At 51.4% G+C, this 69,352-nt stretch overlaps 3 protein-coding genes across 7 annotated transcripts; all 3 read left to right on the top strand.

Moving 5' to 3' along the window:
* The first annotated feature begins 11,133 nt into the window (after positions 1-11,133).
* On the top strand, positions 11,134-33,614 carry Itga5 (integrin subunit alpha 5). The gene is made up of 30 exons (XM_057792574.1): positions 11,134-11,557; positions 17,839-17,969; positions 19,287-19,399; positions 19,496-19,616; positions 19,785-19,846; positions 19,941-19,986; positions 20,221-20,346; positions 20,490-20,534; positions 20,647-20,690; positions 22,375-22,431; positions 22,565-22,617; positions 22,782-22,990; positions 23,263-23,454; positions 23,627-23,672; positions 23,987-24,088; positions 24,237-24,292; positions 24,380-24,534; positions 24,697-24,834; positions 24,930-24,997; positions 25,247-25,397; positions 25,486-25,578; positions 25,692-25,771; positions 25,898-25,978; positions 26,082-26,187; positions 27,032-27,184; positions 28,435-28,518; positions 28,623-28,736; positions 30,546-30,647; positions 31,504-31,626; positions 32,377-33,614. Exons 1-30 carry the CDS (start codon positions 11,190-11,192, stop codon positions 32,458-32,460), a joined length of 3,303 nt encoding a protein of 1,100 aa, XP_057648557.1. The 5' UTR covers positions 11,134-11,189; the 3' UTR covers positions 32,461-33,614.
* Positions 33,615-37,589: 3,975 nt separating this feature from the next.
* On the top strand, positions 37,590-63,321 carry Znf385a (zinc finger protein 385A). Of its 5 annotated transcripts, none has more exons than XM_057792153.1 (8): positions 37,590-37,719; positions 44,518-44,654; positions 56,504-56,614; positions 58,792-58,954; positions 60,701-60,943; positions 61,415-61,584; positions 61,750-61,845; positions 61,971-63,321. In XM_057792153.1, exons 1-8 carry the CDS (start codon positions 37,710-37,712, stop codon positions 62,199-62,201), a joined length of 1,161 nt encoding a protein of 386 aa, XP_057648136.1. In that variant the 5' UTR covers positions 37,590-37,709; the 3' UTR covers positions 62,202-63,321. The 5 variants fall into 5 exon arrangements, with proteins under 5 accessions (XP_057648136.1, XP_057648139.1, XP_057648138.1 ...); XM_057792155.1 differs by having other exon boundaries at positions 37,687-37,719; positions 44,522-44,654; XM_057792154.1 differs by lacking the exon at positions 37,590-37,719 and adding an exon at positions 43,497-43,606.
* Positions 63,322-67,872: 4,551 nt separating this feature from the next.
* On the top strand, positions 67,873-69,066 carry Gpr84 (G protein-coupled receptor 84). Its single transcript, XM_057791336.1, has one exon. The coding sequence runs from the start codon at positions 67,873-67,875 to the stop codon at positions 69,064-69,066; it is 1,194 nt and encodes a 397-aa protein (XP_057647319.1).
* Positions 69,067-69,352: the final 286 nt, after the last annotated feature.

Raw genomic sequence — 69,352 nt, 5'->3', positions numbered from 1 at the left:
GTTACATTCCTTGACTTGTAGGGCAGTGGATGGAGGTGGGAGGTGGGGCAGGGGCAGATTGAAGCAAAGACAGCCAAGTAGGGATACAAAGAGTGAAGCTAGGCTGAGCTGGGCTGGGGTATCTTTTAGGAGAAGCAACCCAGGTAAACCACCCATCCAGGTCAGTGCTCCCATCCCTGGCAAAGGAACCCTCCCTCTTCTCCCTTCGGGGACACTAGCTTTGGATAGGGTGAGGGAAGGATGCAGAGGGATCTCACTGACATTCCTCAGTCCCTGACTCACCCACCCAGGGGTCCCTTGCCCGAAAGACCATGCACGGAAAAACTCGGCTGTGCAAGGTTGAGAGCCACACTGGGAATATAAGAGCGGAAATGAGCTGGGAGCCAAGGTGCTGAAGCAAGGAAGGAAGCCAGTCTGCCACCACAAAGGAGGCAGGAAAGAGAGGGAACAAACAGTGGAGTGCTTCCTGCCCATGCAGCCTGCAGCCCTCTCCACTGTCTCCCCTCCACTCTCAGTGCCCCCAGCAAAGACAGGTGGAGCTAGGCCTGGGGGCTCACACCTGTAATCCTAGCACTGAGAGACAAAGCGAAGAGGATTACTCCACTTTTGCCATTAGCCTGGGCTTCTCGGTAACTTCTAGGCCAACCAAGGCTACATAGCTAAACCCAATCTCAAAAAGCCAAAACCAAACAAATAAATAGCAAGCACCCAGCCTTCATGACAGGAGCCCAGTTATTTTCCCAGCAGTTTCTAGACACGCGGCTAGTGAACTGCCCCCACCCAAACCTGTGTCTCTAATGGCCTTCTGGTTTCTGTAGCTGAAAGAAGGCAGCCAGTCAGTGGGGTACAGGCCTTTAATCCCAGCACTTGGGAGACAGAGGCAGATGAACCTCTGCATTTGAGGCTAGCCTGGTCTATAGAGTGAGTTCCAGGAGAGCCAGGGCTACACAGAGAAACCCTGCCTAGAAAAAAAGACAAAACAAACAAGCTGAAGGCTAAGTGAGGTTAGGGCTGGCTGGTGGGGAAACAGTGGTCAGAAAAAAGTAGCCCTCATCTCAAACCTGCTGCTTCATCTCCCACACCACTGAGAGAAAGCAGAGAGGCTGATACCCACACAGCACCCCCAGTTTTGGCCTGTTGACCACTCAAGTCACAGAAAACCCATCCTAGTAAACACTGACACAGCATATACAGTTCAAAGCCTGTGCGTGTGTGTGTGTGTGCGTGTGTGTGTGTGTGCGTGTGTGTGTGTATATATATACACAGGTTACATACACATTCATACTGCACAGGAACCTCACCCAAGCTGGCCGGTACAAACAGTGATGAAATGGAGGGATGAGGAAACCTGTCTGTCTGGGACCCACACACAGGTCCAGCATTGGCTCTTCTCCAGGCTCAGAGCCCTTTCCATACTCCTCCCCAGGGACTACAGCCTGCAGAATGAAGCGAGAAGGAAGACTGGAGGCATGTAGGGTGCTCTGGCCTGCAGCCTGTTTTCTGTGAAGCTCTGTCAGCTGCCTGAGTTTCTGAAGTCCTGCCCTGCTCCCTGAGGTGATCATATGGAAAATGTCCAGCTGTGGTTGCTTGAAGAGATGAACTCAGCCAATCTGAGTGGGGCTAGGGGCTTGAACTCAGCGTCAGACTTTCCACCTCAGATCCACCCCTCCTCCCCCCCCCATACAGCACCCCTGGGATTCAGGAGCAGGAAAGGGGCCAAAGGGACAGCTGCATCACTGTCTCAACCTTGGCTTGGAGGGGGAGGGGCGCTGAGCAGAGAACAGGGATACACTTCCGGTCTGTTATCCCTGCCTGCCACAGATGGTGGATGGATAGACCAGGGGAGCTGGACCTAAAGAGACCAAAGAGACTAATCTACATGTGATAAGTGGGGGGAGAAAAGTGACCAGAAATCTGTGTCCAAGAGATAGAGTGGTCAGGAGGGTAGAAGACCCAACAAAGGTCCTAAAAATGACAGATGACATAGAAAATTAGGCCCTTCTTGGAGAGAAGGGGATTTGGGGATAAAGCAAACCAGGTGGCCTACTTCCTGCCTCCTCAGAACTGCAGCTGCCTCTCGGTGACCAATGGAGAATTCCTCACCAACTGCTTGATTTGAACTTTTCCTTCAAGCAGCTTTTAGAGTTCATCTGCTTACCACACTTGAGGACCCCACACCAGTCTACCTCCCTTTTCCTCCCGTTTCTTCTCTTCTCCTTTCTTCTTCCTTCTCTCTTCCACCATCTTTCAGGACCTCCGTTCTCACTTCTGTTTCATACAGCACTTGTGCTTCTCCCTTCCTGGCCATTCTCCTTTTCTCTGAGCCCTCTCTCCTACTTCTACTCTCGAGTAAGGCTAGTAGTGCAGGCCTTTAGTCCCAGCACTCAGGAGGCAGAAGGATGTGGTTCTCTGTGAGTTCCAGGTCAGCCAGGACTGCAAGCTGAAACCCTGTCTGAAAAAAAAAAATAACAACAAAATCTCCAACCCAACTCAGCTCCCCTCCTTTCTCCAGTTCACAGAGCTTTGTATGTTCAGTCAAAGAGTTAGATCGAAGGCCCCGTGGCTGTCCCTTGCAGACTTTGGAGTTCACAGGGAGGAACCATGAGTTTTGAGCTGAAAATACCACCATCACAGGCTTGTTTAGCTAGCTCAGATGCCCAAAATGAGGAAAGTGAGTTGCAGAAGACATGAGACCCTCTTTCTCTTCTGTTTGGAGGATGACAGGGTCTTGCCATGTAGCCACACCCTTCATCTTCTCTGGCTGTTCCTCTCTGATGGCTTCACCATTTCCCAAAGACTCCCAACCTGATAATAACTTCCTTTCCGCCTTCTTTTTTCATCCTCCCCCCCTCCTCTTGGTTTTCTTTCCCTGCACCTCCCAGTCTGACCTTCCTCCTTACTCACCCTTCTTAGAACTTGAGTAAGTTATTGGTTTACAGCTGGAGAGCAGAGTGAGACCCTCAGTGGAGAGGTATGGCCGGCCATGGCAGCTGGGGCGGAAGGAAGTGACCTAATGAAAACCCTGTTTTCTAGAGCTCTTTCCCTCCCCTGTGACACAGCTCTGCATCTGACTCCCCCAATTTTCCCCTCCAAGGTCAATCTCTATCACATGCCTCCCCTCTATCTTGGAGACTTAGAGATCCTAGCCCTACCCCTATCTCCAGAATTAGATTTTATGGGATGCATTAGCTAAATGTTGATCTGAACCTGAGACAGGAAGGCCTCTGGTATTCAGCCTGTAAGCTGGGGGACAGCTGTTGAAAGGGATCTCAGCCAAAGGGTCAGGAAGCTCATGCTCTTCCAGAGGCTGAGGTAGGCTGGGGAGGAATGGGTGTTGGGTCTTTGCTATATAAGTTTTGGTGGTAGTGGTGGATTTGAGGAATTTTGTTTGTTTGTTGTTGTTGTTTTGGGGTTTTTTGTTTTTGTTTTAATTTTTTTTTTCAAGACAGGATTTCTCTGTGTTCCTGGCTGTCCTAAAACTCACTATGTAGCCCTGGCTGGACTGGAACTCATAGAGATCCTCCTGCCTCTGCTTCATAAGTGCTGGGATTAAAATCTTGTGCCCACCAAAATGACTACAGCTAAAGATGGTGTGTTGCCCTTAAAGGGCACCTTTACCATCAAATGACCATGTGAGGCTATGATCCCCTTAATTAGTTAGATGTAACCACTTCCCAATATACTTCAAAATACTGAACCTGATTTTAAAAATTCAGTGTTATTTGTGAAACTTTATTTTTCTTTATGTGTGTATGTGTGTTTTGTTAAGATTTGTTTATTTAAGCCGGGCGGTGGTGGCGCACGCCTTTAATCCCAGCACTTGGGAGGCAGAGGCAGGCGGATCTCTGTGAGTTCAAGACCAGCCTGGTCTACAAGAGCTAGTTCCAGGACAGGCTCCAAAACCACAGAGAAACCCTGTCGTGAAAAACCAAAAAAAAAAAAAAAGATTTGTTTATTTATTGTGTATACAGTGTTCTGCCTAGATGTATGCGTGCACACCAGAGGAGGCCACCAGATCTCACTGTAGATGATTGTGACCTTCCATGTGGTTGCTGGGAATTGAACTCAATGATCTTAACTTCCGATCCATCTCTCCAGCCCTGTATGTGTGTGTTTTAAAAGAACACAAATGTGCAGCTGAATGTGGTAAGAAGCACCTTGAATCCCAACATTTGGGAGGTAGAGGCAGGCAGATCTCTTGAGTTCAAGACCAGCCTGGTCTACAGAGTGAGTTCCAGGACAGCCAGGGCAGCACAAAGAAACACTATCGTGAGGGAAAAAAAAGAATTACCTCATACGTATGAGTGTTTTCCCTAAATGTGTGTGTACAATATATATGCCAGGTGCCTTTAGAGGCCAGAAAAGAATGTTGGATACCCTGAAACCAGAGTTACAGAGGCTTGTGAGTGCCGAGAACTAAACTCAGGTCCTCTGGAAGAGCAGCCGCTGCTGTTAACTCCTGAGCTATCTCTCTAGTCCCTTTTTATTGGTTTTTTTTTTTTTTTTTTTTTTTTTTTTTTTTTTTTTTTTTTTTTTTTTTGGTTTTTCGAGATAGGGTTTCTCTGTGGCTTTGGAGCCTGTCCTGGAACTAGCTCTTGTAGACCAGGCTGGTCTCGAACTCACAGAGATCCGCCTACCTCTGATAAGCTACACCTTATTGGTTTTATAAAATGAGGCTTTTGGGCTGGGCGGTGGTGGCACACGCCTTTAATCCCAGCACTCGGGAGGCAGAGGCAGGCGAATCTCTGTGAGTTCGAGGCCAGCCTGGTCTACAAGAGCTAGTTCCAGGACAGGAACCAAAACCACAGAGAAACCCTGTCTCGAAAAAACTAAAATAAAAATAAAATGAGGCTTTTGGGAATGGAGACATAAGTCAGTGGAAGGCTAATTGCTTAGCATATGCAAGGTCCTGCACCACAAAATAAACCATAATAAGGAGTTGAGAGGCAGTGACATGCTCGTCAGGCAAGCTTGAGGACCCAGGTTCAGATCCCAAGCAACCATGTAAAACACTAGGGTTGACAGCACAGACTTTAGCACTGGGAGGTCAGAGACAGGAGTCCTGAGGTTTACTGGCCAAGCAGCCTAGCCACATTCTTAAGCTTCAGGTATAGTGAGACTGAGACTCTGTCTCAAAACTAGATTGAAAACAATTGAAGAAAATACCTAATATCTGCCTTTATATTTCAAAAAATGCACACTCATGCACATACACACAGAAAATAAACAAATGAATTATTTTAAGTTTTTGTTACTTTTTAAATCTTTTAATTTTTTTTTTTTATTCTGTGTGCACTGGTGTCTTGTCTGCATGTGTGTCAGCGTGAGGGTGTTGGATCCTGGAGTTACAGACAGTTGTGAATTGCTATGCTGGGAACTGAACCCCGGTCCTCTGGAAGAGCAGTCAGTGCTCTTAATTGCTGAGTCATCTCTCCAGCCCATGGTAGACCTTTTGTTTGTTTTGTTTTGTTTGTTTTTTGAGAAAGGGTTTCTCTGTGTAGCCCTGGTTGTGCCGAAACTCACTTTGTAGACCAGGTTGGCCTCGAACTCACAGAGATTCGTCTGCCTCTGCCTCCCAAGTGCTGGGGTTAAGGTGTGTGCCACCACCACAGACCAATAAATGAAAGAATCTTATAAGGCTTGACTCCTCCTCCAGCTATTGTTCTAAAAGAAAGGGAAGGACAGGAGGACACACACACACACACACACAATCTGGGGGTGCTCTATCACTGGCCTCATGAATTCTAGCCACAGAGACTTTCTGTGTTACCCTGTTACAATGCTTGCTGCAGCAGACAGCTGGAATCCTTGTGAGGTCACTGTAAACCCCATGACTCAGCGCTGAGATAGGTAGCGCTCACTGAAGGGTAAGAGGTCTACCTATTCTTAGCCTTTCATGTGATCCCTAGAAAACAAATGTGCTCATTGTGAGGTGATGATGGACAAGGAGGATCTGGAACCAAAGAAGGAGTGTGTGTTTGGGGTGAGTAGAGAGATGAAGAGAGCCAAAGGTTTAGTGACCTCCTGAGGAGGATTTGTTCTTGAAAAGCAAGCTGGGCTTTATCTCCAGCTTCAGCTTCATGCTATGTGTTAAGGACACAGTATGTATCATGACACACATGCTCCTACCAGATTGGAAATACTGTCGTCTCTATAGAGACATAAAGAGCTGTAGCTACTGAGATGCCTGGATTTGGGGCACAGTCCCTGGCTTTCTTGCCATCCTCCCTGACAGGGCCCTGACAAGGTTTCAACTTCCTATTTTGGCTGGTAATCATTCCACAAAGAGCTAGAAATGGCAGGCAGACTTGTGGAAGAAGAGGGAACTCCTGGCTCATTCACAGCCCCTTGTAGCCTCAATCGGATGTGCACTGGGAATCCTGGTACTCCAGGTCCCTCCCTGATGGGCTCCAGATGTGCTCACATCTGGGAAGGCCATCCCAGGAAGCTGACACTCCCACTTACAACTCCCACCCAGAGCCTCTCTTTTCAGCTTCCAGGCCTTCAGCTAAGAAATGCCAGGGACTCCTTCTCCAGAGGTAGGGACTGTGGGCAAAGGGGAAACAGTGAGGGAAAGAAACAGGGGTGAGGTAAGAAGAGCAAATCAAAGGAGGTCAGGGTTTAGGATGCCCTTGAGGAGACTCCCAAAAGGGCTGAGAAAGAGAGAGAGAGAGAGAGAGAGAGAGAGAGAGAGAGAGAGAGAGAGAGAGAGAGAGAGAGAGAGAAGGAAAACTGAAGAAAGTTGGAAGGGATGGTACTTCCTTCCACTGAGCCTGAACTGGTCCCTTTTCTCAGTGTCCTTCAGTCCTACCCTTCTCTGTCAATGTTCATCATTAGTCCCCATCCCTCCATCCCTGCCCAGTCCAGGAAACTCCCAGTCTGGTGTCTACATAACTATCTAGTCACCATTTTAGTCACTAGGGTCAGAGTTCCACAGCCCCAGAGGACCTAAGCACTGTCCCCAGGACTGCTTCATCCACCTCCTCCTCCATCCTGAGAAAAGTGGGGGTGGGAAGGACAGTGTAATCTAGGACTCTTCTTATTTTACTTCTGGGACACGAGGAGGGGTTTCTCCCAGGGCAGACGGGTGGGAGTGGTAAATGGTGACTCACAGATGATGGAGCCATCAGTTCCCCTAAACAGAGACCTGAGTCAGGGCAGTGACAGCCCTTGAGTTCAGAGGGCTTACTCTTGTACTTTCCCACTTCCCTCTCTTACAGACAACAATGCCCCAACTACAGCAGGCTTCTATGGTAGCAGGTTCCTGCTCTGCTTCTGCAGATCCGCCTCCCCTCAGCTTCATCCTCTTCAGGGATGCCTTTCCTTCCTCCATGGCAGTTTCACTCCAGCTCAGGACCCAGTCTCTCCTGTCTCCTTATTCACTGAACTGTGTCATCTTTTTTGAGAACATTAAGTCTGAACAATAATCCCTCAAGTAAAAGAGACTGCTCTGGTGGGAAGCCAGTAGCCTGGGGTCTCCGGTAGTGAATACCCATTTCTCCATGATTCCGGAGCTGGAGAGTCAGTCTGTCCTAGCACACCTATGACCCGTTTGTGTTCAATTATACCAGAGAAAGGAGGATTTGGGGCAAAGGGAGTTGGTTATGGGGTTTTCATTTTGTTGTTGTTGGGGTTGGTTTTTGTTTTCTTGTTGTTGTGTTTTGGTTTGTAGAAACAGGATTTCACTGTGTAGCCCTGGCTGTCCTGGAACTCATCCTGTAAACCAGGCTAGGCTCAAGCTCTGAGATCCCACTGCTTCCCACTCCCTAGTGCTGGGATTAAAGCTGTGCCACCACTCGACTAGGTTGTGGATTTTTCAAGAAAAGTTTCACTGTGTAGTCTACACAGGCCTAGAACTCACAATCCTCCTGCCTCAGTTTCCAAAGTGCTGGGATTACAAGCATGTGCCAGTAAGCCCAGCTACTGATAAAAAGCTCAGAGCCCTTTATCCAGCCAAGCTTTCTACAGGCCCCTAACCCTAACCCTAACCCAAGCTTTCTACAGGCCCCTAACCCTAACCCTAACCCAAGCTTTCTACAGGCCCCTAGCCCTAACCCTAACCCAAGCTTTCTACAGGCCCCTAGCCCTAGCCCTAACCCAAGCTTTATACAGGCCCCTAGCCCTAGCCCTAACCCAAGCTTTATACAGGCCCCTAGCCCTACTTCTTAAAGTCAGTGCTCTCCATTTACAGGCATCTGAGACTCCAGAGGAAGCTGCAGAGTCTTACCCTAGAGAAATCACACTCACACATAGAAAGCTTTTCCTCGGGTTGCATACAATCCTCCTCTCACCCACCCCCAAGGACAGCAGGTCTAGATTAAGGTCCTGCTCCCCGTAGGGCACAGTTTGGAGAGGGCTAGCACTGGTGGAGCAAGCCTCAGAATGCAATGCGCTGGGATGCTTTAGGTGCTCCTCTGCCTTTCTCTTTGTGTGATGTTGCTGGCTGCTCCCCTGGGTTTCCTAAGAGTAAAATTAGAGCCGCCATACACCTTCAATGCTGAGCCTTCAGGAAGATTAAATGGAGAAACAGCTTAAAACTCAGCCCAGAACCCAGCATGTGTTAGATGAGCCATTGCTGTTTCTCACCCCTACCTGGCTGTCAGAGCTTCCCATGACTCCTGACTTCAGGCTTTGTATGTGCATCTGAATTCTTCTGTGGAAATTCACTCTTCTGCTTCTAAACCTGCAGCCTTCAAGGCAGTCAAGCTGCTGGCAGCAGGAGCTTGGTGAGTGTCCTGGTCTTGCCCTTCACCCACTGTGTCTCCATCATGGAGCACACTATGATTAATAATAGCCATCCCAGCAAATCGTTATCACTGAGCTGCAGGACAGAGGCTGCCAGAGATGTCAGATCTGAGAAGGGAACCAGAGATAAACAGAGGCCCTCAGACTGATTAGAGAGGTGAGATACAAAGCAGAGAGAAAAAGGTTGAGAGGAGACTGAAGACCCAGGCAGTGGGCTCAGAGGAGAGGCATGGGTTTGGAGTCAAAGCACCCAAGTCAGGTTGGGCTGGCAAAATGGTAAAGGTACTTGTTACCCCAAATTTGATGACCTGAGTTTGATCCCAGGATTTCAAATGGGGAAATAAGAGAACCAACTCCTGAAAATTGTCCTCTGGTCCATTCATGTGTGTCATTATCTGTACATGATCCCACACACAAACAGAAAACAACTGCAAAAATCAAACAAACAAAAAACCAGCCCTCGGGTCCTAGACTCTCCATGGTTAGCCATGTGACCTAGACCAAGTCATCACTCTCTAGCAATTTTCTCTTCTGAAGAAGGTTGGATGGAGAGCCTCTAGGGATCCTCTCTAACTGGCCTGGAGGGGTATGCTGAAGCACCTCCCAGCAGGAAGAAATCCCAGTTCAGATTCAACAAGAAGCAGGTGAAAGGGAAGCTAGCTAGGCAAAGGAAAATAAGACAAGTGAGAAAGCTGGAGGTGTCAGGCCACTGGGTGAGGACTTATAAGGGCAGGGAGAGCCAAGAGAGGAGGAATATTGGGGAGAGTAGAAAAGCTAGCCAGAGAATGACTAAGGGGCTCCTGTGTAAACAGGAGCAAGGAATGAACAGGGAGGGGGCCTGTTTGGGTTGGCCAATGTTGGGGGATTGAGGAGGAGGACTAGGGCAGGACACTATGTCCCCTGTCCCCCACCAAGGCTCCTGGGAGAATCTGAGTCACACACCTCCCTAGCTGTACACTCCCCTCCTTCCCCCAGCTCCTAAATCCTGGGGAAAAAATCTAAAGAGAAAAAAAAGAGAGAGAGTCTGGGTTGAGAAAGGAGAGGGCTGGGTTCAGACATGTGGAACCCAAGGTTCACAATGAAACTCTAGAAACAGTAAGGCTCCATCCTTCTCTCAAGGGAGGGGGTTCCCCTTGACTGGTCTCACCCACCAGAGATTACCTTTGGGCACAGCTTGCTCAGATCCTGACCAACAGATTCCTTGAGTTCCTAACCTGTCAAAGGGTCAGAACCTTCAGATGTGAAAGTTGGATGGAGCCACCATGACTGTCCCAGGGCTGCAGCTGGCTCTGCTCATGCAATTCTGAACACCTGGCAGGGTGACTGGGAATAGGAAGCAAGGTAGCAGAGAGACTGGATGAGGGAAGCACAGGGCAGGAAGGAAAAAACTGACTCTGGGACTTGTATTCAGAAATCCCATAGGCCACAGTGGAGCAAAAGAGAAGGGCAGAGGAGGCACGATTTACCTTTGGGGGCATTATTCCAGAAGGGGAGAAGTCCTGGAGGAAGAAGGCAGAAAAAGGAGTAGAAAAGGAAGGCGATTAGGAGAGACTCTAAGATTCTCTTCCCATCCCCGGACTAGCCTGACGTACCCTGCTATAAAGGTACCTCCACTTACCAAACCCCCTCCTCTACTTACACAGGCCATAGGGGTGACCAAGATGGCCAATAGAATCTGAAAGTTGGTTCCTTTTGAAGACTCCCCACGCCACCATCATATTTGCCACCCTTTATATGTTTTTGGGATTTCTCCAGGAAATCAGGCAACCTGATGAAGTCACTGAAGAGAGGGGCTGGCCACTTGGCGAGATGCCAAATCCAAGAAAGGGCCATAGCAGAGACTTCCAAACCCTATATTAAAGAGAACCAGAGAATTGAGACCCAGTGCTCCCGTGTCAGAGACCTCAAACTCCTGTGCTTTCCATTCTATCAGCTTGGGAAGTGGCAGCCGCGGAACTCCCGCAGTCAGCGAAGCTGCTCCAGCAGGCTGCCTGGAAGCACTCAGTGCCTGGGCTGAGAGTCCCTAATCCAGCTGGCCCGAACCCAGGCACCCAGTGGCCCCGGAAGGCAAGGGGGAATCCCTGTTGGCTGGATGCCAGAGGAGTCCCTTGTCTCTCGACCCAAAGCTTTTTTACTGAATAAGTGAGGAAGACCCCCACACACACTGTTCAGGCTCCCTCCGCCCCCCAGAGGTGATTCCTTTCCTCATTAGGAAATTCTCTGCTCCCTTTTTCCAACTACTTTTCCGAGCGTTTACGCTGTACATCTGGAAAGGGGTGGGGGGGAGGAAGGAGGGGAAGCAAAGAGGAGGGCGAAGAACCCGAGCCCGCCCAGTCTGAGCCAGGCCAGACCACCGGTCTCCAGCTGGGGCCGGAGCCAGGGGTTCAGAGGTGCGGCCCCCTTCGGGGTGCGGGGCGCGGCCTCGGCGTCCCGGGGACCCAGGAATGTCCCCCCGCCAGCCGGCCCAGCGGCCGGGGGGAGGGCCCAGCCGGGAGTTTGGCAAACTCCTCCCCGCGTTGAGTCATTCGCCTCTGGGAGGTTTAGGAAGCGGCTCCGGGTCGGTGGCCCCAGGACAGGGAAGAGCGGGCGCTATGGGGAGCAGGACGCCACGGTCACCACAGTCTCCTCTCCACGCGGTGCCGCTGCGCTGGGGGCCCCGCGCCCTGCTGCTGCCGCTGCTGCTGCTACTGTGGCGGCCACCACTCCAGGTTGGGGGCTTCAACCTAGACGCGGAGGCCCCGGCGGTGCTCTCCGGGCCCCCCGGCTCCCTCTTCGGCTTCTCCGTGGAGTTTTACCGGCCGGGAAGGGACGGGTGAGTGGTGAGGTTGGCGGCGGGAAGGGGGCAGGGGGCCACCTGGAGATTGGGGGCGCGCCGGAGTGTGGAGGCGACCAAGACTTGAGTTTGAGGGCGGAGTTTGAAAGAACTAGAACTGGAGTTGGGGGCCCAAGCTAGAATTGGGGACCCGCGCTGGAGCAGGGAAGCACCGTGGCCGACGTGGAGTGTGAGATCAGTGTCGAGACTTGTGGCATGAGGAGAGGACAGGAATCTAGAAGCTGGAGAAGTGCAGGCAGGGACTCGGGGCCAACCGGGAGGAGAGAGCGTAGAAAACTCAGGGTCTCTGGCGATTTGTGGGCTACTGGGGACCTGTGGTGGGTGGGAGTCGAGGGGGGCGGGGAGGCCGGTCCTTAGGGAGCACTGGAAGAACTTCGAGATCCTCCGTGGGGCCATTGAGAGGGTTGAAGCTGGGTAAGCGCGTGCAGTAAGAGGGAAGACAGACTGAGAGGGTCGGGAGGTTATGTGGGGGCCAGTCTCATCCTCCCCTCCCCCATCAACTCAGACTGAGACCGGGAAGAAGGACAGAGGCTCCCTCCCCTTTCTCCTCAGTCTCCTGCGTCGTCTCCCACCCTCAATCTCTTCAGGCGAGGAGTTCCAAAAACTTAGGGAGAACCCCTGGATCCTGGCACTGGGGGAACTGGGACTAGGGGCGGGATCGGCCCAGGGCGGTGCACGGATGTGTCGGGAGGGGTGTGTGTGCGCGCGCGCCTGAAGGGGGGTGGGCGGTTTCCCTCTAGCTCCAGCTCTTGGGAGGAAGAGAAAAGCTGATTTCCTGTAGCAGTAGTTGAACTGAGACACAGACTTCTGGGACCAGGGTCGGAAGCTGGGGAGACGTAGGCTCTCTGGGACCAAGAGCATCAGAACGAAGGTTCCTGAAAACCTCTATGGAGAATCCTTATTTCCGGGTAATAAACAGACCCAGACTCTTAGTGCCTGGAAAACGGGTGCCCACAGGCTTGGAAATCAGAGTTAGAGCCCACATTGAAACAAAAGTGGTTTGTTTCAATGAGGGGAGGACGTTAGGAAGTAAGAGGAAGGTGACAATCCCAGCTGCTGGGACAGGGAACCCTACATGCCAGATTGCTAAACCCCTTCGATGACAGCAGTAGCTGTTTCTCCTCTACCTCCAAGCTCTGAGCCTCCCTCTGCCCACAGCAGCACCCCCTCCCCGCCGGAGATCTCAGGGCTTGATAGGATCTTTGTCAGAGGTGAGCTGATTTTAGCTATCTGTTTAACTAGGGGGTGGTGGAGGTGGCTAACTCTAGCTAATTCAGTTGGGGAAGGGACAGTTTTCTACTTTGTCTGGAGGACTTAGGGATGGAAAAAAAGATAACTAGGCCCCAGCCGTTGAATTTGGGCTTTTCAAGGTCCCCACCCCACACCCTGGCCTCTTGCCCAAACCTCATTGCATCACCCTATCCTGGAGTCCCTGCCAGGCCTTGCCTCCTCCGGTCCGTAAACCTCTTACCACAACCCTAACGGAGGGAGCAGAAGTGGTGGAGGGGCTATAGGATGCTTTGGCTCATCAGGGTGTTCAACTGTCTGGTTTTTATTTCTCCCTTATTCCAATCCTATCCCCCACAAAACTGGCAGTTCTCGTTGAAAACTGATGCATCTGTTGGACTTTGCACTTCTTGTCCCCTAGGTGTGCATCTGGCCCCTGGCCTGATCCTTCGGTCCCTGAGGCTTCTTCTAAAAGGGGACCCAGCCTCTCCATCCCACCCCCACCCTGTTCACACTCTGCTTTGCTCTGTGTATAACCCTCTTAGAGCATTCTCCCTCCCAGCGCCTGTGTGCTGGCCTTGGCCTCTCTCTCCTTCATGTGGGAAAACAGCTCTGTGGCTGTGGTCTAGGTGTTCCTAGATTCTCCTGCATCACCCCTCGCACTGAAAAATGATGAGGACAAGGTGAGCACTGCAGAGGTTGCCATGCAGTTGTGGGTGAGTGTGAGCAAGTCCAGCCTTCCCCTAACTGAATGAGATAGCATCTAGGAGGTGGCTGCCCACATGTAGGCAGCCTATGCAAAGCACAAATTTGATGGGTAGAGTCTGGGTTCTGAATTTTTTTTTCTGGCACCAGCCTCATTCATTTTGTTTTCCTCCATTTCTGATTTGCATTCATTCATTCATTCATTCCCAAACTGTGCAGCCAAGAATGACCTTGGATTTCTGCTGCCACCTTCAGAGTGCTAGGATTGCAGGCTGGCTCTGCCACACCCTCCACACACCCAGTTTATGGAGGTTGAACCCAGGGCCTCTGTGCTTGGCAAGCAGTCCACCTGGCACCACTCATCCCCAGTGCTCACACGCTTGGAGTACTGCTAACAACTGTGATAGTGGCAATAGTCCCTCATATTCCTCTTATGCTTGATATCAATTTCTCATTGAATTATTACAAAATTCCTGTGTTGATCAGAGAAAATATTATTGCTTCAGAAGTCATAAAATTTAGGACTAGAAGTTAGTTAGGGACCATCCAAAAGCAATTCATCACTGAGAGAGAGAATTTAAGGCTAGAAGAGGGAAAGTGGCTTTGCCTAGGACACTTAAAGCTAAAAAAGTGAGCCAGTCTGCTGGAGGCAGCTCTTACTCAGCCAATCAGTACAGCCCTTTGGAATGTACTTGGGGTTCCAGAAGCAGGTGTCCCCCTCTGGCCTGGCTAAGAGTGAGGTAGAATCATGGGAACTGGGCCCTGACCCACCTGCTGCTCTCTACTCTGACCTTGTCAAGCCAAGGGAGTCAAACAGTAACTGAATATTGAACAGGGGCTTGGTTAATCAAAAGCCTGGTTGGGGAGATAGTGAAGAAGAGAGGAGGGGATGTTTTGGCCGTGGGGCAGGGCAGAACACTAGCCTTAGAGCCAGGCTCCCAGGCTTCTGTTCACATCCTGGGAAAGATTCTGAGCAACCCTGGATGGCTATGACTTCTCTTGACTTAATATTCCCATCTGTCAAATAAGGACATCAGGGTAGGCCGGCAGTTTGGGAACTTGTTGAAGAACGTCAGGACTGCGTCAGGACTGCGTCAGGACTACGTAGCCTTTGTTTACCGCCTGCAGCAGCCACTGGGCATCTGCATTAGTCCTGAAACAGTGGACATTCTGGGCAGTGGCCATTTGTCTCCAAAGACCAACCAGACCCCCTGAGCTCTAAGGCTTCTGCAGAAATGACGGCGAGCATTTCTTCCCCTGGACTCCGGGATAGAGTCTACTGCCAACCTGCATCTAGTGGGAGATAATTCACCATTTTTTCATCTTTTACAAACCAAGAGTATCTATAGCTGCCAATCAGAGTTTCTGACCAGAGTTGATAACCAGGCTCCTCACACAAGCTGGTGCAATGCCAGTCCAAAGCAAATGCATTTGAAGTTTTAATTAGCCTGGTATGCCTTGTCAGGTAAATGCATGATTTCCCTTAGGCTTTCTCCAATATTGAAAACAACCCAAGGAGCCTCCCTGGGTACCCTTTTGGATCACGTTGAGGATTCTACTGCTGCAGGGTTTAGGAAGCATCAGGTGGGATAAGAAGGGTAAATAAGGCCGGGCGGTGGTGGCGCACGCCTTTAATTCCAGCACTCGGGAGGCAGAGACAGGCGGATCTCTGTGAGTTCGAGACCAGCCTGGTCTACAAGAGCTAGTTCCAGGACAGACTCCAAAACCACAGAGAAGCCCTGTCTCAAAAAACCAAAAAAAAAAAAAAAAAAAAGAAGAAGAAGGGTAAATAAGCCTTGTGCCTCGGCTGGCATGTGTAGGTGCTAGAATGAGGACTGTTGAGATGGCCATGCCCATGCATGGATCATGTGGGCTGATCTGGATCCACGTCCCCAGTCTTCATTCTGGGATCCTCGAGCCTTCACAGAGCAAACAGATAGTCCACCGGCCAGTGGACTTACAGGGCTGCTGACTATACAGTCCCGTCTCAGTTCCTCCACAAATGCAGGTGGTATGGGAGAAGCCAGAGAAGGAGAGGAAATCCAAGCCCTGCTGAGCTAGAGCAAGAACCAGAGCTCCAGCTCCCGACTCCTGTGCTGCGCCCTCACTGTTTTCACTGTTGGCTTCATTTGATTCTTTTGAGCCGGGGTTCCCCTGTGCAACTCTGCTATCACTCCACTGTGGACCACTGCCACAGGCCTCAGAGAAGGAGCACACTCCTCTCCCGGGGCTACCGCTTCTCAGTGTTGTCAGCCTCAGGCATTCTCACCTGAGGTCACTGGGCCCTTGGAATGGTGGCTCCCACCTCTAATTGGCCTTAATTCCTAAGTGAGAGAGAGGTGAGACCCAGTGGGCGGGAGACAAATGGAGAAATGTGAGGCTGGAAACTGACAGGAAGCCACAGGCAGTAAACATTTCCTGCCCCCTGGGCGAGTGAGGCTGGCACCTCCTCTCTCCACTCTGACTCCAGGCACCTCCTGTCCAGTCCCCACTCCTGTTCCTCCGGCCCTGGCCCTTGCTTTCTTCTCGCCTCCACCCTAACATTCCCTCCAAATCCTTGGTGTCCTGGGCACTGCCTTTTCTGCTGCTGGCACTTATGCCTCTTAGACCCTGCCCCTCCCCCTCAGTATATGTGACCCTATTGGAAGACAGCCCCGCCTTTCTTAGACCCTGCCCCTCCCCCTCAGTATATGTGACCCTATTATTGGAAGACAGCCCCGCCTTTCTTAGACCATGCCCCGCCCCCTCAGTATATGTGACCCTATTGGAAGACAGCCCCGCCTTTCTTAGACCCTGCCCCGCCCCCTCAGTATATGTGACCCTATTGGAAGACAGCCCCGCCTTTCTTAGACCCTGCCCCGCCCCCTCAGTATATGTGACCCTATTATTGGAAGACAGCCCCGCCTTTGTGACTTCTGCTAAGTCCCTTCTTGGGCTCACAATTCTAGTGATAAAGGCTGTGGAACCGCAAGAAAAGGGGTAGTTTTGGGAGTGTTGAAACCTGAAAGGCGACAGAAACCATTAGAAGTAGAGAGACCTGAGATCAAAAAAGAAGCAAGAAATGGCTCAGCAGTTAAGAGCACTGGCTGCTCTTCCAGAAGACCAGGGTTCAATTCCCCAGCATCCACCTGGCAGCTCATGACTGCTCACAGCTCCAGTCCCAGGGGATCCAATGCCTTCTTCGGGTCTCCTCTGGAGCCAAGTGCCCACACGGCACACAGACATTCAGGGAAAATGTCCATGCATGTTAAATGAATAAATAAAAAGAGAGAGAGACCCAGTAATCTAAATCAGGAGAGCAAGCAATACTGGAGACAGACAGGCAGAGAGGTTGAGAAGCAATGCCAATGGCAGCTGGGGAGCAGAGCAGAGGCCAAGGCTGGCCGGGACACTGGCCCAGAGTTGGGGGTGCCAGGGAAAGCTGCCCAGGCTGCCAGACGCAGTGCTTGCGGGGGATCCTGAGGATAGCGCCTAGAGAGGACAGGGCTGTGTGGAGGACCCATCTCAGGCGTGTGTGTCCAGGAAGAGCAGCCAACAGAACAGGATTTGAGTTCAATCTTCTGGGACTGCTTTGTGGTAGAGAGGTACAAGTGAGGCAGAGCCCAGCTGGGAAGGTGACATCCACCCTGAGCCGCAGATGGGGCAAGCCAGGCCCAGAAACAGCCTATCTCTCCGCATATGCCTGGTTCCTGACACTCACATTTTCCTTCTACATGCCCCAAGACTAAGTGGCCAGTCACCTGGGTTCCAGCCCAGAGAGAAAATTTGGCTTGAGAAGAGAGGGTACACAGTAGGTGAGGACCCTGAGGCTCCACAGGAACGTGGAGTTCTAGGGCTAAATTGTCCCTTTAATATGTATTTTCAAACAAGGTTCATACTTTGCATTTAGTACTATTTTTTGTTTGTTTTGTCTTGTTTCGTTTTTTCCTGATGCCAAGCACACCCTCAACCTCTGGGCCATAGAGTCTAGGGCATCTAAGAGTTCACAGGTCTGGGCATCTAACCTTGGCAGGTAGACGGAAGAAATGGAAAAGCTGGAGTCCAGACCCTCTATCGTTCCTTTTCCAGGAACTGACTCTGGTTCCTTCTTGTAGTAGAGGTAGGAGAGTGTGGGAGGAAGGGAGGGGCTGAGTGACAGCAGCGCATGCGGAACGCCTGACTCCAGCCCCGGCCTCTGGCATCTGTGGCATCTCCTGAGATATAAATACAACCCAAGGGACATCTACCCCACCCCCATTCTTGGCCCAAAGGTCTGGGTGCATCCTGCCACCCGAGACTAACCTGGAAATAGGACCCTTCCTAATGCCCTTCTCCTTTCCCCTTCACAGGGTCAGTGTGCTGGTGGGAGCACCCAAGGCTAACACTAGCCAGCCAGGGGTCCTGCAGGGTGGTGCCGTCTACATCTGTCCGTGGGACAACAGCCCTACCCAGTGCACCACCATTCAGTTTGACAGCAAAGGTAGGCTGGAAGACTTTAGGGAGGGCCTAGTGTAAGTGGGTAGGTGGGCCTGCAGCTTGGGGATGGGGCTTGGGGCTCCTGCTGCAAGGGGTGCAGCCTCAGCACCAGAACCATATGCTCCCCCAGTAGTAGTTCTGGTGCTCCATTTCCTAGCCATGGACTTCCTATGGCCCTCAATCCATGCTTCCAGCCCAGCCCAAGGATGGCAGGCATGATTCAGAAACATGTGGCTCTCATTTCCACTGAATCACCCACAACTCTGGGAGGCCAGGGCCATAACACAAAACACAGAGGAGGCTTGAAGAGGGTTCTATTCCTAAGCTAAGTGATAGTGCACACCAGCTATAGTGTGCTTCAGCTCCCTAAGGAGCTCAGCCCTCAGGCAGATGGAGCTGAGGGAGCTGAGGATATTCAACCAGCACTCGGAGAGTGTTTGCTCCATGCTAGGCACTAGCGTGGGTGTGCTGGCTCACTTGAGCGACTGTATTAGTAGCCCCCAGCTAGTAAGAAAGCAAGGCTATGAACTCAGGCAGTCTATCAACACAGATAAGGACTGGAGTAAGAGGGCAAGAAGAAGTAAGCATAAAAATGTGGAGGCCAAGACAGGCATGATAGAGCACAGCTTTAATCCCAGCACTGGGGTTGGGCAGAGGCATTTGAATCTCTGTGAGTTTGAGGCCAGCCTGATCTACAAAGTGAGTTCCAGGATAGCCAGAGCTACACAGCAAAACCCTGTCTTGAAAAATAAATAAATAAATAAATAAATAATGTTTGAGGCCAGCTTATTTCTGAAAGGGTGCTAGGAACTGAACCGAAGTCTTATGCACACTACACATATGCTGTACCACTGGGTTACAGCCTCTGTTCTTAGCAGGCTGGCTTTTAGAAGCCTAAGAGCACTCAGGAGACTAAGGCAGGAAGATTGCCAAAAGTTCAAGGCCAGCCTGGGTTACACACTGAGACACTGTCTTAAAACGAATAAATAAAAAGCCTGAGAGACGGGTGGAAAGTAAGGAGCTCGAAAGGCAGCCGGTCCAGAGGGCGGCGTTTAGACGTGGGAAGATGGAGGTGGGAAGAGGCTGTTGGAGGCAGAGACAGGGCTGGTGTACAGACAGAAGTTAGCCATGGGACTCTGCCAGTCTTCACCAGCACCACAGTGCAAATTTCTGCTACAGCTAAAAGGAAACCAGAGAAACCGAAGAGACAACTTGGCAAGGGCTCAGGGTTCAGGGTCTAGAAACACTGAGCATCCTGGGCCAAGACTGAGGGTCACCTTTCTGAGAGCCGGGGTGATGGTCTCCTTTCAACCTCCCCAAGGTTCCCGGATCCTGGAGCCCTCACTGTCCAGTGCCACGGAAGAGGAGCCTGTAGAGTACAAGTCCTTGCAGTGGTTCGGGGCAACGGTTCGAGCCCACGGCTCCTCTATCTTGGTGAGGCACCAATGGGCTCCTTGGTGGCTAAGAGCTGAGCCGTGGTGGAGAAAGCCAGGCCTGGTCTAAACCTGAACCCCCTCTGGGCCCTCCCAGGCATGTGCTCCACTGTACAGCTGGCGCACAGAAAAGGAGCCTCAGCACGACCCCGTGGGCACCTGCTACCTCTCCACGGACAATTTCACCCGGGTTCTGGAGTATGCACCTTGCCGCTCAGGTAGGGGCCGAGTGACACGAGCCACTACGCCTTCTTCATGAGAGGGTGTCAGGTGCTCGGTGTCTCTCCTCGTAGCCACCAAGCATCAAATTGACCTTTTCAAGGCCGCTCTCCCTGCCAGCACATCTCTGCACGGCTCGCTCATCTCACCGTCTTCTTCCCTCATAGATTTCGGCAGCGCGGCAGGGCAGGGCTACTGCCAAGGGGGCTTCAGTGCTGAGTTCACCAAGGTGAGAGGTGATTGGGGAGGGAGGGCAGTGGGTGGGGATCCAGGGTCAGCCCCAAATGGTACACTTATCCCCTCTTCCTCTCACCTCCCCGTAGACCGGCCATGTGGTCCTGGGTGGTCCTGGGAGCTACTTCTGGCAAGGTAAGCCCTTCCTCTGCCCTCTTCAGGCCTTGGCACTGCGTTCTCTCCCCACTCTAGGTCTGAATCACTAATCCTTCCCTTCTCCACGCCTCAACTTCCCAGTTCCACTGCCAGACCCCTCCACCCCATCCTCCACATAGCCCCTTTCCTTGTTCCAAACTCATAAAATCCTACTCAGTTCCCCCAAAGCCCTAAAGTTACCTCCCCCTGCCTATCACCCTGCTCCCCTTCCAGGCCAGATCCTGTCCGCCACTCAAGAGCAGATCTCAGAGTCCTATTACCCAGAATACCTCATCAACCCGGTACAGGGGCAGCTACAGACCCGCCAGGCCAGCTCCATATATGATGACAGCTACTTGGGTAGGCGAGCCCATGGGGAGAGAATGGGCGGGGAGTTCAGGGCCTTCTGCCTTGCTCAGCCCTCCCCTGCTTCTCCCAGCTGAGGGTCAGAGAACAGGGGTCTCAGAGGAGGTGATGCTAACATCCTCCCACTGTGTCCCCAGGGTACTCGGTGGCCGTGGGTGAATTCAGCGGTGATGACACTGAAGGTGAGTGAGTGCCCACGTTAGGCTGAAAGGGGAGCTAGAGAAAGCTCCAAACACAGCAGTCAGAGTCTGCCCCGTCCTTCCCTCAGCCCACCAGTTTCTCTTCTCTTTGCAGACTTTGTTGCTGGTGTGCCCAAAGGAAACCTCACCTATGGCTATGTAAGACCCCGCCTACCATCTCCTGCCTCTCACCCTGGCTCAGTGCAGAGCCTTGCATAGCAGTGTGTGGGGCCTCAAAAAAAAAAAAGAAAAAGAAAAAAAAAAAGAAAAAAGATCAGAACATAGGCTCTGGGGAAAAGAGATAGGATTTCAGAAGTCTAGTTCAAGGAAAGGAAGCTGTGAAGTCAGACTCGGGTTCATATTCTGGCACTGACTCTGGGTAAGTTTGTCTGTTCTTTTATTGCTACACTGTCCCCTGCTTAACCTCTCTAAGCTGCTTCTTCCATGTACAATGGGGTAATAATAGTTCTGACCTCAGCAGGCACTTGCGAACTGTTAGGTGGTGTTCAGCAGCCAGTTGCTATCATTAGACCACGACAAGAGCCCAGACAGATGAGTGCCACACACGGCTGTTCGATTAATAACATTTATTAAGGAAAGCTGAGGGACGAGACAAAGGTATCTTATCCCATCTCATCAGGTGCTTCTAGCGAGTACGTGGGACGAGACACACAGCTTTCATATTGATATCCACCGTCCATGAGCTTTTCAATGTCCCAGGCAGGAGCCGTCCATGATGGTGGAGCACAGCCTTGACAGTCTCCACAAAAACTATGGTCCTAGGATACCAAGTGTGTTGCTTAGGGGCAGCGGAATAAATATTTAATAGCTACCATACTTCCAATTCCACACTCCTTCTGAATGGGAAGTTCCTGAGCAATCGAAGTAACCTAACACATTTTAGGATAGCAGTACCCTCTTTTCAGAGGAGGCTCTGTGAGGGCTCTGTACACACGGGGCAAGAGGGAGTGCCGCGTGAAGAACACAGAGTAGGAAGTCAGAGTGAGTTTGTAGCCTCACAAGCTAAAAGAGGGTGAGAAGCGAAGGGCAGATTGGACAAGCACAGGCAGTGGGAGCAAACACCAGAGCTTTGGAGGACCAGCCATGAGACGGACTGACAGTGGCCCCCGGGTGTGCATAGATGGGAGTGACAGGTCCTCCATCTGCTCTCTGCCAGTGGGGAAACCCAAGGCACAGAGGCTCATACCGAGTCTCAGCCGAGCAACAGGGCAGAAAGCAGGATCCAAGAGACTTGGAGGTCTGTGGGGCCAGTGCTCAGAGGAGACAGATGGAATGACTGGTAGACACTGGTGGGTGGTTTGAAACCCCAGTGTGTTTTCGGTATCAGCTACTGTTCACCTGCTGCTTGCCAAGTTCTTTAGTCTCTGAGAGGCAAAAACCCAAACAGTGCCGTCCACTGATCTCACACTATAGTGACTGGAATCTACTGGGTAGAGATGAGAATCCATAAGACATATGAAGGGAAAAGACAAATCAGCGGGAGCTGGAGAGATGACTTGGGTGTTAAGAGCACTGGCTGCTTCTCCAGAGGTCCTGAGTTCAATTCCCAGGAAGCACATGGTGGCTCACAACCATCTGTAATGAGATCTGGTGCCCTCTTCTGGCCTGCAGGCAGAACGCTGTATACATTATAACACTGTATACATAATAATAAATCTTTTTTTTTTAAAAGGCAAAACAGCAAGGGGGTAGAGATAACCTGTAAGTGGAGGGAGGGCAAACTGGGAAGGAGTCAGAAGCGCTGAGGAATGCCTGTCCCATGTGTCCCAGACCTTCGACTGTGGGGCATTCAGGACCAACAGGCCTTTCTCTTCACCTTCAGGTCACCATCCTTAATGGCTCAGATATCCACTCCCTGTACAATGTCTCAGGGGAACAGGTGAGGACACCCTGCTTACACCAGGTTGTGGACCAACAGTGTCAAACTCTCCACCTCTTTGGAGCCCCTGAACGCCCGCTCACAGGTCCTCGTTATCCTTTTACTGACTGAACCTTGTTCTTTGTCCCCACAGATGGCCTCCTATTTCGGCTATGCTGTGGCCGCCACTGATACCAATGGGGATGGGTGAGTGCTGGGAAATAGGGCAGTGCAGGCAGAGTACTCCTTGAGGGTGTTTTCTATTCACAGAAGGGAGCCTGGGGATCCAGAATGCCTGGGATTTCCTGGATGGGGCAGTAAATGGTGACAGACAAGGTTATCAAGATGCTTGGGTCTGCCCTTTTCCTCAGGCTAGATGACCTGCTGGTAGGGGCACCCTTGCTCATGGAACGGACAGCTGATGGAAGGCCTCAGGAAGTGGGCAGGGTTTACATCTACCTGCAGCACCCAGCTGGCATCGAGCCCACACCCACCCTCACCCTCACTGGCCAAGACGAGTTCGGCCGATTTGGAAGCTCCTTGACACCTCTGGGGGACCTGGACCAAGATGGCTACAATGGTAAGCATCATGGCCCAGGGAGCTGAGGCGGGGAGTAGGGGGTAGGGGAGTGGGAGATGGGGGTGGGCTGATCAGGAACTTAGGGGGAGGGTTTCTGTCAACTAAACTAACTACCCAGGCCCTCTTGACTTCCCACGGGTATTGGGGTTTAAAGAGATTTAGAGCAGGAGTTGGCGGGTAGGTGTGTGGGGAGTGAGATCCAGAGGTTTTGTGGTAGGGATTTGGAGCCCTGGCCTCCTGACTTGACGACAAATGTGTGTTATGTCTTGCAGATGTGGCCATTGGAGCTCCATTTGGTGGGGAGACCCAGCAGGGAGTCGTGTTTATATTCCCCGGAGGCCCAGGCGGACTGAGCACTAGGCCTTCCCAGGTTCTGCAGCCCCTGTGGGCAGCTGACCATACGCCAGACTTCTTTGGTTCCGCCCTTCGAGGAGGCCAGGATCTGGATGGCAATGGATACCCTGGTAAGTTGTAGCCACTGCCCCTTCATCTTAGAAGGTGCATTTCTAGGCAGCTGCCACCAGATGGTGCAGTCCCCTAACTCAGGCTTCCTTGAGTCATGAAATTAGAAAATTTAGGAAAAAAGGGTCCTAATTTGGGGCTTGCTGTGAAGGGTTGTATGTTGGCTTTTTGCAGATCTAATCGTTGGGTCATTCGGTGTGGACAAGGCTCTGGTGTACAGGTATGAACTCAGGGAGACTGAGGCAGCCTGGGGAACTGGAAATGCCCCTTTAGAACAAGGACTAGGAACGTCAGTGCAGAGGCAACTGGTGTCCTGGGGCCGGTGCCACTCAGAGGAGTCTTTTTTTTTTTTTTTTTTTGAGACAGGATTTCTCTGTAGCTTTGGAGCCTGTCCTGGAACTAGCTCTGTAGACCAGGCTAGCCTTGAACTCACAGAGATCCGCCTGCCTCTGCTGGGGTTAAAGGCGTGTGCCACCACTGCCCAGCACCTCAGAGGAGTCTTAACTCTGTTTAACACACGTCCACTCTCTGCAGGGGGCGACCTATCGTGTCTGTCAGCTCATCTCTCACCATCTTTCCCTCCATGTTCAACCCAGAGGAGCGCAGTTGCAGCCTAGAAGGAAACCCTGTGTCCTGGTGAGCTGAGCCAGAACCCTGTTAGTGAGCAGGGGGCCGTGTCTGCCTCAGGAAAGGACAAAAGGGGGTGACCTAGTCTGGGTCTTTCTGAAGCAGGGAGGGTTCAATTCCAGTTACACTCAGTGCTTTCTCTTCTGTCGTTCTCCAGCATCAACCTTAGCTTCTGCCTCAATGCCTCTGGAAAACACGTCCCCAACTCTATAGGTGAGGAAGACAGGCCGTGGGGTGGAGTGGAAGAGCTGAGTCCGGCAGGCAGGAGGAACAGACTCACACTGCGTTTCCCGGCCACAGGTTTCGAGGTCGAACTCCAGCTGGATTGGCAGAAGCAGAAGGGAGGGATTCGACGGGCGCTCTTCCTGGCCTCCAAGCAGGCCACCCTTACCCAGACCCTGCTTATCCAGAATGGGGCTCGGGAAGACTGCAGGGAGATGAAGATCTACCTCAGGGTATGGGCTGAGAGTGCGGTTGGTGCCTGGACCTACAGAGCAACAGGGATTGTCAGATATGGGTCTTGAGAAGATTTAAAAAAGAAATTTTTTGAGACAAAGAAACAGGGCCACTGAAGCCTCAGAGTCCCTGATCTTGTGTACTCTCTACCCTGGTCCTAGAACGAGTCAGAATTCCGAGACAAACTCTCCCCAATTCACATTGCCCTCAACTTCTCCTTGGACCCCAAAGCCCCCATGGACAGCCATGGCCTGCGGCCAGTCCTACACTACCAGAGCAAGAGTCGGATAGAGGACAAGGTAAGGAAGGAACTTGGGAGGACAGGCCTGGCACCTGAGGCAGGGCCCTGGGAAAGGGGTCGTAGGACCCTTCTCAAAGCTGCCCTGCTCCCCAGGCCCAGATCTTGCTGGACTGCGGTGAGGACAACATCTGTGTGCCTGACCTGCAGCTGGCTGTGTATGGGTGAGTGGGACTGTCACGTGACCAAGGGTCGGGGACAGCCTAGCTGTGAGTCTGCGAGCATCTCTGGCTGTCGGCTCTGTCCGTTTCTCTGACTCTAGACAGAGTAAGCGCGATGCTATACGTGCAGCTCCTCATGCTCTCCAGAGCGAGGGCTCGGTCAGCAGGGCTGACTCCTGCTGTGTGCCACCACTCCCGGCTGCCTTGGTCCGTGGATTCATTCTTCAGTGTCCTTACCCTGTGTCCCTCCAGGGAGAAGAAACAAGTGTACCTGGGTGACAAGAACTCACTGAACCTGACATTCCATGCCCAGAATCTGGGTGAGGGTGGCGCCTATGAGGCTGAGCTTTGGGTCACAGCCCCTCTGGAGGCCGAGTACTCAGGACTTGTCAGACACCCAGGGGTGAGAAGGGACTCTCAAGTGGGGTGCAGTGGTGATCCCCTCCAGAGAGGTGCCAAAGCCTGAGTGGCCTGTGCCCGCCTATCCCCAGAACTTCTCCAGCCTGAGCTGTGACTACTTTGCTGTGAACCAGAGCCGCCAGCTGGTGTGTGACCTGGGCAACCCCATGAAGGCAGGCGCCAGTGTAAGTCAGGAATAGAAGAGGAAGGGTGGGAGCGAGCACGGGATGGGGTCCTGTTGCCCCAGCATACAGCTGAGCACCCCATCTAACTGTCCCTTTTCCTCCCTGTTTCACAGCTTTGGGGTGGCCTTCGGTTCACTGTTCCTCATCTTCAAGACACAAAGAAAACCATCCAGTTCGACTTCCAGATTCTCAGGTAAGGAGGGACTGGAGCCGAGCTGGGACTTAGTTCAGAGGGAAAGAAGGGAGAGTGGGGCAGGTGGCAGACGCTGGTGCCTGGGGAGTCTCATCAAACGACTTCACTCTTGCCTCCATCCCACAGCAAGAACCTGAACAACTCACAAAGCAATGTGGTCTCCTTCCCGCTCTCCGTGGAGGCTCAAGCCCAGGTCTCTCTTAATGGGTCAGTGCCCAAGCAGAATGGGGCCTTTAGAGGGAAGGGGGTGGATTTCTACGGAAGGACACTTGGATTCCTCTTGCCTGTTCTAAACCATGTTCCTCTTCAGTGTCTCCAAGCCTGAAGCTGTGATCTTCCCGGTTAGCGACTGGGACCCCCAAGACCAGCCTCAGAAGGAGGGAGACTTGGGCCCTGCTGTCCACCATGTCTATGAGGTGAGGAGGTTGGGAGACAAGCCGGGGTCAAACCACATGAAGGGACAAAAGAGGACCACTATAAGTGACAGCAGCTAGGACCTGGGTCAGTGGAGAAGAGGGGACAGCCTGGTGAGTACTGAGAGCCTCTGACAGATGGCCAGAAGAGGAACACACCAGTCACAGACTTACAAGGAGTCACATGGGGATTTCTGTGACTAAGCCTGGGTACAGAGTAAGACCTTGTCTCAAAAGTGGGCTTTATAGCTGCCTTCAGATGTCCCTTCAGTTCTCAGTCCTGATGCAGTGTGTATGGATTGTGACCCAGGCCTGCACGTCGAGCCAGCCTTCCCTTCAGAGAGTTGTGTTGGAGGAGGGGCCGCTTGTTTGTCCCTGCCACCCAACTAGCTTAGACCCGAAATAACCACACAGAACCTGTATTAATTCAATCACTGCTTTACACTCGAGAGGCAGAGTCAGGCAGTTCTCTGTGAGTTCGAGGCCAGCCTGGTCTACAAGAGCTAGTTCCAGGACAGACTCCAAAGCTACAGAGAAACCCTGTCTCGAAAAACAAACAAACAAAAAAATCACTACTTGGCCCATTAGCTTTCTTTCTGCTGTTTATCAAACCATATTGGTCTGGAAGGAATCCACAGGTTCTCATCTTCTGTGGAAACAAGAGAAGAACCTCTTTTCCAAAGCAACATAGTCTTAGACTCAAATTTTAAAGTCATGATACCTTTATAATATACATGCTGGTTTAGCTTAGCAGCCCATATAATGAAATGTCTCTCTATACTTAGCTCCTTCACAGACAAATAGTTCAAAGATAACACAATAATAGAGTTGTATTGTTCCCTCTCAGCTCATCAACCAGGGCCCCAGCTCCATCAGCCAGGGCGTACTGGAGCTTAGCTGTCCCCAGGCTCTGGAAGGCCAGCAGCTCCTCTATGTGACCAGGGTGACAGGACTCAGCAACTGTACCTCCAACTATACCCCCAATTCACAAGGCCTGGAGGTAAGGACCTGGACATGGGCATGGGGTGGTGGAATGGGGTCTAGGAAAGGCTGTCTGGAGGTTACTGGAAGTGGTGGGGAGACAGGCACCTCAAAGATCTGGAAGGGAAAAAAAGGCCTGTATCTACTGCATTTCTGTGCTTTGTCCTGAAACAGCCTTCACTCTCTCCTGGTGTGCTCCCAAATCTGTGCCACCTTGTCCTCCTGTGAGGCTTCAGACCTGGTCCTCTGGCCCTCTGAGAATGTGTTTACTTGTCAACAACCCTTAATGAACACTGTTAGACCTAGGGAAAAACCCACACCAAATGAAACTCACGAGGTCCTCTCACTCCTGGAGCTTGCCTCTAACGAAGACTTGGTAAACAATAAGACGTAAAAAGAAAAATAATCGGCTGATGAGAAGTGATGAAACCTGGCATGGTAGTCCCAGCACTTGGGAGGCAAGGCAGGAGGATCAGGCACTCAGGATTATCCTCAGCTGTGTGCCTGAGGCCCTGAGAGAAAAAAGAAGATGGACAGAAAATAATTTAAAAAATGAAAAAAGCTAGCCGGGCGGTGGTGGCACACACTTTTAATTCCAGCACTCGGGAGGCAGAGGCAAGCAGATCTCTGTGAGTTTGAGGCCAGCTGTTCTACAAGAGCTAGTTCCAGGACAGGCTCCAAAGCTCCAGAGAAACCTTGTCTCAAAAAACCAAAAAGAAAAAAGAAAAAGCTACGCAGGCATGGTGGGTCAGCACACCTATAATCTTAATCACCAGCACTTAGAGGAGGCTAGAGCAGGAGGATAACCACAAATTTAAGGCCAGTCCAGTCTACATAGTGAGTTCCAGGACAGCCAAGGCCACACAGTGAGAACTCTTGAAGGAAAGAAAGAAAACAGACAAGTGGACCTCTAGAAGAGGCAGCCTTAGCCGGGTAGGACACTTGGCTAGCATGTCCAAGACTCTAGGTTCAATCCCTGCACTGCTAAATCAACAAATCAAGTCATGATTCTACTGAAGCCTGAAAGACAAGGCTGAGGACATTCCCAACGGAGGAAACAGCCAGTACAAAGGCCCCGACGCAGGAAGGACTTAGTGATTCTTTACACGTCTCCTATTTCAGTGCAGAACAGGGTGGGGGCCTTGTTCTTGGCAGTGGGTGGGTTGGCTGAACACAGGGACAGAGACAGAAGCAGGGCTCCTGCTGTGGAACTCAGGTTCAGGCTGATCTAGGTGCGATGAGTCAGGAGGGACATTTCTCTTCTTACAGTTGGATCTGGAGAGTTCCCCACACCACCTGCAGAAACGAGAGGTTCCAGGCAGGAGGTCTACCGCCTCTGGGCCACAAGTCCTGGTAAGTCATTGCAGGGAATGAAGTTTGTCCCTAGCACTGGACACCCGTTTGAGTTCTGAGGATCACCAGAGCAGTCTGGGCTCAGAGGCCTTCTTTCTTTCCAGAAATGTCCTGAAGCCAAGTGCTTCAGGTTGCGTTGTGAATTTGGGCCACTGCACCGCCAAGAGAGCCGGAGTCTGCAGCTGCATTTCCGAGTCTGGGCCAAGACCTTCCTGCGGGTGAGGGAGCCCGGACCCCAACCTTTGCACGTAGTTGGGCTGACCCTGCTCTTTCTCTGCTTTCTGCCCTTCCACCTCTGCTTTGGTAACCCTACAAACTACACAAACTACAATTCTCCCTCACCCTGGTTTAGACCAGTTGTGCGTCCTTGGCGCCACCTTGTGGGCACAGAAAGAGCAACTGTTTCCCTTTCTGGTTCTGATAGAAAAAAGAAGAGCCCAGCATGGTGAGCATGATGGGACAGGCTCACCTTCAAACCAGCACTCAGGAGGAGAGAAACCATGTCTCAAAGAACTAAAAGGAGAAGAAAAACAAAGCAGTAGGGGGGATGGGAACACATGTCAGCGAGAGAGTGCATTCCCAATCCATGGCTTTAAACACCAGAGCTGGGGCTGGGGAGCACTTACATGCAAGTATGAGGGCCAGAGTTCAAAACCTCGGCATTCACATAAAAGAATGCCTGGCTGGTGTGGCAGCCACCTATATGTAGTCCCAGCATACAGGAGGCAAAAACGGAATCCCCACAGTTGGCTGACCAGACAGTTGAGGCAAACTGGTAATCTCGGGGCTCTGGGTTTGATGAGAGAGTCCGTCTCAATGTATGAGAAATCTGACATCAGTCTCTGATCCACCCATACATGTAGCCACACACCGTACACACGCATGCACATGAGAGAGAACACGTCTCAATGGATGAGACTTCAGCCTCTGAGCCACCCTCATGTGCACTCACATACACCACCCACGGGAAGGGAAGAAGGCCTGTGAGATGGCCTGGGGAGTGGGCAGAGGTGCCTGCCTCCAAGCCTAACAATCTGAGTTTGATCTCCAGAACCCACATTACAAAAAGAGAGAATTGATTCTCTTTGCCCTCCATAGGCAAGCCTTGGTATGTGCATGCCCAACCACACACAAATAAATAAACGAATGTTTAAAAAAGAAAAAAGAAAAGAGGATTGGGGAGATGGCACAGTGAGTAAGCGAACTAGATGTTCAAGCCTGACCACTTGGGCTCAATTCTTGGAACCCGAGGAAAAAGCTGAGTTTGGTGGGTCAGCCAGCCTGGGATATATAGCACAGTGACAGAAACAAGAGAGACCAGCCTCAAAAACTGGGAGGCGGAAACCACCCTGTGAAAGTTATCCTCTGACCTCCACATGTGTCATGGAACATGTGCGCTGGCATGTGTACATGCATACACATATGCACACACAAAGAACACACATGCACATAAATAACGGTAATTTTTGAAAAACAATTTTAGGAGGGCTGGAGAGATGACTCAGTGGTTAAGAGCACTGACTGAGTTTCCAGAGGACCTGAGTTCAATTGCCAGCAACCACATGGTGGCTCACAGCCATCTGTAATGAGATCTAATGGCCTCTTCTGTCTGATGCCGTCTTCTGTCATGCAGGCATACATGCAAGTAGAGCATTCATATACTTAAAATACATAAGTAAATAAATCTTTAAAAAAAAATTTAAGACAGTAGAAGGCAAGATGAATCCATAGCAAACAGACAAGCAGAAGCAAGAAGAGGGGAAAAAAACATCTTTTACTGAACACACATTATGAACCATGTTAACCCATATCAACCATTAAAATATATATTGAACATATAGTCATCTGATTATGCATTATTCAGTTATAGTTACTCAACTTGACATTTATTATTTCTCATAAAAACATTAAGAGAATCAGAGTGAGTGAGGCCATAATAGGAAAGCTCACATCCCAGACAAGCTGGGGAGGCCCGTGTTCTCTAGATCCCGCAAGGGGCTACCCTGACCTCCTTTCTCCACCCACAGCGGGAACACCAGCCATTTAGCCTGCAGTGTGAGGCTGTGTATGAAGCCCTGAAGATGCCCTACCAAATCCTGCCTCAACAGCTGCCACAGAAGAAACTTCAGGTGAGTTCAAGGTCAGAGGTCTGGGACAGAGAAGGCAAGCTCAAGAATGTCAGAAGCAGGGTGAGAACGTGGATATTTCCTCGTGTTGTAGGTTCAGAGATCAGCCAGATTAACATGGTGTCTTTGTAGTTCACACCCTGGAGGGCAGGGACATCAGTGTGACTCACATGCCTGACAGTCTATGGAAACACATGGAAATACCTGAACCCTTGGGGCTGGAGAGATGGCTCAGCGGTTAAGAACACTGACTGCTCTTCCTGAGGACCCGGGTTCAATTCCCAGCACCCACATGGCAGCTCACAACTGTCTGAAAATCCAGTTCCAGCGATCTGACACCCTTACACCTATGCACATAAAATAAAGTTAAATAAACCATAGAAGATTTAAAAAAAAAAAAAAAAAGAAGAAGAAAGAAAAAAGAAATACCTGAACCCAGTCTCAGAGTCAGGAAAGAGTTCCCGGAAGAAGTGGTGTACAAGCTGAGGCCTAAAGAAACTAAACAGGCTGACTGTTCCGGAAAGGAAGATTCTGGTGGAGAGAACAGTAGACGCCAAAGCACAAAAACAAGAGACGTTGGCGCATGCCTTTAATCCCAGCACTCAGAAGCAGAGGCAGGCAGATCGCTCTGAGTTCAAGGCCAGCCTGGTCTTCACAGTGAGTTCCAGGACAGCCAAAGCTACACCAGAAACCATGTCTCTCAAAAAACAAAAACAAAAAAAGACACTGCACTTCAGACTCTTCTATCTTTAAGTTCAGAATGTTGTTAGCTAAAAATGAGAGTTAGATCCAGATCCAAAGCCGTTAGTAGCCAGGAATAGAGCAGAAAGAGTTTATGGATTCTTTGACTTATCCCCAGGTGGCCACAGCCGTGCAGTGGACCAAGGCAGAAGGCAGCAATGGCGTCCCCTTGTGGATCATTGTCCTAGCCATCCTTTTTGGACTCCTGCTCCTAGGTCTACTCATCTACGTCCTCTACAAGGTCAGCCACACCCTGCCCCTGGCCTGGCTACCCTCCTACCGGGCCCTGCCTTTTACACAGTAGAATCCAAGAAGCCACCCTCATTTCTGTTTTCCTGCACAGGCCCCGTCTCTGCCCTGGCTACTTATACCCATCCTGTCTTTTACTATTGGGCCCCTCCTTTCAGTCTGCAGCCCCCAGTTTAGAAAGAAGCCTCCTGTCTCAGAATAAGTTTGCCAATATTGCAGAACTGCAGATGGCAAATAGTGATGGCATTTGTGCTTTCATTTCCTCGGCAGCTCCGCGGCAGCTAACAACTAATGATCATAGTCCACAGGTGGCCGCCACCACTAGGCAATCAGATGTAGCACTTGAGTTGAACTTGTTTACCCCTTTTGACTTAACTGCTAGCATTTTTAAAACTCTGATAAAAAGATTGCCCCAGCCGGGCGGTGGTGGCGCACGCCTTTAATCCCAGCACTTGGGAGGCAGAGGCAGGTGAATCTCTGTGAGTTCGAGACCAGCCTGGTCTACAAGAGCTAGTTCCAGGACAGGCTCCAAAGCCACAGAGAAACCCTGTCTCGAAAAACCAAAAAAAAAAAAAAAAAGATTGCCCATAATAAATCCCTGATTTTAGACCTCCCACATCCAAACGCGGGTATTCAGAAGCCCCTTTTGCAGGATGGGGAAGCTGGAGGTGGGACGGTCCTCATCCCCCTGGGTCCCTCATTGAGTGAATGTAGCCTCTCATTGTTTCTCCTTTCTCATCAGCTTGGCTTCTTCAAACGCTCCCTCCCATACGGCACAGCCATGGAAAAAGCTCAGCTCAAGCCTCCAGCCACCTCAGATGCCTGAGTCCTCCTGATCCCAGACTCCTGATCCTGAAGAGCCAGTCCCCTACCTGCCAACAGGGAGGGACCAGGCACTTCCTGAAGGTGCTGAGAGCTGGGGAGACTCTGTTCTCCTTAGCCCAAAGACATACTTGAAGGGCCAGAGATGGGGGACGAGAAGCTGGAGATTGTGTCCCCCATGCACTGTGAAGGACCCTCGTTTACACATGCCCTCTCATGGATGGGGGCCTCAGGGCCAGGGACAGAAGCCTCAGCCTTCCTTCAGCCTTGCGTCTTGGAGACTTATGAAAGCCACCTGGAGCCATAATAGGAGATCCCGCAGTGGTTCTCTGGGCCAGACATCCCACCAGGACTTCTCGTCTGCTTCCAGCCTGCAGAGATGCTTCTTTGACCTTCCCAGAGATCCAAAGGAAGCCTGCAGCTAAGAGTCTGAGACTTGGGGAGTGAGACCTGGCAGCTCCGATAGCCCCCATCCTGGAGGGCCAATAAAGAACACTAATGGTGGACGGTGCTGCAGGGCCAGCTCAGGACAAATCCCGTACCCAGGTCTGGGAAGTCATGAGAACGGAACCAGACCTAGGCTGGGGCCTGGGGTCGGTCTGGAGCCCAGTCTCAGATTTTAAGGACCTGCGCTCACAGACCCAGGATGGCATTTGGGTTAGCTGCAGATTCATCCCTGACTTAGGACAAGTCAGGAATTTCCCAGGTCACAGTGGCAACAGATCTGGAACCTCAGCCTGTCCAGACACAGGCTCACTCATTCCCCAGAAAACGGGGAGCCCCAGGCCTGCGGACCTGGGTTCTGCCCACCAGCTGCACTGATGCTGCCCCTTCCTCCCTACCCCACCCTCTCCTCTGCTCCAGAACCCACTCCCAACTTATTTAAACTCTGTTGCAAGTGCAATAAACCCCACCCACTGCCCCCACTGACCAAAGCTGCAGTCTGTCCTTCTACCCTAACTCTCCATACCCATCCTAGACCCAGAAAGCAGGGCAGAAGAGAAATATCTGTCTCCCATGGGCCTGTTCCCACTAGGAACTAGGTATGTTAGCATAGCACCTGCTTTCAATCCCAGAATTCTAGAGGGAGAGGCAGGAGGATCAGTTCAAGGTCATCCTTAGCTATGCAACACGTGGGCAAGACCACCTGGGCAAGGGAGAGAAACAGTAGGAGGGAAGGCCTGGAGAGATGGCTCAGAGGTTAAGAGCATTGACTGCTCTTCCAGAGGTCCTGAATTCAATTCCCAGCAACCACATGGTGGCTCACAGCCATCTGTAATGAGATCTGGTGCCCTCTTCTGGCGAGCAAGCATGCAGACAGACAGAACACTGTACATATAATAAATAAATAATTTAAAAAAAAATAGAAGGGAAAAAAGGAGCCCTGTAGTGGTGGTGCACTCCTTTAATCACGGTCCTCAAGAGGCAGAGGCAGGCAATCTCTGAAATAGAGGCCGGTCTGGTCTACAGAGTGAGTTTTAGAACAGCCAGGACTACACAGAGAAACCCTGTCTTAAAAAAAAAAGTGGGGAGCTTGTCTCTGTTGTTCCTCATCCAGCCTCCACCAGATCTGGGCTTCCCTACCACCAAGGAGCAAAGAAAGAAATCTCTTCTCTTTGGGGGTTGAGGGTTATGGAAGAATGCAGAGAGGTCCCATTGAGAGGTGAGGAAAGATTGTACAAAGCACTCACCGGGGCTTCCCTTAAGTCAAAAAAATAAGATGAAAAGAAAGCCCATTAGTTTTTTTCTGTTTGCCTTGCATATTTTGTGTGAATACATGCCACAGCACAAATAACGGAGGTTCAGAGACAATCTGCAGGACTTAGTCTTTTTCCACGTGAGTTTAAGAGTCAAAGTCAGGCCTGGCAGTGGTGACTCCCCCCCCCCCATTTTAATCCTAGCACATGGAAGCAGAGGCAGGGGGATCTCAGTTCAAGGCCAGCCAGGTCTACAGAGCGAGTTCCAGGACAACCAGGGCAGTTAGTTACACAGAGAAACCGTTTCAGGGGAAAAGGATAAAAAAGGCTGGGCAGTGGTGGCACACACCTTTAATCCCAGCGCTTGGGAGGCAGAGACAGGTGGAGTTCGAGGCCAGCCTGATCTACAGAGCAAGTTCAAGTTCAACAGGCTTCATAGCTACACCGAGAAACCCTGTCTTGGAAAAAAAAAAGAATCACACTCAGGTCTTCAAACTTGATGACAACCTTTAATCCCCAGTCTGCGTGGAGTTTTGTATTGGAGTTACTGTTGTGTGCAAGGGTAAGGTGAGGGGTATTAAATACTTCACGTGTGCATGTGTGTGTCCTTGTCAGAAGACAACCTTGAACTTGAATGTTGGCCCTAGTCTTCCACCTTGCTTAAGGCAGCATCTCTTGTTTACTGCTGAATACCACAGACTAGCTGGCCTGGGGTGGGTACAATGAGATCTCAGACACTTGCAATTATACAAGTCAACCTTTTACGTGAGTTCTGGGGATCTGAACCCAAGTTGTCAGGCTTGCGTCTAAGCTCTTACAATCCTGTGATGGTTCCATTACCTCCATTTGTTCTAGGAGACTGAGTCCTGGAGCTTATGTAACTTGCCCAAGGTCACACTGCAAAGCAAAACCAGTAGTCACGCTCACAAGTAGTACCGGACTGTGACACTCCCTATTCTTAACCAACACGCCAAACACTGGAGAACTCAAGTTTTCCAAAGAGGGAACCGGCACCATGAAAGCCTCTTTCTCAAGGTCTGTCCTGAAGTGCACAGAGCTGAAAAGGGCAAAGCTGGTTATGTCTTGCTAGACCAGAATCTTACCACCAGAGGGCAGGATAACCACAAATTTCTGGGAATCTGGCAGAGTGGTATGAGACCCAACTCCCCTCAGCAGGGCTGTTATTATTAACTCACACCCTTAGGACACTTTCAAATAGTCCTCCAGGTAAGCTATGTGAACCACACTCCAGACTAAGGTCTTGGAATCTTATACTTACCTAGTGTCTTTCCAGAACCCACAAGGAAAAGGAGTGAGGTTGAGGTAGCAGAGACACACTGAGGAGCACCCCATACATCCAAGGACAGCAGGAATTTTCAAGGAGGAGATCCTACTGCGGAAGGTTGACACCAACTCTAGGGACTGGATCTGAAATGTCTCCCGTTGTAATGAGGAGGAAATGAAGAAGGGAAGTGGGCTGGGACTTGGTGTCATGGGTGTGTCGGTGTATGGTGCATTTGCTTCTGAGGGTGGCTTACGGAGTTCCTTGGGCTCAGGCATGCCACAGATATGATCTAGCACCAGCAGCATCCCTGAGCTGAGATGTCTGTCCGTCTCCCTACCCTGCAGACACATGCCTCACACTCTGGAGTCTGAGCAACCCAGAGGAGCAGGTAGGCTGTGGAGATCACCGCCTGAACCCTCTCCTTGTCTGCGTTGGTGAAGGTGGAAAAGAGGGGAGATGGAAGTGAACAGAGCAGCTGGAGATGTGGGAGGGGGAAGGGGCTCAAAAGAGGCAGCTGGCAGGCGGGAAGATGATCTGGGGGTCTCAAGTTTCTTAACATCAATTAGGGCAGTCGGCCTGGACTCATTAGTAGCCTGGGGTGCAGGGCTCATCAATAATGAATTCACCCCACACAATGCTCCCCCTCCCAGCTGCTTGCAAGGTCACCCCACCCTTCAGCCAGCTGCCTCCCTTAGTAAGCTAAGCAACCCCTCCTTTGAGTTCTGCCTAGAGACCCTAGAGACAGTGTGGGCAGGTGGATGAGGCCTGAAGGGCAAAGGTTCTCTCATATCATCCAAGACCAGTGCTGGCCCTTGTCTACTTTGTCTCTTCCCTGGGGATGGACCTGAAAGAGGGAGGGGCTGAATCTAAGAAGCCGGATTTCTGTTATAGAAGTGCAGTGGGATCCTGACAGGTTAGATTAAAAGCGAGAAGATTGCCTCTGGAGGACACAGAGGTCCCACCCAGGTCCTCAAAGCAGGACCACAGGACCCAAAGACCAAAGAGCCGGCATCCATCATCCACTCAGCCTTGAGCTGGAGCATCCGGACAGTTGCAAACAGCTTTTCACACAAGGAAAGCAGACATTGCTGGAGCTCGCGATAGGAACCCAAACTTTCGGCACCCTAGTTGGCCATCAAGCCCCAACTTCCCTCCAGAAGCTAGAAATGCCCTCCTTTCCTGATGGGTTCTGGATCCAGTCCTACCACCCTTGACCCCGGTCTCCACCCTCCCTAACCCCCCCCCCCCCCCCAGTGTTCCAATTCCCAGTCTCATCCCCTTTCCCTCTGGCTAGGGTTGGCCTAAAGCTGGCTGCATGGCCTTCTGGGAACTCGGCCGGCTGCCCTCCCTCTTGTGGCAGGTACAGACAGGTTCAGGCTGCAGCAGCTGCATGTTCCCCAGATACCTCCTTGACTCTCACACTCTTGCCTCCTCCTATTTGCCTTAAGAACACCCGATCCTCAGACGTTCTCCCCAGCCGGTTACACCCCTGCTACCTGACTCACAGCTCTCCTTGGTGGAGAATGTCCTGCATCTAAACTCGAGATAGATACTCCTCCTCCCCAACTCAGTCCAGGACATCTCTAAAAGGTTGTTCCTTGCTGATTCTGACTTTCTGTCGTTTTCCAAATGCCCTAGCGATCGCCACTGCAAGCGCCTATTTATTTCTACTTCCTCAGGACCAGGGCCACTGACTGCAGTCTCTTCCCTCGGAGATCCACCTCGGATCCCTCTTCAGACCCCAAACTCACCTCTGATACCCAATCCCGACATCCTGCTCCGAAGCGGAAGAACAAACTAGGACTCAGGCATCCTCACTGCATTCCCTGGACACAGTGGGACATCACTATTCCACTCAACCCGGCCTCTGACCCCTCCCGGAGCATTTGGAATCCTGGCCCCCTATCTGCCGAGAATGCATCTTCCTGCCCTCATACTGAACCCCTCGGGAACCTAGGCATTTTAGTTTCCAGCCTCCTCCATCACCTCACACTTCTTGATCCCCAGCACCAGCTAAAGCGACATCTTAAAGCCCAGAGATTGGGGGCGGCAACCGAAAGGTTGGAGGAAGTGGGAGGCGGCCAGGACGCCTTCTCGCGGAGCCCTGGGTGCCAGGGTGCCCCCTCCGGTCTTCACCTGCTGTGGGCCCCGCCCCCGCTCCGCCTCGGCCCGCCCTGCTCCTTCCCGACTCCTCCCTCCCGTACCCCCAGTCCGGCCAGAACGGCCCCCGGGACAGAACGACGCGGAACCCCGGGCGCCTGGGTCCTCAGCATGATCCTCGGTGAGTGGTCTCCGCGGCTCTGGGCTCCGGGTATCTAGTTCCCTCTCACTGGGTCACCTCCCCCGCCTCCACCTCGGCACCGCGGTGACTGCGGCCGCCTGTCTGCCACCCGTTCCCCCTCCCCCCTCATCTGGCTGCACATCTGGGGTCCCCTCTTCCCCTCCTTCGCTAGCTGCGGCTTCTCCTGGTAATCTTAGGGAGGGGCAAAAGGAAGGCCGAGAGAGTGAGACCCCCGCCCCATAATGAGAGTATTGCGTATTCATGAGGCTCATGAATATTATAAGACGGTGTATGAGAGACTGGGGAAGGGGGCTGGTCCTGGCCTGGTGGAGTTGAGGTAAAGGTTCTGACCCGTCACCCCCAGCGCCTTCCCCCACCCTTGGCTTTGGCACTCCGACAGCCTTCTGGGCCCAGGATAAGAAGGAAAGGAGGAAGTGGGGGGCGGAGGGAGAAGATGCTGGGTGTAGCTTCGAGGTGAGTGTGGTGGGAGGTAGGAACCTGACCGGTGAAGATAAGGGGGCTGGGTAAAAGAGCGGGTGGGAAACTGTCCATCCCTGGCTCTTGCGGCTTAGATCCTGTCTCCGCAGCCATCCTGCCCCGACACGCCGGGACCTGCCCCTCTCTCCCTGCGCTGGCTGCCTGGGCCCTTCTTCCCCTCTTTCTCCTTCCCTTCCACCCCAGACCTGGGTCGGGGGCTACAGGAGACCGGGGGACGAAGGAAAGTCGGAGTGGGGGAAGGGAAGTCCCGCTGGGCTCTGACAGCCAGCCTGTCAGCCTTGGCCACCCCATCTTCATGACCTACATCGGAAAGGGAGCCCCAGGGATGGGGGAGGAGAGGGCCTAGCTGTACTCCGGGCTCTGCAGCAGCCCCTGCCCACAACCCTGCCGCCACAGCATTGAAAAGCCTGCTATGACCTCTGACCTCCACCCTGGCTAGGCCGGTTCCAGGACCCTGTTTATGGTGGAGCCCCCAACACTCTCAGACACCTGTGGTCTCCCTGCCCCCACGGAGGACATCTGGCTCTACGCTGATAGGCTATGCCTGGCTCTCATCCCTCTCCCGAGACCCTCTGCCCTGACTTCTTTTCTTTCCATTGACTGTGTGTCCCACTAACTCCACTAGGGTCTTTCCCACTCGGCCCTCCTCCCTCCATCTAGCTGCGGTGTGGTCTCGGCCTCTCTGTGACTTTGATGCCTTACCTCCAGCTGGTCATCCATCACAGCTACTTAAATGAATGAGAGAATCAAGGCATGAATGTCTGTCACCCACCTGTCTCTAGCAGGTGATCTGCCCTTCTATGACTACTGCTCCAACTCCAGGGGACACCCCAACATAGTTCAGACTCAGGACCCCAACACATAGGCTCCACATTCTGCCAGCCTGTGTGATTCCTGTGTTCTAACTGTACCTTGAGCCAGCTGAAGAGTCTACATCCTGCTTGCCCAGAGCAGGCGAGGCTAAACCTTGTTGCCCTAGTCAGAAGGCCCCAGATAACTGTCAGAGACCTGGAAGAGCTCTGCCAACACCCAGCCACAAGAAGACTGAATCCAAATTCTCTGATATTGGACCCTGCCACCAACTGGCCTCTACCATCTCCTTGGAGGACACTATAATTAACTCCTTCCTAGTGTCAAGTCCATAGAGGGGTGGGAGCACCCCCCCATGTCCCAACCTTCTTTAAGAAGAAAGAAGCGGGTGGCCTACTTGCCAGGACTCAAGACCTACCTTTAAAAGCATAGGAGGGTATTCGGGTCTGAATGCTAAGGTCCCTGAGGCTTTTCCAAGGCAATCCTACCTAGCTCAGCTGAATGTGGGAGTTTAGGGCTATAATCTCAGCAGTCTAAGGGAGGAGAGAGGTTATTGGGAGTTGAGGCCAGTCTGCCTACAAAGTGAGTTCAAGGCCAGCTTGGCCTACAGAGTGAGAACTTGCCTCAAAACAAAATTAAAACACACAAGAATCAGGGCCTCAGCAGGTCCCTGGTGGCACATACCTTTAATTCCAGCACTGGGGGTGGGGGAGGCAGGTGGATCTCTGTTAGTTCGAGGACAACCTGGTCTTCAGAATGAGTTCCAGGACAGCCAGAGCTACACAGAGAAACCCTGTCTCAAAAAGTTAAAACAATAAATAAATAAATAAAAAGGAAAGAAAGAATCAGGGCCTCAAGGTTCAAGATGGCAGTTTCGAGTTCACATTCCCTAGGCTGCCTTAGTCCTTTGCAGCTAAGTTCCTGGTTTAGTGAGAGGGAGGCCCTTCCACTCAGGTCTGCAGTCAGCTCCTCCCATCCTAGGCCCCACCTCCCTCAAGGCCCCACCCCCACCCACAGATACCCCGAGGTTATTAGGGTTGGTGTTTTTAGTTGTGCACAATCATCCACTTGTCTCTTTCATCTTTGACTTCAAAGCCTTTCCAGCCCTCAGCCTGTCTTCTGCCAGGATGAAGGAATTGAGGCAGAGGGGACAGATTCATTGGACTGGACCAAAAGCATAAGACACAGGAGTTCAATGCTTCCCCCACCAGTCTGACCCTGATGTTAGACATTTCTGGGAAAGAAGCTAAAAAGCCTAAAGAAGAAAAGAGGTGGTTAAAGATGAAATCTCCATCTCTTGTTTGGCCTCAGAACCTGTTCCCATCTTAGCCCCATGGTGTGCCTTTCACCACGAGGGACCCTAATCACCCACAGCCCTAACTCCAAAACCTCTCTGATTTCTGTGTCACCCTTGTGAGACAGTCACTAAATCACAGCCCTGCCCTAAAACCTTCCCTGATCCTGCCCTGCCCAGATGGGCCACTCCTGGAGACAGCTCAGTTCAAGGCAGACTTGCTGGGATTGTTCCCATTCTCTACACCAGACCTGCCCAGCCCACCCAAGACGACCCAGAAGCCACGGCTCAGGATCTGGTCAGACCTTTTAGGGGAGGAAGGAAAAGAGCTGCCCTCACTGAGATGCAGGAAGCTAGGTATGGCTTGACTGTGAGATACAGAAAGCAAAGTACCCAGGGCTAAACAGGGTTTGGGGATGGACAAGATGATGCCGCCCAGGGGTCTGTAGGCTCGCCCCTGTCGAGTGTCTTAGAAACTGTCTTGTATAGAACATGTAACAATCCCCTGTGGAGCAGGGTGGGGCTCTGTCTGCTGGCGGTAATTACACTAATGAGCTTCCCTCTAGAGTGGCCTGCCCTAGCCCAATCCTGACTCCTCCCAACCCTGCCTAACCTGGGTGCCACACACACACACACACACACACACACACACGAGCGCACAACTTGCTCTCCTTCTCTCCCTCCAAGTTTCCTGCAGCCCTCACCTCCCACATGACAAAAGCCTTGGATTTGTCCCTTTTCCCCCTGCCCTTCCTCCTCTTCTTTCTTGTCTTCCTTTTCTTCTCCAGTCCACCCAGAAAAGCATGATGTTTTGAAAACCTTACTCAGGAGCAGGACCCCTTCAAATTCCATACTTGCTGTGTGACCTTGGTCTACTAACGCCCCCTATCTGAACCAACTGTCATCATTTATCATAAAAGAATTCATTGATTCAGCAAACATTTATGGAGCCCTCAGTGTGTCGTGCCAGCACTTTACACAGACTCGTTCAATCTTGTCATCAGCTCTCGGAGGCAGGTACTGTTGCTCTAGTTTGACAGATGAGAAATGAGAGTGAGCCAGTCAGAGACCAGCTTCTACTCATCCAGTTAGCACAGTGAAACCATCTCATGGGACGTTGTGTAGATAAAGTCCGCTCAATGGATAAGCCGCAGAGGCTGGAGAAATGGCTCAGTACCTGTATGGTAGCTCACAACCAACAGTTAACTCCAGTTCCAGGGGATCCAGCACCCTCTTCTGGCTTCTGGGGGCGGGGTACCAGGTACACACAGTACACTTTGATACCTGCAGGCAAAACACTCATGCACATAAAAATAATGAAAATAAAAGTAAGTAATTTTTAAATTGCCAGTTGTGGTAGTGCACACCTTAAATCCCAGCACTGGGAAGGCAGAGGCGGGCAGATCTCTTGTGAGTTTGAGACCAACCTTGTTTGTATGTCTGCATAGTGGGTGCCAAGACAGCCAGGATAGTATTTTTAAAAAAAAAAAAGAAAGAAAAGAAAAAGAAAAAATAAGCTGAAAAAGTGACAATTATTTTTCTCAGAAAAGGGCGGATGTGCCTGAGGCTCTAAACCAAGAACCCTGGAGCTCTTTTAGCGTGGGAGGGCAGTGAGGTGCCAGAAACTGAACCCAGAGCCTCCCACATGCTAGGCAAGTGCTCTATCCCTGAGCCTTGGCCCCAAAGATCCCTGTTCTGCTCATCCAATTCTTAAGATGCCATCTGCACCTCTCCCACCTCAGATTTCAGAGTGGAGGAGCCATGAGAGTCGGGGGACAGCCCCACGCTAGTGGCCACCTCTCTCCCTTCTCACCCCAGCCCTGCTCCCCATGAGTTCCAGGCTCCGGGGAATTGAGTGGCTTCTGTGTGCTCTCCTCCATCTCTCCTCTAAAGCTAAATGAGGACTCCACACCCAGGAAAAGCGAGGAATTGCTTTCCCCATTCTCTGCTTAAAACAGATGCAAGCCCGTGCTCAGCTCTCCAGCTCGGCATCAAATGAGAGCCCTCTGGGAGCCGTGTAGCAGAGGAAGGATTTGCTAGAGTGTGACAGATCTTGATTTGACTCTCAGCCCTGATACTTAAGGCTGTGTGACATCAGCCAAGCTTTTTAACCTCTCTGATCCCAGTCTTCTCCCGTGCCAAATGGGAGAAATAATAGTGACTACTTCATGGAATCACAACCAGCTCCCAGACTGCTGTCTCCAAGCTGACATGTGTGTGCTAAGACTCCTGTTCATGCCTGGTTCCTCACGGTTCCTTGAACGTTTTTCTATGACTGTTTCTGGAACTTAGCTCTCTCCTATAAATTGGATTTTGGGAGTGGGATCCTAGACAGTTGACAGCCAGCGACAAGGTCAAGGTGCCAAGCTGTAGTAAGTAGACGGTGCCCTGGTGTGGAAGTGCCAGGCCCAAACCAGCTGCTGAGAGAGGGAGCAGGGGACACAGCAAGCACTCGGGTTTCTCTCACCATTCCTGAGGCTCGTTACAGCTGCTCCGGTGTGCCAGGCAGTGAGGCGGGGTGGGGCACAGAGGACCAGGAAGAGGAGATAATCAGCCCGTCTGTCCCTGTCTTCCCTTCTGTTCTCTGCCCCGGGTCTTCCTGTCCTCACCTAGCTCTCCGTCCTGCCTGTCAACGTCCTGCTGGTTAAAATCCTTCCCACTTTCCACCCCTTAGCTTTTCTGTGTCTGTCCCTTTTCTAGTCAGTTACTCCTGCTTCTGCCATGCTTTCGCATGTATATTCTCTCTCTCCCCCTCCACAGACGCGCACACACGTGCACGCACACACGTATGCACACACGCACAGCATTCCAAGTGTAAAGTATCAGAAGAGAAAATGGACAGGAGGCGTTCAGACCCCCAGCAGTCAAAGGCCAAAGGCAAACATCCTATCATCTCCTTCAGACTTAGAATTTGGAAACTAAGCTACCAGCAGCCTTGACCCGTGTCTGCCTCAGGCACACTGGCCTCCAGTCTTGGCACTGGGTGGAAGAGACAGACCCCTCCAGACCTTTCTGGACCTCATTCTCCACCCCCAGCTGTGCCTGAACCCTCCCCACCCCCTCCCTCTCGCTTCAGATTCCCCTAATCCCTGCTCCCCCGCCCTCCCCTCTGCCCCACTTTTCCAGGACTCTGATTGGCTGATTCTGACTGGGCTGGGGGAGGGGGGATGGTAAAGGAAGGGGGCAGAGGGCAGAAGCAAGGGAAGGGGACACTGTCAGGCCCAGGCCCCTAGGGGGCCAGGGCCAGGCCACTGCCTGGAGGGCAGCAAGTACCAGCTACTGAAGGTATGACAGGGTGTCTCTTTGGAGGGAACAGGAAAGGATCCTGGGGACCTATTACCCTAGGAAGGTCAAGGGAGGTCCAGGGCCAGCCATGCAGTCTCCCGGTCTGGCCTTTGTTCCAGAAACCCCTGCTGCTGGCAGAGGGCGCTGGAGTAGTGGAGGGTGGCAGGAACTGCCCAGTTTCAGAGGGAAGCTGGGCTAGCAGAAAGCCAGAGAGGGTCCTGAGGGCCTTTGAGCTGGGTCCTTCAGGACTCCAGGGGGAAAGAAAAGGTTTCATTTCCCCTTGGGGTCACATGCAGGCCCTCCTCTCCCAGAGGCTTTGGCCGAGGTTCCTCTTGCAGAGCTGGAACTGCTTTGCCTACCGGGTGAGACTAAGGAATCTGATTGAACTGAGGGGCTACAGAAGGGCTTAGAGCAAATGGCCCCAAAGATGGTGAAAATTACTCAAGAATTATGACCTGAACAGCACCATAACCTTGGGAGCCAGATGCAGCAGCCTCTTCGGTGTCCTCCTCTGGACAGTGGGATAAGTCACCCGCTTGAATCTGCTCTGGGGATGCAACAGACCTCTAGATACCCAGGAAACTGCAGACCAGAGGGGGGAGCTGGGGATTGGGTCCAGGGGCAGGCTGTCTGCAGAGCAGGTCTAAGCTTCTCGCGTCTGTAAAAAGCCTGAAGGGCTTGGAGAAAGAGGCTGCAGAAGGGGGAAGTGAAAACCACCCATAAGGAAAGACCAGCCTGTGTCCGCAGGCCCACAGTGGATCCGCTTGAGCAGCAGGGGAAGTGTGTGTATGGCTCCCACTCGGCACAGTTCCGAATACGGGAACCTCATCTAGGGAGTAGTGCTATGAATTTGGGTGACGCTTCCAAGCTTCAGTCTCCCTATCCCACAGAATGTTTTCTCTGCCCTTCAGGCAGCCTGAGCCGGGCAGGGCCCCTCCCACTGCTCCGGCAGCCCCCCATCATGCAGCCCCCGATGGACCTCAAGCAGATCCTGCCCTTTCCACTGGAGCCAGCCCCAACTCTGGGCCTCTTCAGCAACTACAACACAGTGAGTACCGTCCATTGCCTCTCCCCTGCCCTTTGGCATGTACCCTTCACTTCCAGTCCACCACTGCACTTTTCTCCTAGGCCTAACTCATCCTCACTTCCTGTGAGCCTATATTCCTCATGTCCAGCCACTGGATGGCAAGCATTTGCTGGCTCTGTGGTGCTATAGTAACTGCAATAACAACAGAGTATTTGCTGGGCTCTCCCTGTCACCAGACACTGCTCTGTAACACTGAGGCCTCCTCCGTGAAGTGCTCAGCCATGCAGAGAGTAAGGAAGCCGAAGCAGTAAAAGTGTTGGGGAAGAAAGAAGGGGCGAGAAGGCTAGCACAGCTGTGGGACTTCTCCTCTGTGTGTGTGCATGTCCTGTATGTTTGTATGCCTGTGTGCAGGTGCACACAACACATATGCAATTGCACATGTGGAGGACAGTGTGGACTCCGACTAGTTGGCCCGTGAGCTTCCACCATGTTCCCTCTACTTCCCGTCTGACCAGAGGAGTGCTGGGGTTGGGGATGCACACCATGGCATCGAGCTTTTTATGCAGGTCCTGGGGATAGGCTTACACAGCCTCTCGAGCACATAGCCAGGTGGGTAGGATCAGTTCGTTGTAGAGGGTGACAAAAGTCTTCAATAATCAATAGGAAAAGCGACAGAGAATATCTGCCCATTCTCCAGCAAGAGTTGTGGTTGAGAAAGATGACTGTGGTAGCCAGCGAGGGGAACAAAACCTGGAGGAGGCTGTCTGGCCTCACAAGCCTCAGTGGGCAGTAAGAACGGGAAAGAGAGGAAGGAAAGACTGGTGGGGTGTTTTCAAGGAAATCTTGACCCACCGTGGTAACCAAGTGGTGTTGAGGGAATAGGGAGTGGAGGAAGGGAAGCTAAGGATGAGTCCAGGGCTCAGGCCTCTGTGACTGGGAGGAGGAGATCCCCTGAAAGAGACAGCCTAGCAAGGTAGACACTAATACTTCTGTTTGACAAATGGGGTGGTAGAAGCTGAGGCTCAGAAGAGTTTAGTAACTGACAGACATTGGTTATCACAGTATGTGCCCAAAATGTAATTGAGGAAAGCCCTGAATTTGAAGCTTAATACTGCAAAATGAGGCGTGGCGGGGCACACCTGCACTCAGGAGGCTTAGAAATTCAAGATCTTCCTCAGCCTGGCATACATGAGACCCTGTCTTTAAAAGGAGACACAGATAGAAAGGGAGAGAGCATTCTCTTTAGCCCATAGCGCAACCCCCAAACTCCTTCCAGAAACCCAAACCAGCACTTGCATTGCACTCTGACTTTTACAAAGTGTTCGAAACATCTTAACCTTTCCAGAATCCTGTGGGGTAGCTGTTGTTATCAGCCTCATCTTACAGATGAGGGAAGCGAGCACTGACTGTAAGAATGGCATTGACCTAGACCCACGCTGACAGGAGAGCACACCGAAGACAGCTATATCTTAGTGACCCTACATCCAGGGGCAAGAGAGGCACGTATGCAGTAAAGCAGGAGGGTTGTAAATATTGTCAGAGAAAACACTAACGGGGATGCGATTTCAGCTGGGTGTGGTGCACACACCCGCAGCCCCACACAGGAGATAGAGGCCAAATCAGGTAGGCGTTTAAGGTTATTTTCAGCCACATAGAAGGTTGGAGGCCATTCCAAATTTCATAAGACCCAGTCTCAAAAAAAGTGGGTGAAGGGACTTAAAATGCAGCTCGGTGGTAAAGAACTTGCCTAGTGTGTGAGTGTGAGTGAGATTCTATGCTTGATTCCCAGCACAGGGGGAAAAAAAAGAAGAAAAAGAAAAAAAAATTTAAAGCAACTTAATGAAAACACAGTGGTGAACATATTATATTCCCATAACTACACCCGGTGTTGAGGCACAGGGATGAACATATTATATTCCCATAACTACACCCGGTGTTGAGGCACAGGAATCAGTTGGTCACTGCTCTTAGCTAGCCCATGGTTTAGCAGGAATAAAAGCAAGTTAAGTATAACTTGATAAAGAGCCCTGTCCAAAGCATTTAGCTTGCATGGGACTACAAGGGATGTCAAGAGAAGCTTGCTGGGTGTAGGGAACCTAAGGGGCCAACTGGAGTTAAGCAGGATAAAAGGAAGGAGAAAAAAGGACTTGACCTTGCTGGGACAAGGACTCAGGATTGGGCTCTAAAGAGTCATTAGTAGTTTTTATTTTGTTATTTGGTCTTTCGAGACGGTTTCTCTGTATAGCCCTGGCTGTCCTGAAACTCACTCTGTAGATCAGGCTGGCCTCAAACTCACTGAGGGCTGGAATTAAAGGAATGTGCCACCACCAGCTACTTATTTTGTATTATTTGGTTTCCTTTTTAATTTTTTTGTATTATTTGGTTATTTTGTATTATTTGGTATTATTTTTTGAAATAAGGTCTTACTGTGTAAACCACACTGGCTCCAAACTCTTGGGGATTCTGTTTCAGCCTCCCAAGTGCTGGTATTTCAGACACGTGTCATAACACAGCATGTTCATAGGATTGTAAAAGTGGCCTTCGAGAAGGCCTGGAGAGCTCAGCTGCTCTTCCAAAGGATTTGGATTTGATTCGCAGCCCCATCATGGCAGCTCACAACCATCTGTAAATCCGGTCCCAGGGGATCTGGTACCCTCTTCTGGCTCCAAGGGCACCAGGCATGAATGTGGTGCACATACAAACATGCAGACAAGATACATACAAATCCAGGCTTGGCAGCACATGCCTTTAATCCCAGCACTCGAGGCAGAAGCAGGCGGATCTCTGTGAGTTCAAAGCCAGCCTGGTCTATAGAGCAAGTTCTAGGACAGCCAGAGATACAGAGAGACTCTGTCTCACAAAACAAAACAACAGCAAAAATAGAATATCCCCAGGAAAACACTTCCTACACATAAAATAGAATGAAGTAAGAGAAAATGAAGGAGGTAGCTATAGAGAACATTCTGGATTGAATCAAAAGACATGAACAAGAGCTAGAAAATAACATTTGGGAAAGCACAAGTGAGCTGATGTCACCACAGTTGAAGGGCGGGGAATGCGGTCCTCTATCTAACCCTACATTCTTCTTAGTCTCAGCAGCCCTAGTACTGTCCCCATCCATAGATGAAGAAACACACGGGTTAAATACTCACCTGAGACTCATCTTAATTCATTCGTGTACATTTTTTTGTTGTCTTGTTTGTCCTTTGGGTTTTTGCCTCTGCCTTTCTGGTTGGGATTCCATCCAGCTATAGCCTGGGGTTTCTTTCTCTTTAATGTATTTATGTCTGTGTGTGCTGACACATTTGTGCACGCGTGAGAAGGGCAGAGAACAACTTTCAGGAGGCAATGTTCTCCCTCCACTGTGGGTTCTGGGCTCGAACTCAGCTTGTTGGACTTAAAGGCAAGGACTTTCATTCACTCGGCCATTTGGCAGTCTACAATGGAATTTCTGATTCCTAACAGTTCCATGGTGCCTCTGCTTCCAGAGGAGACAGTGAAGGCTGTGGCATAGCAAGCTGAGGCTGTAGCTCAGAAGGAGAACTCTTTACAAATGTCTTCTCTTCAGTTATGTGTGTGTGTGCAGTGGGTATGTGTGCACACAGTGGGTATGTGTGTGTGCGCGCAGTGGGTATGTGTGCACGCAGTGGGTATGTGTGCACGCAGTGGGTATGTGTGCACGCGGGCAGGTGTCTGTGGAGACTATCTCACATGGGTACTGGGAGTGGAACTCAGGTGGGGTCTCTGGAAAAGCATCAGGTACTCTTAACTGCTAAACTATCTCTCCAGGTCCCTCAGAGGTAGAGCTCCTGTCTCTGATGTATGAGGTCCTGGGTCCAATCCTTAGCACTACATTAAAAAAGAAACTGAATAATAATCAATGAATTGGGCATGGTGGTTCCACCTGTAAGTGCAGAGCCCAGCAGACAGAAGCAGGAGGGCCTCTGTTCCGCTCATGCCTGAGCTACCTAGCAAGACAATCTCAAAGCAAATTGACAGAAGGGGGGGAGACTGCTCAGTGGGTCTGAGGCACTTGCCATGCAAACCTGGGGATCTGGGTTCAATCCCTAGAATCTACATAAAGGTGGAAGGAGAGAACTAATCCCACCTTCCTCCCCATGTATGATGATAAAATGAAGACCTAAAGCCAGGCCTGGTGGTAGCACTGGCCTATGCCAGCTGTTCAAGAAGCTGAGACGTGAGACGGGAGTCATTAAACAACAAAAAACTAAGAAGGATCACAAGTTCAAGGCCAACCTGGGCTATAGAGTGAGACTCTGTTGAGAGAAAGTGAGGGGCAATGGCGGGGAGCAAGATGGCTTAGTGGGTGAAGCTGCTTTCCATGAAGCCTATGACCCCAGGAATCCACGTGTGTAAGGAGACTGATTCCAGTACACACACACACACATCCATAGATAATGCAAATTAAAACAGAATTTAAAAAAGAAAAGAACAAGTTATAAAATAGTAGACTTGGGCGTTTATATCTAAGTGCTAGGGTGTTCACTGGCCTGGAATTCACTATACAGATCAGGCTGGCCCAGAACTCACAAAAATCCACCTGCCTCTGCTTCCTGAGTTCTGGGATTAAAAGCGTGTGTAACCGATGCCCCGCACCCTAGATAAAATACCCCTTATCATGTCATCTTTTGTCATTCATGAGCGCTGGACCCAGGACTCCACGAGTGCTGAGTCTGTGTGTAGATGCGCAAGCCCCCTTTGTAGAGTAACCCAGTATCTGCAGATAACCTACCTATCTGCTGCACATTGAATTGCATCTGGTTACTTATAGCATACATTACAATTGTATAGTTTAGGTAATAATGACAAGGAAAAAAAGTCTGGGGATGACAAGATGGCTCCACGGGTGAAGGTGCTTACTGCCAAGTCTGAGGACTTGGGTCTTACCTCTCAGGATCATGTAATAAAAGAGAACTGATTCTTGCAGGTTGCCCTGTGACCCTCCCAAGCCCACTATGGCATGAATGTATGCATAAGAGGTCTCCCATACACACAAATAAATGCATGTAATATAGTTATTATTTAATGTAAATGTAAAATATTTAGTATTTTACTACAGTCTGTAGTCAGGATGTAATATATGAGAAGAATAAATAAAATTTAAAAACTATTAAGGGAAGCCGGGCGGTGGTGGCGCACGCCTTTAATCCCAGCACTTGGGAGGCAGAGGCAAGCGGATCTCTGTGAGTTCGAGACCAGCCTGGTCTACAAGAGCTAGTTCCAGGACAGGCTCAAACCACAGAGAAACCCTGTCTTGAAAAACCAGAAAAAAAAAAAAAAACTATTAAGGGAAAAATTTTACATGTTCAATATAGGCATGATTTTTTTCAAATATTTTCAGCATACCATCAATTGAATCCACAGGCTTAGACCTCAAAATATGGAGACCCAACTTTATTCTCTTCTGTATTTTGAATGTTTTTGTTTTATCAAGCTTATGTTGTTGATGTATACTGTTTAAAATGTATTATTATTGCGTGCATGCGTACACATACTACGGCATGTGGAGGAGGCCGGGGGCCAGCTCCTGGAAATGGGTTTCTCCTTCTTTTTCCGTGGACTGAACTCAGATGCTCAGACTTGCATAACAAACGCTCGTATCATCTAAGCTGCTCATTGCCTCTCTCCTTCCCTGCTCCCCACCCCCATCCCTTCGGGATTTTTTTTTTTTTTTGGTTTTGTTTTGCTTTCTTTTTTTTTTTTTTTTTTTTTTTTTTGAGACTAGATTTCTCTGTGTAACAGCCCTGGCTGCCCTGGAACTCACTCTGTAGACCAGGCTGGCTTTGAACTCACAGAGATCAACCTGCCTCTGCCTCCGAAGTGCTGGGATTAAAGACATGCGCAACCACCTGGATGTTTTGGTTTTTTGAGACAGTGTCTCTCTATAGTCCTGGCTAATGGCTAGCCTGTAATTACTACTGTCCATCAAGCTAGCCTCAAATTTGTACTGATCCTCATGTCTCTACCTCTCACGTCATCTGAATCATCATGGCCAGGTTTTATTTTTTGAGACAAATTCTACTATGTAGCCTAGACTGGCCTCCAACTCACAAAGATCCTTATGCTTCAGGCTTCTGAGTGCTGGGATTCCGGGTATGAACAGCAAGCCTTCTTTTTATTAAATTATCCATCTGTCTATCACTTTATCTGTCTAGACAGATCTCACTGTATAGAACCAGGTTGGCCTCACACACAGAGAGCACCTGTCTCTCCCTCCTGAGTACGAGGATTGAAAGTGTACACTACCATACTAGGCTTACATTTTATTTATTTTGTGTTGTGGGGGTGGGATGTGTGTACATGCCATGCATGCACGTGGGAATTAGTTCTCTTCCTTCCACTGAGTTCTCCCTCTGCTGTAGGTCCTGAGAACTGAACTCAGGTCCTTAGGCTCAGCAGCTGGGGCATTCACCCAATGAGAGCACACACACTTTTCAAATGCAGAATAGAAAACTAGTCAAGACAGATTTGGAGCCAGATGTGGTGTTCAACACTCAGGGTGCGAAAGGAGCACCATGAATTTCAAGCCATCCTGGGCTACGGTGGTGAGTTCCAGGCCAGCCTGAACTAAAGTAAAACTTCATCATAAACACAGAAAGAGAGGAGTCTGGGGATATAGTTCAGTGGTAGCACACCGATATGTGTGAGATCATGAGTCGCAGCCCCAATACCTCAGGAGGAATGAGTAAATAAATTATAGTTAATAAAGCCACGAGCGTGAGTAGACCTGGGAGTACAGCAGGTACAGCACCATCTTAGCACCTGACTTCCATGGTATAAATTAACGTTGCACTGTACACACTTAGGCAAGTCATTTAACCGCCTGAACCTTAAATTTACCAGCTATAAAGGAGATACTGGTGAGGCATGGCAGCAGGTGGTGGCGGCACACACCTTTAATTCCAGCACTAGGGAGGTATAGGCAGGTGGATCTCTGTGAGTTTGAGGCCAGCCCGGTCTACCTAAGGGAGCTCACAAGTTCAAGGACAGATTTCAAAACAGTCAGATAGCCCAACAAATATGCGTGTGTGGGGAGCAGAACAGTGCTACATCTACAAGGTTGCATGTGCATTCTATCACAAAATCGGGATGCCTAGCACAGATTTAATGTTTGACCAAAGTTTTGCTGCCTGGTCACTACTTACTGCTACTGGTATTTAAGGGAAAGAAAGGGAAAATAGGAGGACCAAGGCCGCAGCCTTTAGAAGCTGAACTGGGTAGTGGGAACAGGAGGCGACTCTGGCCAGAGACAGGAGCTGGCCCTGGAGGGCTGGGAAGGCAAGTCTGTCCTTAGAGGTGGAGAGCAAGGAGAACGTCAGGCTGCTGCATGAGGAATGAGGACTGCAGACAGGCTGCTCACCGGCCTTGGGAAGGACTGTGTAGCAGCTAAATCCGTGGCTTTGCAGTCAGGCTGCCCAGGTTTAAATTCAAACCCCAGTTCAGCCACTTACTAGCTTATAACCTTGGGCAAATTACCTAACCTCTCTAAACCTCAGTTCCTTCATCTACACAGTAAAGATAATAATAGTACCCACTTCAAATCGCGGTTGTGGTGATTAAATGAGATAATCCAAGCAAAGAGCCCAGCGCAGAGCTGACACATTCCAAGGGCTCAGTCGACAGTAGGTGGTGGAATTATGGCAGAGTCTCTCTCTCTCTCTCTCTCTCTCTCTCTCTCTCTCTCTCTCTCTCTCTCTCTCTCTCTGTCTCTCTCTCTCTCTCTCTGTGTGTGTGTGTGTGTGTGTGTGTGTGTGAGAGAGAGAGAGAGAGAGAGAGAGAGAATTAGTACCTCCCTCCCTTTCTCCTTCATGGGTAGTTCTGCCTCTCAGATATTTTGCGTTATTGTCTTCCCTCATTCTCTCTCTGTTCAATACACTGTTTGCCTTTGCTACTGGACATCCGTCACTGTCTCCCAAAGTCGACCCTTCTCAAATCAGCACCCAGCTTCACTTATCTCTCTGGTCTGGTCGCTGCATTGGTCTCTGTTCTGGGTGAGGTAGGCGCTATGAGACCCAGAGACAGAGGCCTTGTCCAAGGAAAAATGAGGTGTCCTGGCTGTGGGGATTCTTTGGCCTTCTCGGTGCTGTCGCACTTGGCCACCAGAGGGCAGCAATTACACGAAGCGCAGCTCTGAGAACCTGGTGCTAGGGCAGGTGAAGAACCCAGATGAGGTTGGAAGAGGTTAAGTGGCGACGTCCACAACTCTGAGGGCGCTTCTGCTCAGGCAGCGACTGCACCAACCAGAGAAGTCGCTAAGAATCTTGGGTACCCGGGCTTGGTTTCCAACCCATGTGAGAGAAGCGACTTGTTAAGGGCGGGGTCGCAGAGGCTGTGCGCCGAGAAAACTGGGAAAGGGTTGTTTAGAAAAAGCTGTCTGTCAGCAGAGGAGCACAGAGCAGGGAGGAAGGGTTGAAAGAAAGGACAGAGACATGTCTGAACTAGACAACACAGTCATGCCCAGGACTGGGGCGGTCCCTGGGGACCCAGGAAGGAACCCAAGTGCTGGTAGCCGAGGTCATCGGGTCAATGCCCCTGCCGCTTGACCGAGAGGCCCCTAGCCGGAACAAGGCCTTCCCTGGAAGCAGCGTCTGGCCGCGGTCCCCAGCTTTCTCCGCCGGAGCCCCCTGGCTGCCTTCGCCTGTGCCCTGTCCCCGCCCCCGGTCCCGGCCCGCCCTCAGCCCCGCCTCCGGGGCGGGCTCCGGACCGCCCGGCGCCGCCTCCCCTCCTCCTAACCAGCCGGGCCTCACAGCCCCGAGCCGCCCGGGCAACGAGCGCCGCGTCCCCGGGCCGCCCGGCCGGCCAGGCTCGGCCCCCGCCTGGGTCTGCTGACCCGGGCCATGGAGTCGCGGCCGCCAGGGCCCCGCAGGGTAAGCCACCCGGCCCCTCCCTCCCTGCCTCCGCGGCTGCCGCAGCGCCCCCCCATCCCCGCCCGCCCTGCGGGGCCGGCCACCTCTTCTCTCGCCCAGTCCTCCGCTGTCGCCCATCCCCCACGCGGCGCGGCCCTCATCGATCTCTGGAGCCCAACTGGCGCCCCCGACTACTGCCACCTTGCTGGACACGCTAACCTCTGCTTCCCAGGTCCTTGGAATCCCCCAAATCTCAGACTTGCCTCTGGTCCTGCACCTACCCTCGGATCACTACGCTGCCCAGCCCTCTCTTCTCCAGCCTTGCCCTCTTCCAGCAGCCCTTCCCCACTTGCTCTTCGGACACCCTCAGCTCCCTCTTTCCCGTGTCAACCCTGTCTGCTCAGGTCTTTCCATCCCTGCCATTCCACCCCTTTCCCTTGCCGTCTTATTTGAGGGGTGGGTGGGGTAGGGAAGTGGGTGGTTGAACAAGGGGTAGTGGGTTCCATCCGATAAAGACCAGTGAGAGAAAACCTAATCGTAGTAGGCCCCCCCTGCTCCTGATCTGGTTTCCCTCCTCCTTGCCCTTCCCTCCTTGCCTGATTCGTTTTGCCCCAGCTTCAGGGAGCCAGTCCCCTTCACCACTGTTGGAGGGCAGGTGGGAGAGTCTGACAGGCTGTGTCTAGGCCAGCATCCTAGAGAAGGGTCTCTGGAATGAAATGGGCCTTGGGAGATGCTGGCCTCCACCCTCCCATAGGGAGCCTTCATCTAGGTCACCGGGGCCTCCTGACCTTGGTCTAGAGGAGCACCTCAGTGGTTCACATTCCACTTTCTTGGGGATTGGGCCCTGAGCCTTCACCTTCAGCCAGCTGTCTCCTCAGTCCCTAGAAGAGAGGGTGGGGCAGGCTGCCCGGGTTCCCTCAATTCCTTGTTCCCCTCCCCTGAAGAGGGACCTGACTGGAACCTAGACTGTTAGGAGATGGGGACTGGGATAGTTACCGACTCATCCCTTCCTGGGAGCTGACTGGGATGATGGTACAGACAGAACCAGGAGACTGACTCCTCTCGCCTCTCCATCCTGTTCTCTCCCTACTGTTGTTATACGACTTAGGTTTCCTGGCCTGGATTAGGTTTCTGTTTGGGCAGAATTCCCATTCCCCACCCAGCATGTGAGGAAGCCCAGGGCTCACAAGAACCCTGGGGCAGAGCTGGGTGGGGGTGTCTCTGAAAAGAAGGGACTGAGGCGTGGAGACTAGAAGCTGGGAGCAGCACTCTGTCTCCCCTTTCTGATTAAAGCCTGCCTCCAATTTGGTCTTTCTTTCTGCCAAACATATCATACATTTGTATAGATAAACACACAGCTAAAGATCACACAACCCGACCGTCCACAGTGTCAGCAAGGCCCCCAATGCAGAGCTGTTGCTCTTCAAGAGATACACATGGGTGTCGCACTCCTCACACCCCACCCATGCGCAAACTGGTCGAAGCCTGTCTAATGCTCATGCATGGAACGCATGTACACACGACGCGCTCTTTGATTTTTTTTCCCTGTATGTGACTGGGGCTTTCAAGAAGTTTGTGGAAGGTGAAGACAGCTGCTAAGAGGGTCTGCTTCTGGCCAAGAGTAGGCCAAGAGACTGACACTGGTTATCTGAATTCAGTTATGGCTCCAGCATCCACTATTACCAAAATGGAACAGATACAGGTCAGCACTCATTCACTAGGACCCTGAAGCCCCCTTCCTGATAGTAACTCCAAGCAGCTATAGAGACTCCTGGGAGAGGCAGAGAGAAGATTCCTGTTCTGTCCCTCACATCGTCTCATGGAAAACCCTAGAACCCGAGCACAGAGAGACTCAAGTGAATTGCTAAGGACCTCTGAGTCACCAGCGACTGTCTTAATGCCCTCCCCTTGGAAAATTCTGAGAGTTCCCAGCTATTCCTAATCTCTTCAGCCCTGGCTGCATTCCAGTCTCCCCCAACCCCCCCCCCACCACCACCACCATCAGGGTGAAGAGAGAGGACAGCTCAGAGGCGCCTCCCTGTGCCTCTGGGCCCCTAGCTGTATCCCTTGACAGAAGAGGCCTCAGAGGCACTCCTGTCCTCTTGGCTGGAGGCTGCCACTCTGCTAAGGTAGGGTGAGCAGAGAGGGTTCCCAATCCCTACAAGCCATCAGCTCTGTCCTGAAGTCCTGCTAATGCTAATAGGGAGAAAAGGGTTCAGAGGTCTTTAGCACACTCAGACCAGACCGCTTCCTATTCTCTTCCCTGTTCTCCACCAGTAGAACCACCAATTCTCTCCCGAGTTCTTGTATTCCTGTTAGAAGCTGCTGACTTAGAAATCCAGAGATCCACCAGGTGGTGGTGGTGCACACCTTTAATCCCAGCACTTGGGAGGCAGAGGCAGGAGGATCTCTGTGGGTTGGAGGTCAGTCTGGTCTACAGAGCAAACTCCAGGATAACCAGAGCTACTAAGAGAAACCCTGTCTTGAGAAACCATAAAAGGAAAAAAGAAAAAAAGGGGGGTGTTAGGGTGAAGGTCCAGAGACAGGAAACTGAGAACATCCATCTCTTGGGACCAAAAGCTGAACTTGGCAGACAGTTGTACCCAGAGTGAGGCCAAAAAGGACTCAGGAACCCTAGAACCTCTGATGCTTTGGGACTGCCTGTCAGTGGCTTTTGACAGTTGACCTCATTGAAGGAGATAGGCCAAGGTAACAGGTGAGCCTTCGTGATGGTATAGTGAACAAGAGTGAGAGTCAAGGTCTAACTTCCATGGTGCGGCCTTGGACAGACCACTTCTACTTCCTGTGAGATGGGAGCAGTGTGGCCAGCATGGCCTTCAGGTCCCTTCCAGGGCTATGAAGATTGGTCTGGAAAGAACCAGAAAACTGAGGGTCCGAGCCTTAAGCATGTTGAGGCCTGAGGTGGAGGGCTCAGTGGTGTGGGGAAGGGAGATGGTAGATGAGTTTGCTCTGGTCCCTAGTCACCCTGCCCAACATCCACAGATGGACCCTGTACAGAAGGCTGTGCTCTCACACACGTTTGGAGGACCCTTGCTCAAGACCAAGAGGCCAGTCATTTCCTGTAATGTCTGTCAAATCCGATTCAATTCTCAGGTGAGTAGGGCGGGGCAGCCATGGGCGCTTGAGGGAGGGGCAGTGACTAAGGGAACCTTGAGAAAGAACAAAGAATGGGGACCCTGTGGTGGAAGACACTTAAGACAATAGGTCACTATGTTTTGGTTGCTTTTTTTGAAAAAAAAAAAAAAACAGTTTATTTTTATTGTACGTGCACTGGTGTTTTGCCTGCATGCATGTCTGTGTGAGGGTAACAGATTCCCTGGAAAGGGAGTTACAGACAGTTGTGAGCTGCCATGTGGGTGCTTTAGAAAAGCAGTTAGTCCTCTTAACCACTGAGCAGACTCTCCAGCCCCCTTGGTGTGTGTGTGTGTGTGGTGATAGGTGAATTTAGGGCCTCACACATAGTAGGCAAGTGCTATACCACTGAGCTGTGTCCTCAACCCCCCCCCCTTTTTTAATACAAGGTTCCTTTGTGCATTCTTAGAACTTGCTCTGTAGACCAGGCTGGCCTCAAACTCACAGAGATCTGCCTGCCTCTGCTTCCCAAATACTGGGATTAAAGGCCTGTGCCACCACCTGGCTGCCTTTTTTTTTGAGACAGGGTCACTCTACATAGTCCTGATTGTCTTGGAACTCACTAGCAAATGCCACCACTACACCCAGACCAGCTTCTGACTCCTTTTTATATTTTTAATTTCCAGACACGACTTTAGAAGTTGTTCGAGACCAGCCTGGTCTACAAGAGCTAGTTCTAGGACAGGCTCCAAAGCTACAGAGAAACCCTGTCTCAAAAAACCAAAAAAAAAAAAAAAGTTGCCCAGGCTGGCCTCTAGCTTCTTCTGGCCTTGAGCTCTCAATCCTCTATCTCAGCCTCATAAGTAGCTATGATTATAAACCTGTGCCACCAGACCTGGACATTGCTGTGTGTTCTGGCAGAAAGCAGAAAAATCCTCTAAGGCTGGCTGGCCCCTTTGTCCCTTGGGGCTGGAGCATTCCCTACTCAGAACGCCTGGAAACTTAAGAATCACGGAAGGCATGTGGCCTCTAGCCTTCCGTCCTTAGGTGCTGAGTTTGGTCTCTTTGGCTCTCCACAGAGCCTCGACCCTCTTTGGCATCTGCTGAACTGCCTTTCTCGCTTCCCTCCAACCTCCCACACACCTCCTTTCTATCTTCCCTCCAAATCACCCTGAAAGTCAGTCTCTATACCGTCCTAGACTTTGCCCATGAGGAGAATCCGCCAAGATTTCCTCCCTCTAAAGCTTCATCAGGATTTCTGTTTAGGTCCAGACTTTATAGGGTGCAAGCCCTAAAAGTTTTAGGAGAAAAACAACCTTATTCTGCTCAGTAGGGAAAAGAAAACACTGTTTCTCTATGCGGCACACACGACCACAGGCACCGCGCTGCTAGGCCCAATCTGTCAATTTTGTTTTCCTGCTCATCCACACCTTTATTTCTACCCCTGTTTAGGCGACCTTTTTACCCCAAGGTTATACATTCTTAGCCGTGACGCAAATGGGAGAGGAGGGTGGGCAGACAGTGGGTGGGCAGAGCCAGAACCAAACTGGGCCTCATTGCTTAGACTCCAGGCATCCTCTGTCCCAACCCTGACTCCATTTACCGGTGGAGGGAATAAGACTGGAGGGATAGAAAGCCAATAATGGGCAGCTCTCCCGTCTTTTTGCTCCCCCTTTTCATCCCCCATAAAGTGTCTCTGTTTTGACAGCTGTCTCTGCTGCTGTCTCCTGTCTCGAGCTGGGCTTCAGTCCAGGGTCCTCCAAGGTGTCCATGGAGCTCCAGGGAAAATGAGGCCTAGGAGGACTCTCAGGACAGAGCTAGTAAAATCAGCAGAGCAGGGTCCAGAAGAACTCAGGCTTCTAGGCCTGGTGTCTGAGATGCCAGCTAGCTGCGTGTTCCACTTTCACCAGTTCACCATCCCGTGAAGGCTTCAGGGTTTCCTCCCGCGACTCAGGACTAATCAGCCAGGTTCTGGGTATAGTGGAGAGTGTAGCTAGACCAGGTCGGGGTCGGTATTCCCAGGGACTCAGCTTGAACCACAGCAGTAATCAGATGTGTCAGTGTGGGCTCCACTCAGCAGGGGTGTAGGCAGAGCCTACTGTAGCCTGCTGAGACCACCCTGGGACCTGAAGGAGCTCTATAGGATGTAGCAGATGAACGGTGATCTCAGACTCCATGTTCTTCCTCCATCCTTGAAGAGCCAGGCTGAAGCACACTACAAGGGTAATCGCCATGCCCGAAGAGTCAAAGGCATCGAGGCTGCCAAGACCCGCGGCAGGGAGCCTAGTGTCCGAGAATCAGCAGACCCAGCTCCAGCAGGCAACACCCCCCCAAGTGGGGATGGTGTAGCCCCTCGTCCAGGTGTGTCTGAACCACTCACACTTCTCAACTGATGTCTTTCTGCTCTTTCCCAATTCCCAGAACTCCCCCTCTGCTCCTCTCCTCCCTCAATCCCCACTCCCACTAACACCCAAGGTGAGTCCTGGAGCCAGGCAAAGTGATGTCAAATTCTGTCCTGTCACCCCACCCACCCCTGCCTCAGCTTTTTAACAAAGCCCCTACTGTCTGTCCTCTCCACTGCCCAGTGGCTCAGCACGGGCCTAGGGTGAGGCTGCCTAGCAAGTATCCCCAGGAACAGGGAGCCATCCATCCACTCCTGATGAAGCCCCTCTGTGCTGGCCAAAGGGAATAGGGACATCAGAGCCCTACCTGGAGACTGAGGCCGTGTGCTCCGAGACTCCCTAAATGATTTTGGATGGACGTGTGGACTTCTTGGAGCCAAGTTAAGAAAGAAAAACTTGAAAATCTTTAAGGTCTTTTTCAACTTTACCAGAAGCAATTCCGCATTTCTTTTCCCCTCATGGCTGGTCAACCATATTTCCAAAGAACTGGGACTGAGGAAATACAGGGACAGAGAGATATCAACCACCCCCACCCTGGGATTACCACAGATACCAGTTACAGCCAAATCCAGAAAGACCTAACATTCCCCTTGTCCTCATTTCCTCTTATTCTGGCCTGTCCTTGTTGCCCCACCCTAAAAATAATGAGAAACAGGCCTCTATATCACCAGCTTGGGATCCAGGTCTCCACTGTAGCCACGCATATATATGCGCGCGCACATGCACATCACACACACTCACACGCGCACACCCTCTATCATTTAAAGATGTAGGGAGCAGGCCTAACTTCTAATTGTGCTCTGGATGCCTGATCATCTTGGGTTAGTGTATTAACACCTTTATAAAATAAGGATAAGGATGGAAAGAGCTGGTGACAGTGACAGCCAACACTTCCTGACTGCTGCTGCTTCACACATCACCTCACTGAGTCCCGGCACACTTCCTGAGGACATGGGGGAGATATTGTATGGATACTGCTTTCATAAACCATGAGGTCCTGTCCAATTTGGGATAAGGATGTGCTGTCTGGTTTGGAATGAAGACAGGAGCTGAGTGAGCAGGAGACACAAAGGGCGGTCATAGGATGGACAAGCACACAGCTGCGGGCTCGGAATTCTCTCACCACAGCCTCCCCATGACCCGGAAAATGGATCACGGTTGGAGCAGGAGTGGGAGTGCTAGAGTTTCCCCTGAAGTGCAGAGGCCCGGGCTGTGCATCTTTAATCAGCCATGAATTATAGAGCAGCCTGGATCCCTGCTTCTTCCCGCTTCGGGTCTTGTTTCTGTTTCCCCCTGCTCTGCTTACATCTGTCTCTCCTGGCTTTCCCTCCTCCTAGTTCTGCACCTTCCTGTTGCTCCTTTGTGTTCTCCTTGAGTGTTGGAGAGGGGCTTGGGAAGGGGTTGCCCTGACAGGAATCCCAGGCTGGCCAGCAGGCCATAGTGGGATGAATCGTCAGTCTCTGCACTTCCCCCTGGCTGGGAAAACTTTAGGGTAACTAAAGGTAGCCGGAGGCAGTAAGCCAGGCATTGCGATCACAACCCAGCCAGTGGCAGCTGAATGGAATTTGGCTGGGGCTCAGGGCATGAGGACATGCATGTTGTAACAGGGTGGGGACTGACTTCTGGGCCCTTACCCTTGAGGAAATGGGGGTGGATCTGCTCATGAAGAGCCATTTGGGATGACCCCATGTTTCTTCCCCAATAGTTTCCATGGAGAATGGCCTGGGTCCAGCTCCAGGATCCCCAGAGAAACAGCCTGGCTCCCCATCCCCTCCCAGTGTTCCAGAGTCTGGACAGGGTGTAACCAAGGCTGAAGGGGGAACTCCAGCCCCAGCTTCCCTGCCTGGGGGTAGCAAGGAAGAAGAGGAGAAGGCTAAGCGTCTGCTCTACTGTGCACTGTGCAAGGTGGCTGTGAACTCCCTCTCCCAGCTCGAGGCACATAACAAAGGTAAGGAACCTCTAAGACCTGCCAGTCTCCTGTCCACAGCCCACCCCACCCCCACTTCCCAGCCTTCTAGCGTCGGGGTCCTCTGCTACCAGCCAGTCTCCTGTCCACAGCCCACCCCACCCCCACTTCCCTGCCTTCTAGCGTCTGGGTCCTCTGCTACCAGCCAGTCTCCTGTCCACAGCCCACCCTACCCCCATTCTGCACCCCCACTTCCCAGCCTTCTAGCGTCGGGGTCCTCTAAGACCTACCAGCCCGTCTCCTTTCCCGCCGTCTCCCCTATTCCTTAGTCTCTTGCTTCCTCCTTCACCTTCTCCGAGACCCTCTTGTGCTTGGGAGGGGCTCATAGGGCTCCAAATAAATCCCACACTTGCCCCATTCATTCACACATTATGACTGGGAAGGTGGGCAGTAGAGGCCTGGTAGACGCGGAGAAATTTACATCTGCCCTCGTCTCCTGCCGCTGTGGACCAGGTACTAAGCACAAGACAATTTTGGAGGCCCGAAGTGGACTGGGGCCCATCAAAGCTTACCCTCGGCTGGGGCCTCCCACTCCTGGGGAACCAGAGGCTCCTTCCCAGGACCGAACCTTCCACTGTGAGATTTGCAACGTCAAGGTCAATTCGGAGGTCCAGCTGAAACAAGTGAGTCCTGCACCCATCCCAGGATGTCTGAGGAATTTGACCCACTAAAGGGAAGGGAGCTTGGGTAAGGGCCACTCAGAAGGAAATATGGCCTTAGCTGTGGCCCTACCTGTGGGGGTTACTCTTGGCTAAAAGCTCATAGCCCCACTACCCACTGCATCGCAGCACATCTCCAGCAGGAGGCACCGAGACGGCGTGGCCGGGAAGCCCAACCCTCTACTGAGCCGTCACAAGAAGCCTAGGGGCGCTGCGGAGCTGGCGGTGAGGCCTGGATGCTGGGGAGTTGGGGGACCCATGAGAGTTGGAAAGGGACCTGGGCAAGCCAGCAGCAGTTGGGCTTGCCGGACCACTGACCCGACCTCTGTCTCCCTCTCTGCCTGCTGCAGGGCACGCTGACTTTCTCCAAGGACCTGCCGAAGTCCCTGGCCGGTGGCCTGCTCCCCAGCCCCCTGGCGGTGGCTGCGGTGATGGCCGCTGCAGCAGGCTCCCCGCTGTCCCTGCGCCCAGCTCCAGCCGCACCTCTTCTGCAGGGACCACCGATCACACATCCTCTACTCCACCCGGCCCCGGGACCCATCCGAACTGCGCACGGACCCATCCTCTTCTCCCCTTACTGACCTCAACCCTGAACCCCTCCCATTGAATTCCCCCACCTCCAGCCGGGACCCAGGCCTTCGGGCTCCCAGCCCGCCCCTCCTCCTGGCGCTCCCTGAATGGTCTGTCCTTCCCCCCACCCCGAGGTACGGGGTTCCAGGAAAGGGGAGGGGTAGCGGGGGAGGGGGGCTTAAGAAGGGGGGGAACACCCCAGATCTCAGGGAACCCCGCCCCCTGTCCTTCCCTCTTCCCTAGAAAAGAGGGGGTCCGTCTCACCCCCGAGCCCCCTCGGAGACACCCCCTCCCAAAAGCCATGTTCATCCAACCCTTCCCCTCCAAACCTAGCACAAAACGGGGTTCACAAGCCATGGTCGGGCCCGGGGGGAGAACATGGATTTTCTTGGCAATAAGCGGACTCTGGGACTCCGGCCCCCCACCCCAAACTAAAGCGCTTCCGTGAACAAACCCGTCCTCCGCAGGGGGAGGGGAGCAGGCGGGATCCTGGGTCCCTCATAAGCACTTTGGTTTTACCGCCTGCAACCTCACTGTGCCCGCCCCGCACCATGCCCCATCCCAGGTCCAATCGGGCCCATAGCAGGGGCAGCAAGCACTTGGGGGCGTCTCAGGCACTTGGGTGGGACCAAGGAGATGCCCTCATAGACCCTTCCCCTCACCTTCTTACTCCCCAGTCCGGGTTCCATTCTTTTCACCAGCACCCATCGCCCAAGGGGTATCAAGGGGGGCAAGGGGTGTCCAGTCCAAGCCCACCCCCGCCTCGCCTTCCGCAAAACTGTGAGCAAAAAGCAATAGAAGCCTCGCCCCCGCCTCGCCCCACCCCTTTCCGCAGGATTTGCCGTCTGTAGCCTCCCTGATCCCAATCCCTAGACCTCATGGCTGCCACCTCCCGTGACACTTCCACTGCACAACTCGGGCGGGGGCGTGACCCCCAACCTGTCCCTTCTGTGGTTTCTGTGTGGTCAGCCCTCCCAGTGCCGACCTGGGATGGGGACCGGCCCCCACTGGCCCTCCCCTCCCTATGAACTCTTTCTGCTTGACAATGTAGCAACCCCGCGCCCACTCCACCTCCACCATTCCCTTTTCCTTCTCCTTGAAAATAAAAGTCTGGATTCGTTTTGCCCTCTGCGCCCAGGTCTCAGACTGTCCTTGTTTTGGGTGCAAATCGCTCGGAAGGTGTGTCTTAGGGTGACAAAGCCCGACAACCTAGAAGGGGAACGGGAAAACAAGATTGGGAAGTGGTTGTGTAAAGCCAGCAGAGAGAGAGAGAGACTGGGAGTCTCAGTCCTAACCTAGTTAGTGTAAACTTGGCCAGAGGAGATCCTTCCGAGTTCCACTCGGGGACTGTAGCTGAGGCTGTTGAGAATTCGCTACAACTCCACAAGGCGGCGCTAAGAACGCAGAAAAAGAGTCTTCCATTCCGTTAGTGTTTCTCGCAATTCTAGGGAGCGGAGTCTATACCCAGACTAAGGAAAAAACCCAGGCTTTTCTGACTATATTAGGAACCCACATCAACAAAACAGACAGAGGAAGCAGGGATGGGCCTCATATACTGACTCCGGGTCTGTCTTTGTCCTGTATGAACCTGAGTTTTCTACCAGCAAGCAGGATCCTTTGAGACCTCCTGTATCCAAGCCCACCGAGGCTGAGGCTGTGCCATATACAGATCTGCTCCCGTACTCTCTCATCAGGACCCAAGTGGCCTGTGTCTTGGGGCACTTGGTGTCTTGGGGGGTGCCTCTTCAACCGCAGAATCCAGCCCAAACACTAACTGACACACCTCTCCACCCCATCCCCTCATGCCTTCTGGCTCTAGAGGGTGGTGGACTAGAAAACCAAAAAAAAAGCCAAACTCAAACCCAGAGTCTGCACTGGGCCCCGGATTTCTCACTTCTCTCCCCACTTCCCAGTCTTGCAGAAGACAGGAGGGAGGGTAGGATGTGGTTGAAAGAGGAAGGAGACAGGAATAGGCCCCCTGGGGTTATCTACTGAAGTAGGCCCCAGTACATCAAATAGGTTTTTCTACTTTGCAACTCAAAAAAGGCAGAAGAGACCAGGGCTACAGAAATGACTCAGTGGTTAAGAGCACTTGCTTCTCTTTCAGAGAATCTGCGTTCAATGTCCAGCACTCACATGGCAATTAAGTAGCTGAAACCTTCTTCTGGCCTCCAAGGCATGTACACAGAGCACAGACAGACATGCAGACAAAACACCCATACACGTAAACAATTTTATTAGAAACAGACGTGTAAGGTTCTGAAGGAAGAGAGCAAAGGTGGCCCTGTAGAGGAAGGAATGGAGGAAGGGGGCACTCAGTAAGGGAACTTGTTACAACTCTAAGGACTTTAGTTCTTGATGCTCTCCCAAGTGATCCATCTACACTGTGGCGTGCAGGTTCCTCACTCTCCTGCCATACACACACAGAATAAATAAACAGACTTTACAAATGAAAAAAATTAAATGGGCGGAAAACAGCAGCTGGGCCCGGTGTGAGGAGGCTGACAGGGAGGGATCAGAGAGATGAGCTGCAGAGGCTGGGAAACCGATATGCCCCAAACTTGGTGTTTCAAAACGGAAACTATCATCCACCCCTCTCCCTAAGCCTGGTCCTCCTTCCATGTTCCTTACCCTTCCTTTTGGTGCTAGGAACTGAACCCTAGGTATTCTACCGTTGAGCCACACCCTAGATCTTCGGTCTCATTGATTAAGAGCCCCACCAAACAACACAAAACAGAAGTCATCATTTGTATTTGAAACAAAGTCTCTGTTCCCTTCCTGACCTAAAAATGCCAGGAAGCCTACTGCTTCTAACTCATTAGACCTGGGATTGCAAGCAGGAATCAACAACCTAGTTCTACTTAAGCATCTATGGTTTTATTTTGTTTTGGTATGGCTTTATGAGACAGGGTTTCTCTATGTAGACCTGGCTGTCCTGAAACTCATTACATAGACCAGGCTATCCTTGAACTCAGAGATCCACCTGCCTCTGCCTCCTGAGTGTTGTGCCTTGATTAAATTAATTTTTAAATTTTTTTTGTTGTTTTTGTTTTTTTCAAGACAGGATTTCTCTGTGTAACAGTCCTGGCTGACCTGGAACTCACTGAGATCCACCTGCTTCTGCCTCCCAAATGCTGGGATTAAAGGAGTGTGCCACCACCACCTGGATTAATTTATTTATTTTCAGACAGTCTCTTGTAGCCTGGGCTAGCCTCAGAATTACTTTGTAGCTGAGGATGACCTTGAATTTCTGATCTCTCCTCTTCCTGAGTGCTGGGATTACAGGTATGTACTAGCATACTTGGATTAAACAGCTCTGGGACTTGAACCCGGGACCTTGTACATTCTGGGCAAATGCTGTACTTATATCCTCAGCCAAATTTAATTAATTGATTAGTTTATGTTTTGGTGGTGGTGGTAAGGTTTTTGTTTGTTTGTTTGTTTGTTTGAGCAGGGTTTCTCTATGTAACATCTCTGGCTGACCCAGAACTCAGTTTGTAGATCAGCCTGGCCTCAAACTCACTGAGATCCATTTGCCTATGCCTCCCAAGTGCTGGGATTAAAGATTTGCACCAACAACAACCGGTCAAATTTACTTTTTTAAAAAAAGTACCAAGGAAGCCAGGTGATGATGGTACATGCCTTTAATCCCAGCACTCAAGAGGCAGAGGCAGGCAAATCTCTGTGAGTTCGAGGGCAACCTGGTCTACAAGAGCTAGTTCCAGGACAGGCTCCCAAGGTACAGAGAAACCCTGTCTCAAAAAATAAAAATAAAAAAAGGAAACTTACTTTATTTTTTTAAAGATTTATTTATTATGTATACAGTATTCTACCTGCCTGTCAGAAAAGAATACCAGATCTCATTATAGATCGTTGTGAGCCACCATACGCTTGCTGGGGATTGAACTCAGGACCTCTGGAAAATCAACCAGTGCTCTTAATCACTGTGCCAGCTCTCTAGCCCTCTAAATTTACTTTTTATTTGGAGATAAATTCTCATTCACTAAAATTAAAGACTGGCCTAGAACTCACTGTGTAACTCTGGCATGTCTTGAGATCCTCTTGAGAAACAGTGATTGTTAGCCTGCACCACCAGTTCCTGCTCCCACCTTTAATTTCAGCACTTGGGAGGCAGAGGCAAGTGGATATCTGTGAGTTCCAAGTCAGCCTGATCTATATGGTGAGCTCCGGGTCAGCCAGGCTACATAATTTATGTGTGTGTGTTTGTAGATGCACACACCCCACAGAACTTGTACGGAAGTTGGAGAACGATTTGCAGGAGCTGATTCTCTATTTCTGTCATATAGGTCCTGGAACACAACTCAGACCATGGCACGGCTTCACGGGCTGAGCCCCCTTTCCAGTCCTAAACCCACATCTTTTTATCTGACTCCACTTCTCAGATGTGCTGAAGTCCTTTAGGACCCTCTGATGTAAACCATCTCCAGACTATGAAGAGAAGAAAGGACGTGCTATTGCAAACAAACCTAAGCTCTCTGGGCTTTAAACTCAATGTTTCTACCATTGCTTCTAGAACATGCCCTTGGCTTCTGACCCAGTCAGGTGTGGTAGCTCATGCCTATACTCACAGTGCTCAAGTGGCTGAAGCAGGGGCATTTCTATGAGTTCTAGGGCAGACTGGGATAATGAGTCAGACCCTGTCTCAAACAAACAAAAACAGAAGTGGTCTGGAGGATCTGACATTGTCTCCCTGATCAACAGTTCTCAGCAATGACCTTATAGAGGCCCTGCCTCACGGAGAGGAAGGAAACATCATTTGGATTCCGGAAGCATAAAGGGAAGAATGAAATAACTCTGGAGTAAGTTGCAGGGGATTTCAACAGAGAAGCTCCGACTTTAGTAGCCAAGATAAAATTACTAGGACTGGCTGGAGGTGGGGGAGGAAGTGGCTAAGGTTGGGTAACTGGGGAGTTTCTTACTCTTTCGATCTAACGTGGTAGAAGCATTATATGTCCAGTTGGAAGCCTGGTTACTTCCCATTAAGACTGGAAGTCTGACTGCCCCAAGGAAGGCCTGCACTTTAAGTGAGCTGGACTTTGTTTACTGAAGACAAGTGTGAACACTAGGAACCTCAGGTGAGCGTGTGTGTGTGTGTGTTATACAGTCTTACTTACTTAGTTCTCTCATTTTCCAGATAGTTACAATCAGAACATTTGAGGTCAGGAGAATACTGGTACAGACCTGAGGCCAGAGAACAACTGTGAGTTGAGACAGCCTGAGCTACATAACAATACAATCAAAGAACAAAAAGAAAGATGAATGCTCACTTGTGCAGAAGGAGGAGCAGAGGACAAGGGACTCCTGATTGTTGTTCAGGAAGGGAGAAGGAGTTATGAGCAGAGGACCAGGTTTATGGGGGGCATTCCATGCATCCTGAAGGGGTCTGGGCTTGGGAGAAACAGAGAATTAACAGGTGTCCAGAAGAGACAGTTGATAAGAATTTAGGAAAGAAGTCTAAGAATGTGAAAGAAAGGTCAGAGAGAGCCTAAGGAGAGAGCTGGGAACTTTGAGCTGAGGTGGCGTGGGAAAAGCTTTCCAGAACCGTGAATTCTGGTGAATTCTAGGAGCAGAACAGATGTGAGGGACAAAGCTGTTCATTTGAGGCAAGACAACCACCAAGTTCTCATTCCGTCTCCCTCTTATCTCCCTTCAGCCTCCACCATGTGGTGGAACACCTCGGATACCAACTTCTCCTGTTACCACCAGTCCGTGTTGGGCTATCGTTACTTTGCTGTTATCTGGGGCGTGGTAGTGGCTGTCACAGGCACCGTGGGCAATGTGCTCACCCTGCTGGCATTGGTCATTCGTCCTAAGCTCCGAACCCGCTTCAACCTCCTCATTGCCAACCTCACCCTGGCTGACCTACTCTACTGCATGCTCCTGCTGCCTTTCTCCGTAGACACATACCTCCACCTCCATTGGCGCACTGGCGACATCTTCTGCAGAATATTCGGGCTCCTCCTCTTTACTTCCAATTCTGTCTCCATTCTCACCCTCTGTCTCATTGCTCTAGGACGCTACCTCCTTATCGCCCACCCTAAGCTCTTTCCCCAAGTTTTCAGCGCCAAAGGGATCGTGCTGGCGTTGGTGGGCAGCTGGATTGTGGGGGTGGCAAGCTTTGCCCCACTCTGGCATGTGTTTGTCCTGGTGCCAGTGGTCTGCACCTGCAGCTTTGACCGCGTGCGAGGCCGGCCTTACACCACCATCCTCATGGGCATCTTCTTTGTGCTTGGGCTCAGCAGTGTGGGCGTCTTCTACTGCCTCATCCACCGCCAAGTGAAGCGTGCTGCTCGAGCGCTAGACCACTACAGGCTGCAGCGAGCCAGCATCCGCTCTCACCAGGTGGCTGGGACAGATGAGGCCATACCTGGCCACTTCCAGGAGCTAGACAGCGGGGTTGCCTCAAAAGGACCCAGTGAGGGGATTTCATCTGTGTCACTCAGTGCTTCGACCACGCAGACCTTGGAAGGTGACCCGTCAGAAGCAGGGGACCGGGGCACCAGAAAGGCAACTCAGCATATTGTAAAGAGAGGCCTTCCTGAAGTTCATCATAGGGTCCGGGAAACTGCAGGAGAGCGCAGAGCCCCGGATGCCCCATCGGAATTCGGAAAGGTGACGCGCATGTGCTTCGCGGTGTTCCTCTGCTTCGTCCTCAGCTACATCCCCTTCTTGCTGCTCAACATTTTGGACGCCAGGGGCCGCGCTCCGCGGTTAGTGCACATGGTGGCTGCCAACCTCACCTGGCTCAACAGCTGCATCAACCCAGTACTCTACGCAGCCATGAACCGCCAGTTCCGCCACGCATATGGCTTCATCCTGAAACGCGGGCCACAGAGTTTCCGTCGGTTCCGTTAGATCTGGTAGTTCATTCATCAGACCAGCCAAGCATCGAGCGTGGCCCGCAGGATAGGAGCCCTATGATCCTTGGACATTTTTACAGACAACCTCATTGGTGTTTGGGCACACCCCTTTCCATCCAGGAATCAATGTGTCAGTCCTGCGTTACCCAAGGTCAATTATTAATAAATGCATCACACTTTCCCACTCTGCACATGTTTGTGTGTGCATGCGTGTGTGCGTGTGGTGTCTTTCCTGGTCTCTTTCCACCTTTTTTTTTTTTTCAAGAAAAAGTTTCTCTGTA

The sequence above is a fragment of the Chionomys nivalis genome, chromosome 17 (genome assembly GCF_950005125.1).
Source record: "Chionomys nivalis chromosome 17, mChiNiv1.1, whole genome shotgun sequence".
Taxonomy (NCBI): domain Eukaryota; kingdom Metazoa; phylum Chordata; class Mammalia; order Rodentia; family Cricetidae; genus Chionomys; species Chionomys nivalis.
The sequence above is the reverse complement of the archived record's forward strand: the minus strand, read 5'-3'. Positions and strand labels throughout refer to the sequence as shown.

Coding starts and splice junctions, on each gene's coding strand:
- Itga5 (XM_057792574.1), top strand. CDS start 11,190: ATGTCCCCCCGCCAGCCGGCCCAGCGGCCGGGGGGAGGGCCCAGCCGG. Junction 27,185..28,434: donor CCAATTCACAAGGCCTGGAG/GTAAGGACCTGG, acceptor CTCTTCTTACAG/TTGGATCTGGAGAGTTCCCC. Junction 28,519..28,622: donor CCTCTGGGCCACAAGTCCTG/GTAAGTCATTGC, acceptor CTTTCTTTCCAG/AAATGTCCTGAAGCCAAGTG.
- Znf385a (XM_057792153.1), top strand. Junction 58,955..60,700: donor TGGTGTAGCCCCTCGTCCAG/GTGTGTCTGAAC, acceptor CTTCCCCAATAG/TTTCCATGGAGAATGGCCTG. Junction 61,846..61,970: donor GGGGCGCTGCGGAGCTGGCG/GTGAGGCCTGGA, acceptor TGCCTGCTGCAG/GGCACGCTGACTTTCTCCAA.
- Gpr84 (XM_057791336.1), top strand. CDS start 67,873: ATGTGGTGGAACACCTCGGATACCAACTTCTCCTGTTACCACCAGTCC.